General features: G+C 37.0%; 2 protein-coding genes across 2 annotated transcripts; both read left to right on the top strand.

Moving 5' to 3' along the window:
* The first annotated feature begins 13488 nt into the window (after nt 1-13488).
* On the top strand, nt 13489-51109 carry LOC133336399 (Bardet-Biedl syndrome 4 protein homolog). Its single transcript, XM_061544695.1, has 10 exons — nt 13489-13573; nt 13739-13878; nt 13988-14100; nt 14312-14602; nt 18296-18449; nt 18538-18660; nt 18985-19069; nt 37506-37574; nt 37683-37837; nt 50771-51109. The coding sequence occupies exons 1-10, from the start codon at nt 13489-13491 to the stop codon at nt 51107-51109; spliced, it is 1554 nt and encodes a 517-aa protein (XP_061400679.1).
* Nucleotides 51110-58861: 7752 nt separating this feature from the next.
* LOC133336397 (cytochrome P450 CYP12A2-like) lies at nt 58862-61905 on the top strand. Its single transcript, XM_061544693.1, has 5 exons — nt 58862-58942; nt 59025-59407; nt 59480-59596; nt 60811-61261; nt 61321-61905. The coding sequence occupies exons 1-5, from the start codon at nt 58862-58864 to the stop codon at nt 61903-61905; spliced, it is 1617 nt and encodes a 538-aa protein (XP_061400677.1).
* The last annotated feature ends 10184 nt before the right edge of the window (nt 61906-72089 follow it).

The following is a 72089-nucleotide window of genomic DNA, read 5'->3' as shown; positions in this document are numbered from 1 at the left end:
TTTCAGAATTCTAGCTTTTCCCGCCACTTCACTTAACACTAAGCTCTTCTATATATTAAGAAGATAATACCTTGAACATTTTCAAAACAAAAACTGCTCGCGCACAAACATACACACACACACGCACAATTGTTTACAAAGTCCATATTTAAGAAGTTTCTCTTTCGTTTTTGAAATCTTGATTGCATTTTTTGAAATAAATAAATAATTAACCCTATATGGCAATGCTGGGGTTTTTCCTTCCCTTATTAGCAGCATCATAAAATCGAATAACAACAACAACAAAAAAGAAAACAACAGCGAAACGATAAAATTTCCTTAGAGGAAATTTTTGACGGAATTTGTAATGGAATTTGAGATCAAAACAAACTGTTAAGGCAAACACAAATAAAATTGAAAACAGTAATAAATTAAATCTAACCGAAATGGATTAGAAGAAGGTCAGCGTTTCGTCGTATCGCATCGCATTAACAATTTTAAAATTCAATACAAGTTGTTGTTGGTGGAGGGTGTTTTTTTTAAATGGTTAATACTGGCCATTACAAAGTATTGTGTGGTCGGTACAGTGGTGAAAAAATTATAATGTAATTCGGAATATATTTTTTCAAACATCATCAATCGATTTGGATTTAAAAAAATATATATTTTTTTACCATCAATAGGCGTGGATTTTTAAAAGAATATTTTTTCAAGGCCCATACAAGGCATAGGATTTTTTTAAAGAATATTTTTTTCAAATCTCTCATAAGGCATGGATTTTTCAAAGGCGTAGATTTTTTAAAGAATATTTTTTCAAGTCTCAAATAAGGCGTGGATTTTTCAGGCATTCAGGGACCTACAGAAGGCGTGGATTTTTTAAAGAATATTTTTTTCAGGGACCTACAGAAGGCGTGGATTTTTTAAAGAATATTTTTTCAGGGACCTACAGAAGGCGTGGATTTTTTAAAGAATATTTTTTCAGGGACCTACAGAAGGCGTGGATTTTTTAAAGAATATTTTTTCAGGGACCTACAGAAGGCGTGGATTTTTTAAAGAATATTTTTTCAAGGGCCTATAGATGGCGTGAATTTTTTAAAGAATATTTTTTTCAGGGACCTACAGAAGGCTTGGATTTTTTAAAGAATATTTTTTTCAGGGACCTACAGAAGGCGTGGATTTTTTAAAGAATATTTTTTCAGGGACCTAAAGAAGGCGTGGATTTTTTAAAGAATATTTTTTTAAGGAACCTAATGAAGGCGTGGATTTTTAAAGAAATTTTTTCAGGGACCTACAGAAGGCGTGGATTTTTTAAAGAATATTTTTTTCAGGGACCTACAGAAGGCGTGGATTTTTTAAAGAATATTTTTTTCAGGGACCTACAGAAGGCGTGGATTTTTTAAAGAATATTTTTTCAGGGACCTAAAGAAGGCGTGGATTTTTTAAAGACGTGGATTTTTTAAAGAATATTTTTTCAGGGACCTACAGAAGGCGTGGATTTTTTAAAGACGTGGATTTTTTAAAGAATATTTTTTCAGGGACCTACAGAAGGCGTTGATTTTTTTAAAGAATATTTTTTTCAGGGACCTACAGAAGGCGTGGATATTTTTAAAGAATATTTTTTTCAGGGACCTACAGAAGGCGTGGATTTTTTTAAAGAATATTTTTTTCAGGGACCTACAGAAGGCGTGGATTTTTTAAAGAATATTTTTCCAGGGACCTAGTGCACCAAACATTCAAAGTTTTCCGATTTATATGAAATCGAATTGAGGGCGGACTAATGTACGTCAAGTTTTATAAAAATCGCTTCAGATTTAGATATAGGTCCCATATATAATTTACCTCGATTTTATGTAAATGGTGCACCAAGGACTCAAAATTTGTCACATTGAGATGAAATATTGCAGAGCGTATCGAACTGTGATTAGAATGACATGTATTAATTTTTGTTGAAATCTGTTCCGATTTGGATATAGCTTCCATATATGATTTCGGCGGTTTTTACGAAAGTGGTGCTTCAAAGGCATTATTTACCCAACGGAGTATAGATTGAATTTTGTTACAATTTGGATATAGCCTTCCTTCCTAAAGAACACCTTTAGAGAGTGCAATTCCCTTTAGATGGCCTTTTCATTCGAACCTAATAAATCGGAAAAATTCCACACAAATTACAAATTACATTTCGACAAAACTTAGGAAATAAATGATAAAATATTTGCAATAATTTCCGTTTGCCACTGTATTGGTTAATTATGACATAAGACGTGCCTGAAATACTTAATGCCAACTTTAGCCGATGGCCATTAAATCGACGACCAAACGAATGAACGAACGACACTTAAAAAGTCATTTTCCTTAAATGGTTTTATTTACGGCAGTCGGCGGCAGCCGCCTAAATAAACAAAAAAACAACAACAAAAAACAAAAACATTCCATGTGGCACCAACGAACACTGACTGGCTTCCACTAGCCCGGCATTCAAGTCAGCCCACCAACCAGCAGCCATCCATCCGATGACTCGTTGTTGCAGAATGTAAACAAGTCGGAATGCTGTTGTTTGTTTGTTTGTAATTACGATTGACTTCTCGTTTGGCCATTAATGTCCAATGATAATGGGGTAAAGATGAAAAAAAAAACAATGTATACTGCAGTCGTCCCCATGCACATGGAGACACATGTATTCTTATCTAGCTATGATTACACACACACATACATAGATATATATACGTATGGGAAAATACTCGATTGTGTTTGTATAGTATTTAAGCCTTATCGAACTTCCAATATTCTTTTGCCAATGGACTATTTTTTTAACCCACTTTACAAAGAATAACAACAACCCACCTATACACACACGCACACACATATGTACATCTCTACATACACACTCTTAAATGCATGCATATATGTTTGTATAGCATTCCCATTGCATTCGAGATTGTTGCAGTTGGATTAACGTTCCACTTATACGGGATATACTAGGTGTATGCGTGAGTGTGTGTCTGTGTCTGTATGTGTTATATTTGTTGTTGGCTTTATATCGATACACAATCGTTAATTAAGTCATCAGAAATCAGTAGGTGAAGAAGCAAAGCCGGACGGCAGCAAATTGTGACAGCCTTTGGAGTCACAATTTATACAAAATCGAAGGAGGTTATTCTTGGGGGCTATATGTAAATATGAACCGATTTAACGGAAACTCAACATACAGTTCTCATATCAGTAGTCTGGGTAAATTTTCGTGTCTATCCGACATACATGGTGTCTATGATACACCATTTACGTGGAATCGGAGGAAAATATATATGAGAACCATAACGAAATTTTCAGGGGTTTAAAAAAAATCTCAAGACACGTCATTGTGATCTTAAGTCTGTAGCCAGCCCATGCAAAATTTTGTGTCGATGATGTGCCATACGTGGAATCGGATAAACTTATATATATGGGAGCTATCTCGAAATCTTGACGGATTTTAACAGAACTCAGGGCACATCATTGTGGTCTTAAGTCTGTAGCCAGCCCATCCAACCATACCATGTCGAACGGACAAACCTAGGGTCTTTGATGCCCGGTTTACATGAAATCGGACGAAGTTATATAGGTTATATCGTTATATAGGTTAGCTGCTCCGCCTACGGGGAGCAGAGCTGAATGCTAACGGACGCGTCCACAGGTTGCTAATATTGGGAAGCCCAACGCCATTCGTTGGGCAACTGTGAATAACCAATAAACAGTCGCGGACAATCAGCGGGCTCAGGGGGATAGTCTCGAAGGAAATGACCGAGTGCCTATTATCCCTGAGCCGACGAGGCGAGAATGGCGCCCCCTATCCTATATCCATTTAAAAAAGTCTGGGACACTACCTTCTTAAAGTGTCTCCCCTAACGCTGGGGTGTCATGCGACCTCGTGCCTGTCAGCGTTCCACGGTTTGCAGTCAGGGTACCGACTGTATTAGAACGGAGCCTTGTTGATACCTGGACGCCTCAACAAGTGTTTTCAGGCTTAGTTGCCAAGTCCTTGCCATGGTAAGAGGCTATGCCATGGTCGACCTCAAACCCTCACACAAAGCACTTACTATGGAGCCGTCTTTTGATAACCACCCCCCAAAAAAAAAAAACAAAAACAACGCATGCAATTTTTCGACTGATGCTGGTGTGGCTGCCTTGGCACTCTCAGTCTCGAATTCTACAAGGTCAGATATCAATGAATCCCCCAAGTGTTGACGACCTAAGCAATCCCCCTGGACCTATCTTTAGCCAATTGTCCTTCTCTCCACGACGTTAATGCAAGCCTGGAGAGGCAGTCGGATCTTCTCCTCAATCTTCTAGAGGAAACCGGCTCCTTCCGCCTTAGTCAGGAGAGCATCCCGAATCAGCTCTGGGATGACTCGCCCTTGTCGGACGAGGATGACATCATGGAAACTACGGTGATTAGAACTACGGTGATAAACACAGTAGCAACCATGGTGTCTCCTCTGAAGCAAGGAGGGTCCTCCCAGTTGCTGACTAGGGAAGTAAACCCTGGCGAGGTTGAGGATCTCGACTCAATCTCCACGGCCTGCAGTGACGTCGCGAGGCTTCTCAGGCAGTTGGCTGTCGAAACAGATGCTGGCACCGATGAGACTCCCATCGTTAAGATGGATGACTCATCAGTACCAATATCTGCTAGACAAGCCGACGCTAAGGAGATCGCTGTCAAGAAAATGTATCGGAGAGCAGTAAATTACTGTAAACGAACCATTGGGCGGGACAGCGACTCCATCACAAGGAAGGAGTTCCTGTTAATCAAGAAGAAGCTCAAACTCATTAGGAAATTCTCTAGGAACTATCCTGATGATATTGAGAGGGACTTCTTGATTGATAGGATCCCCCGACCCAGTACTAGGACCACAGCGGTAGTCCCTTCTAAGAAAGAGAAACCTGTTGATGGCCCTGGTACATCCAGGAAGCTGATGCTTGAGACGGCTAAGCCCTCGGCACCCCCAAAGTGTAAACTGAGTACTGAGACGTCCCAGACATCAGAATCCACAAAGACAAAAGGCAGGGGACTGTCGAAGTCGGCCCGAAAGAGAGCCCGTAAAAAGGCCTCCAAGAAGATCGATAAGGCACAACAGCCCTCTGTCAATCCACCTTATGCCGAATTGCCAAAGCTGACAGCCAAGGCGGTTACAATTGGGCAGTCGCCAGTGGATAAGCAGAAGGTAGCGGACGCGAAGCAGTTGCCTGCGTCTGCTGGGCATACCTCTGCAATCTTAACCGATTTCGATAAAACTTAATACATCGCTTTCTAGTCTCAATTCGGTATGCCATGCAAAATTTCGTGTCGATCGGTGGAAAGTTGTGTCCTTGGTGCGCCATTTACGTAAAATCGAACGAAGTTATATGTAGAAGCTATATCGAAATCTCAACCGATTTCAACAAAACTTAATACGCCTCTTTCTAGTCTCAATTCAGTGCGCTAGCCAAAATTTCGAGTCCATCGGTCGAATGTTGGGTCTTTGGTACAACATTTACCAGAAATCGGAAGAAAATATATAGGGGAGCTATATGTAATTTTCAACCAATTTTAAAAAACTTAGCATAGCTCAAACTGGGTTCAATTTGGTAGGCTGTACAAAATTTCGCGTCTATCGGAGAAAAAATGTTGGCCACGGTTTAGAGAAAATCGGACAAAAATATATATTGGACCTGTATCTGAATATAAACCGATTTGAACAGAACTCATCACACGTCACCCTAGTCTCAATTCGGTTGACCGTACAAAATTTGGTCTCAATTGGACAAACGTGTGATCTTCAGTGGCCGATTTATGTAAAATCCGACGAAAAGATATATGAAGGCTATATCTAAAACCGAACCGATTTGAACAAAATTTAATCCAAGTCATTCTAGTCTCAATTTAGTGCGCTATGCTAATTTTCGTGTCAATCGAACAAATGTGGGGTCTTTGGTCCAGCATTTAACTCAAATCAAATCGGATGAAATTATATAGGAAGCGATTTTAGTGAAACCGAACACCCGTCATTATAGCCTCAACTCGATCTAAATCGATTTCAATAAAACTTAAAATACCTCATTCTAAGTTGAGGTTGGTTCGCTGTACAAAATTTCTTCTCAATCGAGCTAACATTGGGTCATTGGTACACCATTTATAGAAAATCGGTCGATGTTATATATGGGAGCTATATCTGAATCGGAACAGATTTCAACAAAACTTAAGACAACTCATTTTAGACTCAATTCAGTATGGTGTGCAAAATTTCGTGTCAATCGCACAAACATGTGGTCTCTGTGCAGCATTTTCCTGAAATCGGAAGAAATTATATAGGGGAGCTATATATAATTCTTAACCGATTTTTATGAAACTCAACACACGCCATTCTAGACTCAATTCAGAAAGCTATGCTCAATTTCGTGTCAATCGAACAAGCCTTGGTTCTGTGGTGCCAAAATTGACATAAAATCTAAATCTGAACCGATTTTTACGAAATTCAACACACGCCATTCTGGACTCAATTCGGTGTCAATTGGACAAGGTGAGGAATTCGGTCCATCATTTAATAGAAATCAGACGAAAATGTCTATATATAGGAGCTATATATAAATATCAACCGATTCCAACAAAACACACACACACACCTCATTCTGGGTTCAATTTGGCCCACTGTACAAAATTTCGTGCCAATCGCTAAACCATTTATAGGTAATCGGACAAAATTAAATTTGGGTATGTATCTAAATCTGAGCCGATTTTTTACAATTTCAATAGGATTCATCCTTGGGACAACAGAATGTGCTCTGCCAAACTGCATCTCATTCAGATAATAAATGCGATCTGCACTTTGTTTACAAAAATATATGGACTGAGAGACAGGCGGACATAGGGACGGGCGGACCAACATGAATATATCGTCTCAAAAAATACTTCTTGTCTCTGTAGATCCTTAAAATTTCTAAAAGTTCTATTTCGCCCGAAAACATATCTAATAGCCTGCACCATGGGTGTTCGGTAGGGTACAAAAAGAGCTGCTGAGCTATGCATCAGCATAATTTTACCATCTAGTCATTCGAACAAGGCTCTTCAATATGAATATTTTACAGCTTAATTACTGGGAAATGTTCAAAAGCTCGGCAATAATAAATGTCTTTAATGCTGATGCCGATGTGACGATGGTAGCAGGTTACTGCTGCGGAAAATCAATATGTCATGTGGGCAGAATTCGAAACTCAAAGAGGAGATTATGGAATGTAATAAGAAAATACCTTTCAAATTCTCTTTACAATCAGAATAGCTTCTTATGATCTGATTTTTGCTTAGGTATTTGCGTGCAGAAAAATCCCTATAGGTTTTAAGAATTATTTTTGGGGATTGGATTTTTTTGGGACCAAACATCGTTTTTTTCTTAATTATTTTTAAAGGACCATATTTAGGGCCTTATTTTGTATAAATATTTTTAAAACATTAACCTTTAGCGCGGATTCTTTGAAAATTGTTACTTACAGAAGCCGAGCTTAAAAAAGATTTCCAAGATGTTGTTTTCTACTTGGCCTTTCCATCTGATTCGTGACCTTCCCCTTCTGCTGGTTCGCTTTTATATGCCTTCTGGGCTGGGTCATCCTCATCCATTCTCACAACACCACCTAGTCGCTGCAGCTCAATACGACTGACTATGTCGATGCCCCGTATAGATTGTAAAGCTCGTGGTTCATTTGAGGTCGATATTCACCGTCGACACAGATCGGCCAATAGATCTTTCGGAGAATTTTTCATTCAAACACCCCTCATCTGCTTGCCAAGTACCCATGCTTAAAATCCACGGGTAGTATCAGCATCTTATAAAGTGTGAGCTTGGTCTGGCGGGAGGTGGCCTTGTTTCTAAACTGCTTACTTAGACCATAGTAGCATCTGTTGGCCATCACAATCCTTCTCCGAATTTCAAAACTGATGTCATTCGTTTTATTTATGGCTGTACCAAGGTACTTACTTACAAAGCTGGCTTGTTACAGAACGGTTGTTCCATAAGCCGAGCTTAAAAAAATATTTCCAAGCGCGTCGGTCTTGTGCTCATCTCTTCCAATTTGAAAGACCATGTTCCAAGATGTTGTTTTCTACTTGGTCTTTCATCTGATTCGTGGCCTTCCCCTTCTACGGGAACCATCAGTAGGCTCGCTTTTATATAACTTTTGAGCTGGGGCATTCTCATTCATTCGCCCAACATGACCTAGCCATCGTAGTCACTGCAGCTCAATACGACTGACTATGTCGATGTCCGCGTATAGATTGTAAAGCTCGTGGATCATTCGACGTCGATATTTACCGTCGACACAGATTGGCCCGTAGATCTTTCGAAGAATTTTTCATTCAAACACCCCAAGAGCTGTCTCATCGGCTTGCGCAAGTACCCATGCTTCAGATCCATATAACAGCACGGGTAGTATCAGCGCCTTGTAAAGTGTGAGTTTGGTCTGGCGGTAGGTGGCCTTGTTTCTAAACTGCTTACTTAGACCATAGTAGCATCTGTTGGCCATCACAATCTTTCTCCGAATTTCAAAACTGATGTCATTCGATTTATTTATGGCGGTACCAAGGTATATAAAATCTTTAACTACCTCGAAGCTGAAGTCCTCAAGTTCCACAGTTGGTCCAAGTCTACTGGACGTCTTGCGCGTTGATATCATCAGCTTTGTCTTCTCGCCGTTTACTGCCAGACCCACTTTGGCAGAGTCCTTCCCAATTTGTTCAAAGGTGGCTGTTACCGCTCGCAATGTTCGACCCATTATATCGATGTCATCGGCGTAGGCGAGTAACTGGTGTTGTTTGGTGAACAGAGTGCCATTTCTGTTCACCTTTGCATCTCCTGACCATATGACCTTTTCCAGCAGGATGTTGAAGAGATCACACGACAAACTGTCTCCTTGTCTGAATCCTCGTTCGGTATTGAAGGGTCCTTTCCGACATTAACTGCCGACCTTGGGCCACCTAAAGTTACCCTGCATAGCGGTATTAATTTTGAAGGAATGCCGAACATAGACATGACTTTAAACCTCTGAACGGACAGGGCTGTCGAAAGCGTCTTTACAGTCGACGAATGGGTGGAATGTGTCGATGTGTTTTTTCCAGGATTTGGCGCAGAGTGAAAATCTGGTCAATGGTGGATTTGTCAGGTCTGAAGCCGCATTGGTATAGTCCAATAAAGTCATTGACCATTGGCTTCGGTCGTTCACTCAGCACACTGAATAGCACTTTATATGCGATGAGAAGGAGACTTATTCCTCTATAGTTGACACATATCGACTTTTCTCCTTTTTTGTGCACGGGACACAAGATGCTGAGGTTCCAATCATTGGACACGCATTCCTCTAACCAAATTGTACTAATCAGCTGGTGCAGGCTCCTGACAAGCATCTGACCACAAGTCTTGAATAATTCGGCTGGCGACCCATCGGCTCCTGCTGCTTTATTGTTCTTAAGCCGATTAATTGCTTTTATGACTTCATCTTGGCTAGGTGGTATAGACTCTATACCGTCATCTCTTATTGGTTCTGGGGTATCCTCTTCACCGCTACTATTTGATACCAGAAGTTTTTCAAAATGCTCCTTCCAGATCCTCAGCACGCTGTATGTATCTGTCATCAGTTTTCCTTCTTCATCTCTACAGGAGGATGTGCCTGCACCAAAGCCTTCGGTTTGGTGTTTTACTTGTTGGTAAACATTTCGGACTTCATTCTGACTCCTGTACTTCTCGATTTGCTCGCCCTCACTTTTTTCTTGTTTTTTTCTTCTTTTTATCGGAAAATACGGTTCTTCTCTCTCCTTTTTCTCCCGATAATTCTACATCACATTACGTGTTGCTACTGTCGGCAGGAATGTCCTATACGCTGCGTTTTCACATCAGTAGCATTACGACACTCCTGATGGGTTTTTTTGATGGTGGTTTTTTGTGCCCAAGTGTTGTTTTTGCTGCAGTTTGTAGGGAGTGCTTTCGTCAAGCAGTTGGGAAAGTTGAGCAGTGTAGGTGTCTGCTACCTGTTGTGTTTGTACCTTTTCGATGTCGAATTTCCGTGTTACATTGGATCGCACCTTTGCTGCTACATTAAGTCGGGTGCGTACCTTGGCTGCTACAAGGTAGTGGTCCAAACCGATATTCGCTCCTCGTATCAATCGAATGTCTAAAACATTGGACGAATGCCTTCCGTCTATCACAACATGGTCAATTTGCTTTCTCGTTGCTTGATCAGGAGAAATCCAGATGTCCTTGGCCTATATCGAGATGCTTGAATCTGGCGCTGCTAACTAACATGTTTTTTGCTGCCGCGAACTCAATCAATCTCATGCCGTTGTCTGATTTTTCTTCATGGAAGCTGAATTTTCCGACGGTGGCACCAAAAATATTTTCCCTTCCGATTTTTGCATTAAAATCTCCCGTCAGAGTTTTAATTTAATTCTAATGGTCTGAATCGATATTCGCTCCTCGTATCGATCGAAGGTCTAAAACACTGACGAATACCTTCCGTCTATCACAACATGGTTAATTTGATTTCTCGTTGCTTGATCAGGAGAAATCCAAGTGGCCTTGTGTATATCGAGATGCTTGAATCTGGTGCTGCTAACTACCATGTTTTTTGCTGCCGCGAAGTCAATCAACCTCATGCTGTTGTCTGATGTTTCTTCATGGAGGCTTAATTTTCCGACGATGGGGCCAAAGATATTTTCCCTTCCGATTTTTGCATTAAAATCTCTTAGCAGTATATTAATGTCACGGCCAGGGCAGCGGTCATATGCAGCTTCTAGGCGTTCGTAAAAAATGTTTCATCTTTGTCTTCCGTCGGAGCATGGGCGCAAATAAGACTGCATATCACCAGGGCAGCGGTTACATGCAGCTTCTAGCCGCTCGTAAAAAATGTTTTTGTTCTTGTTATACCCTACAAAACTATGTTGTCAGGGTATTATAGCTTTGTGCAGCCCCAAAAGTTTGTGACGCCGCGAAATATTGGTCCTAGACCCACCTTTATGTATACCGATCGTCATATCTCGACTAGCTGAGTCTATCTAGACATGTGTGTCCGTCCATCTGTCTGTCCATTATAACTTGTAAACACGATACAGGCCACAGTTATGGACCAATCTTCACGAAATTTTGCATGTAGGATGAGTTCTGGTCAATGAAGACCCCTATTGTTTTTGGTAAAGGTCGGTTAATATTTAGGGGATGAAATGGACCAAATACTTAATTTTTGTCGGTTTTTCTGGTCGCTCCAGAGTCCGGTGTTATGGTCAGAATATGAAATTTTACATGGAGAAGGGGATCGGGCCAAAGAACAAGCATGCCTGTTTTGATAAAGATCGGTCAATATTTAGCGGGTCAAATGGACCCTGACTTTTGCGTGAAAAATTACAAAATTTTTATTCTGGGGCGTATATACTTGCTCCTGAAGGACATATACCCGAGAAGTTGGTGGTATATACAAGAGGAGTTGTTGACCTTCAAATTGATACCAATTATATGGCTGAATGTACTCTGATGTGGGAGTTATACGAAATCAGGTTAAGGTTACTATGTGCATAGTATTACTATTACTCCATAAGAGGACAGAAATGTCGCGTTGATCGCTTTGAAATTGTACATAAAGTTCCGATTATGGTCAAGGACGACGTCTATAGTTTTCGGTAAGGTTGAGATTTCATTCATTGAGGGGTGCAATGAACCGAAAACTTTAATTTTGTCAGATTTTCTAGTCGCTCTAGGGGCAATTATTATATACAGAAAATCACATATTTTACAAGGTGAAGGGGATCTAACTTAGAGCTGCTGTTTAGATGATGATCGGTCAATATTCCGAGGGTCAAATCAACCAAAACCTAAAGTGACAATTTTTTTATTTTATGGCGTAAAAATTCACTCAAAGAAAAATCATTTTGGAAAATATTCCAGGCTTAGAAAATGGAGTTGTTTATCTGATTTCGGTAAAAATATTGCCCATATTGCCAGAATATAGAACCGCAGAAAATTTTCTTTTCGTGGTAGTTGTGTAGGGTGTGATATGGTCGGCCCCGTCCGACTATACTGCTCCGCTCACTGGTTCATCTTTGTTTTCCGTCGGAGCAGGGGCACAAATAAGAGTGATATAGAAGAACTATGCTTTTATACGGATTATAGCAATTCGCTTATCTACTGGAGTGAACCTAGAGACGAGGTCTTTTATACTCCTATTAACCATAAGTCCGCAGCCAAATTCACGTTCCGTTTCATGTCAGCATTAATACAGGGCGTAATCATCTGATTTACTTACGCCAGTCCCTTTCCATCGCATTTCCTGTAAGGCAATAATATCGGCTTTGTACTTCTTGAGTAAATCCGCCAAGGCGAAAACTGCGTCTCTGTTCTGTACATCGTGCGCACATTCCAAGTGCAGATTGGATTGCAGGGCCAACTCATATTTGAGAATTTTTCTTTTGTGAACATTTTAGCAGGGGTGACGTAGGGGATGATAGATACCAAGCAATGGCTCTGATTGGCTTTAACATGGCGAAGTCCAGGCTTATCTTGGTCCCTCTTTCATCTCAATTGTGGACACTGGCCTCCCCGCGGGAGGTCTCCTCTCGGAAAACCCTACCTACTATGAAAAAGCAACGAAAAAGAAAACCAAACTCCCCCAATGTTGACGACCCCGCAAACGTATAAAGGACCACGATCTGCGGGGGTCGTCAACATTGGGGGAGTTTGGTTATCTTTTTCGTTGCTTTTTCATAGTAGGTTGGGTTTTCCGAGAGTGGGCAACTAACCAGACGCCTCACCCAATTTTTATAGTTCTTATGGGTGAACTCGCGGCACATATTAGCTCCCTATTTCAATAGATGATTACCCCTGGTGACACCGCGGGGAGGCCAGTGTCCACAATTGAAATGAAAGAGGGACCAAGATAAGCCTGGACTTCGCCATGTTAAAGCCAATCAGAGCCGTTGCTTGGTTTCTATCATCCCCTACGTCACCCTTCCTAAAATGTCCACAATAGAAAAAATTTCAAGCAGAATATAAATGAAAATTTAGATAAAAATAAAACTTTTCGGCAGGATTTTTTGTGCTAGATTTTCACACAAATTTCCAACAAAATAAAGAAAAACTTAGTACATATCGAACAAAAAATATATATTTTGTAAGAGTTATGAGTTGTCATGGCAACAACAACAACAACAAATAAAACTGTCAGTCATTGTTGCAAGGCTGACAAGTAACTCACACACTGTGGTATACCCTGAGGTAACTATGGGCAACTTAGAACAAAAAAAGTAGGAAATGGGACTTTAGTTTTAGTTTTCTGCTTCGATAAGACTCTCTATACTCAGAAACCATCAACAACAACAACAAATAAAATAAAATAATAGTTCTCAGAATTAAAAAAGTAGTTGAAACGTACACAAAAACAGCAAGAAGAAGCAGAAGTAGTCAAAATAAAAACAATTCTGCAATTTTCGTTTTATTTGGTGAGCTGCACTTGTCAGTCAGTCAGTCAATGGAGCCAGAGCCAGTTGTCGTCAATGAAGTCATTTGTAATGGACGTACAATAGTTTTGCCCAGCCTGGAAGTAGTTAAGACCAGTAAGTGTTACTCGAACAAGTTGGGAACAAAAACACTATCCTCCTCCTCCTCCTCATCCTCTGATACCTTCTTTCCGTACCCACTCTCGGTTACGATTTGCAAGTGCTGCAAAAATTGGTTTAATTGTCAAGATGTGTTTTCCACCCCTCCCCACTTTATTCCAGTACCCACCATGTCGGCCGGCACCAATGTCGATTGGCTCCTGCACATCTATTTTGCCCGACGAGATTTTGTACGCTGCAAGAGATTAATTGAACGTGAGCTATATCGCCACTTAAATCCCGAGTATTTGTATTTTGTTAAGGTAAGCTAGGTAGCCGCATAGCACCCTTGTAGTGGTGCTGGTGGTTGGTCATGCGGATCTAGTTCCACTTCTAACTAACTACTACCAATTGTTTTTTTCCCAAAAACAGGGTTTAATTGAACGTGACGAAGGCAACAACATAGAGGCGCTGCGGAATTTACAAAAGGCATTGGATTTGAATAATAAAAACATTGAAATTTACAAGGAAATTGGAAAGACACTGTGAGTATGGGAAGAGAGGCTAAAGGGTTTGAAAAAAAATATAAATTTGAAAAAAAATTAAAAAAAAGGGTTTGCTACTTGAAAAAAATTTAAAAAAATGCAATACTTGAAAAAAATATATTTTTTAAATCCAAGCCAAGGTCTGAGTTTTTTTAATATTCACGCCCAGAACTGCTACTTGAAAAAAATTTTTGTTTGCCCCTATTTTCAGTTTCACAATGGGCCGCTATAATCAATCGCTGGCCATATTTCGCGATGCCGAAGAGTTGTCCACCCGTTTGGATCATGAAATATTTCATTTTATTGGAGAACTGCTACTGCGCTCGGCTGCCTCCCGCAATGAATTGGAAATGGCTCAGCGAGAGGAACAAGAAGCCAAAGCCTACTTCCAGAAGGCTGTACAGACGGGCAAGAAAGTGGAGAGTTTTCAGCGACTAGCGGAAATTTTGCGTAAAGAAAAGCAATATCACAAGGCCATAGAGGTGCTGGAATCGTGTCTATTGTAAGTGGAATTTTTTCAACCGAACTTCTATAAAATCGAATATAAATTTTGAAAAAAGTATTTTAAAAAAAACTCCACGCCTTCTTTGGATGATTTGAAATTTTTTTTAAATCCAAGCCATCTGTGGATGGCTGAAAAAATAGTTTTAAACCAGTGAGCCGACCAGTATAATCGGACGGGCCGACCATACGATACCCTACACAACTACCACGGAACTCTAACTTTCTGCTGATGTTTATTCTGAGTCTGGGTAATATTTCGTGATATTTGCCCACTCTTGCCCAGGGGCAACCCTTCTAATTACTTGTCCCGATTCCCAACCCACTGTGAAGGTTGTGTTGTGATGTTCGGACTATATTCGACTATAAAACACACAATACAAGTGAAAAAGCGTTAAGTTCGGCCGGGCCGAACTTTGGATATCCTCCACCATAGATATACTGACAGGTACTAAAAAATGAAAATATAGGGAACACACCAAAAAAAAGTGGACCTATACCGACATTTCTAAAAACGGATTATGTAAACCATAATACAAATTTCAGAATTTTTTAATGGATAATTATACCCGCAGTCTTATGGCTAATGAGGGTGTACACATTTTAACACGGTGAAAATGTGCCTCATCGAAATATTGGTTGTAGACTCCATGTTTCTTCGGACCAAATCCATTTCAGAAAATTAAAATTTCATCCAAACTTTGTCATTCTTATTATTTCTTCCAAACTTTGTTCAACTTCGAAGATGGGGAATATCGGTCCACTGCTTCTGGAACCTGCACACAGGGGCTAGGCCTAAATTATCGAACCTTATGTTCTAATTTTTTATCCCGCTATCCTCCACAGGTGAAATGATTACAACAGAGTCTTAGAACCAAACTCAAAACGCGGAACAAATCAGATAACTATTTAAATATAAAAAAGGTGATTATATGGGGACTACCCCAAAAAGGGGGCGAATATTAATAATTTTTGGTAGAGAGATTTGTTACCCTATACGACTACAAAATACCAAATTGCAGCAAATTCGTTTGAAAAACGCACTCAAGAACCCCAAAATACCGAAAATTGGTGGATCCCTTATATGGGAGCTATCCGAAAAAATGGACCTATATACATCATTTTTTGTGGAGAGATTTGGTACCCATTAAGAACTCAAAATACTAAATTACAGCTAATTCGAGTGGAAAAATACGATCAAAACCCCCCAAAATACTGAAAATTAGGAGGTACTGTTATATGGGGGCTACCAGAAAAATTGGACATATATTTTTGTTTAGACATTTAGTACCCAATAGGAACCCAATGTAGCAAATTTCAGCGAATTCGGTTGAAAAACGCGCTCAAGAACCCCAAAATACCGAAAATTTGGGGGTACCCTTATATGGGAGCTATGGCTAAACGTGGACCGATAAAGCCCATCTTCCAACTTGGCCTGCCTGCAGACTCTATGCAAAATTTTGGTGATCTATCACAATTCGTTTAGACGCTAGAGTGGTTACAACAGACAGACGAACATGGCTATATCGTCATAGAATTTTACGCTAATCAAGAAAAGATATACCTTATAGGTTCGGAAATAATTATTTCGATGAGTTACAAACGGAAAACAAAATTAATATATCCTACATACTATGGTGGAGGGTATACAAATTAAGTTGTCGGACCATTTCATCCCAAAATTTTAATCAGATCATTACCGATTTTGTAGGCGTTGTCCTTGACCATAACTGGTATTTCATGGAAAAGTTATTAGTGCTATATTTTCGCCCTCTAATGTGGTAATAGGTTACAAAATAATATCTGATATAAATGGACGTTGGTGTATAATTTACATAAAATCGGACGAACATATATGTGGGAGCTATATCGAAATCTCGACCGATTTTCCCGAAATTCGCCACTCATCATTCTAGACTCAATTTAGTACGCTATTTACCTCATTCTAGACCTAATTCATTACGCTGTGCCAAATTTCGTACAAATCGAAGGATATATAGGGACTTTGGTACACCATTTACCTTAAATCGGACGAACATATATATGGGAGCTATATCCAAATCTGAACCGATTTCCAGGAAATTTGACACACATCATTTTAGACGTAATTCATTACGCTGTGCCAAATTTCGTGCAAATCGAAAGTTATATAGAGACTTTGGTGCGTCATTTACATTAAATCAGACGAAAATATATATATGGGAGCTATATCCAAATATGAACCGCTTTTCACGAAACTTAGCACACATTATTTAAGGCTTAATTCAGTACGCTGTGCCAAATTTCGTGCAAATCGAAGCATATAAAGGGACTTTGGTACACCATTTACCATAAATCGGACGAAAATATATATGGGAGCTATATCCAAATCTGAACCGATTTTCAGGAAACTTGACACACATCATTCTACACCGAATTCATTACGCTGTGCCAAATTTCGTACAAATCGAAAGATATATAGGTACTTTGGTACACCATTTACCTTAAATCGGACGAACATATATATGGGAGCTATATCCAAATCTGAACCGATTTCCAGGAAATTTGACACACATCATTTTAGACGTAATTCATTACGCTGTGCCAAATTTCGTGCGAATCGAAAGTTATATAGAGACTTTGGTGCGCCATTTACCTTAAATCAGACGAAAATATATATATGGGAGCTATATCCAAATCTGAACCGATTTTCACGAAACTTAGCACACATTATTTAAGGCTTAATTCAGTACGCTGTGCCAAATTTCGTGCAAATCGAAGCATATAAAGGGACTTTGGTACACCATTTACCATAAATCGGACGAAAATATATATGGGAGCTATATCCAAATCTGAACCGATTTTCAGGAAACTTGACACACATCATTCTACACCGAATTCATTACGCTGTGCCAAATTTCGTACAAATCGAAAGATATATAGGTACTTTGGTACACCATTTACCTTAAATCGGACGAACATATATATGGGAGCTATATCCAAATCTGAACCGATTTTCACGAAACCTGACACACATCATTCTAGACCTATTTCATTACGCTGTGCCAAATTTCATGCAAATCGAAAGATATATAGGGACATTGGTACACCATTTATCTTAAATCGGACGAAAATATATATGGGAGCTATATCTAAATCTGAACCGATTTTCACGAAACTTAACACACATCATTCTAGGCCTAATTCATTACGCTGTGCCAAATTTCGTGCAAATGGAAAGATATGTAGGGGCTTTGGTGGACCATTTACATTAAATCGGACGAAAATATATATTTTTAGCTATATCCAAATCTGAACCGATTTTCTGGAAACTTGACACACATAATTCTACACCGAATTCATTACGCTGTGCCAAATTTCGTACAAATCGAAAGATATATAAGGACTTTGGTACACCATTTAACTTAAATCGAACGAAAATATATATGGGAGCTATATCTAAATCTGAACCGATTTTCCCAATTTCAATAGGGTTTGTCCTTGTGAAAATTCGTTAATTGGTGCCTGCAAAATATATTTTAAAAATTATTATTTAAAGAAAAGAACTTCACACATGTAACAACATTCTGAAATAAGTTTACACACGTGTGCTTATGTTAATGACATCCCATTACACAGGAAATTCCGTCGAATAACAACAACTTGGAATAATTTTTAAAACCTCTCCTTTGTTAATTGATTTTCCTTCCAACAGATTATCACCTGAAAACACAGATGTTTTAACGGAAATTGGAGTTCTATATTTAAAGCTGAATGAAACGCAAAAGGCATTCGACCGTTTGCTGGAAGTCATACAATTCGATAAAAATTGCCTGAGAGGACTGATGGCATTTGGTGCCATACTGCAGGTAAAAACGAAAACAAAACACTTTACCGGTTGGAAGAAAAATAATTATTTACAATATAATAACAAATATTTTTGATTTCCTTCTTCAGTCCCGCAATGACATCGATGCTGCGCTGGGGAAATACAAAGAAATTGCTGCCATTCAACCGGATATTGCCGAGCTGTGGAATAATATTGGATTATGTTTTTTCAAGAAACAAAAGTTAATTGTGGTAATTATGAATGCGAATATAGACAATTCGAAAAATTCCGAAAATCTACAAATGACAGACAGATAGCCCACAAGGAATTTCTATGAAAAAGTGTCCACCACTTGGCCATATTAATTTTTCCAAATGTTTTAATGTTTTCATGGAATAACTCACATACATATGTGTGTGTGTGGGTATTTGAATGAAAATGTTATTTGCAGGAACAATGTTTTTAATTATACTTAACGGGCAATCCATTCATCTGTCATTTGTAGAATCCGCTATATGCATCCTCATACATATACATTAACATTTTATATTAAGTATGTATGTTTTTGCTTCTAGGGAATCTCTTCATTACGAAAAGCAATATGGTTATCTCCATTGAATTACAATGCCCTCTACAACTTGAGTTTGATTTATATAACAGGTAAGTTTTATTTAGAGATTAAAAAAAAAAGAAAAAAATTGAAGGAAACTTAAGACCTTCTATATAGAAATATTTTTAAAAAATCCACGTCTTGGATAGGCCTTGAAAAAAATATTCTTTAAAAAATCCACGCCTTGTATAGGCCTTGAAAAAAATATTCTTTAAAAAATCCACGCCTTGAATAGGCTTCCCACAAATATTCTTTAAAATTCCAGGCCTCCAAAAAATATTCTCCTTAGATAGGCCTTGAAAAAAATATTCTTTAAAAAATGCCAACCTTGTATGGACTTTGAAAAAAATATTCTTTAAAAAATCCACGCCTTGGATAGGCCTTGAAAAAATATCCTTTAAAAAGTCGACGCCTTGTATAGGCCTTGAAAAAAATATTCTTTAAAAAATCCACGTCTTGGATAGGCCTTGAAAAAAATATTCTTTAAAAAATCCACGTCTTGGATAGGCCTTGAAAAAATATTCTTTAAAAAGCCACGCCTTGTATAGGCTTAGAAAAAAATATTCTTTAAAAAATCCACGCCTTGGATAGGCCTTGAAAAAAACTATTCTTTAAAAAATCCACGTATTGGATAGGCCTTGAAAAAAATGTTCTTTAAAAAATCCACGTCTTGGATAGGCCTTGAAAAAATATTCTTTTAAAAATCCACGCCTTGCATAGGCCTTGAAAAAATATTCTTTTAAAAATCCACGCCTTGCATAGGCCTTGAAAAAATATTCTTTAAAAAATCCACGCCTTGTATAGGCCTCCAAAAAATATTCTTTAAAAAATCCACGCCTTGGATAGGCCTTGAAAAAATATTCTTTAAAAAGTCCACGCCTTGTATAGGCTTTTCACAAATATTCTATAAAAATCCAGGCCTTTTATAGGCCTCCAAAAAATATTCTTTAAAATATCCACGCCTTTGGTAGACCTGGAAAAAATTGTCTTTAAATATACAAGCGTCAAATGGACCATAAAAAATTTACATAAAATCCTCTCTCCTCTTGGCCAAATTTATTCCAATTTTTATTAACCAATTTATCAAATTAAAACACCTTCACATACCCATTATATTGGTTCCACCTGGGTCTCGACAATGAACGAACCCTCGGCTTCATTTGAATAATCCATAATCATACGATAAAAACCATATTTCAAATAGCTGGGGAAATTATCCGTGTTCGTAGTACAATTTTGCAGGGTAACCCGCCTAGGAGTCAGCGGTGGTACGAATGTCCCATTAAAATACGGAGCATTTTCTGAGCAGGCGTACACACTTTCCATCAGATACTTTTTATAATAGTTGTTGATATTGTATGACAGATTGAATTTGGGCACCCGAAGTGGTGTTCGTATAAAATCTTTGCCATTCGAACTGTACATAACTGTGAATTCAATTTCAGTAGCATCGGTTAGGTTCTTTTTAATATCGATCGTACCATAGGACCTGTAGACACCGCGTGATACTAATTTCTTTCCGATATTTACCTCAATGATGTCGGGTGTTCGATTGATGACTTCTACATTTATCAATTGATATGTCCAGTTTTTCTATAAAACAAGAACAACAAAATAAATATGGTTAAATACATATGTGGGGCTCCAACTTACCATTTGGGTATCGGCATTTGATATTATTAGGATCAGAACTAAAAAGAATGCGGACTTCGGCATTGTTATACGTTATTGTTCCCGATATTCGATTGATTTGATTTTTCGAAAACAAACACCTTCCCTTATATAGAAGGGTATATCCGATTGTAGATCTAGGCGATTAGCGTGGAACTCATGTCACTCATGTTCGACAATCGTTGTATTTTCACACGCCACAACAAGTTGTCAACGATTTTTATCGTATACAGAAACAACAACAACTTGTTATACTGTACAAAAATGTTGTACAGTTATGATGGACCTCGAAAAAATATTCTTTAAAAAATCCACGCCTTGTATAGGCCTTGAAAAAAATATTCTTTAAAAAATCCACGCCTTGCATAGGCCTTGAAAAAATATTCTTTAAAAAATCCACGCCTTGTATAGGCCTTGAAAAAATATTCTTTAAAAAATCCACGCCTTGTATAGGCCTTGAAAAAATATTCTTTTAAAAATCCACGCCTTGGATAGGCCTTGAAAAAATATTCTTTTAAAAATCCACGCCTTGGATAGGCCTTGAAAAAATATTCTTTTAAAAAATCCACGTCTCAGTAAGGCTTGCAAAAAAAAAAATTCTTTAAAAAAATCCACGCCTTTGGTAGGCCTTGAAAAAATATTCTTTTAAAAATCCACGCCTTTGGTAGGCCTTGAAAAAATATTCTTTTAAAAATCCACGCCTTGCATAGGCCTTGAAAAAATATTCTTTTAAAAATCCACGCCTTGCATAGGCCTTGAAAAAATATTCTTTTAAAAATCCACGCCTTGCATAGGCCTTGAAAAAATATTCTTTTAAAAATCCACGCCTTTGGTAGGCCTTGAAAAAATATTCTTTTAAAAATCCACGCCTTTGGTAGGCCTTGAAAAAATATTCTTTTAAAAATCCACGCCTTTGGTAGGCCTTGAAAAAATATTCTTTTAAAAATCCACGCCTTTGGTAGGCCTTGAAAAAATATTCTTTAAAAAATCCACGCCTTTGGTAGGTCTTGAAAAAATATTCTTTTAAAAATCCACGCCTTAGGTAGGCCTTGAAAAAATATTCTTTTAAAAATCCACGCCTTTGGTAGGCCTTGAAAAAATATTCTTTTAAAAATCCACGCCTTTGGTAGGCATTGAAAAAAATATTCTTTTAAAAATCCACGCCATTGGTAGGCCTTGAAAAAATTTTCATTTAAAAATCCACGCCTTTGGTCGGCCTTGAAAAAATATTCTTTAAAAAATCCACGCCTTTGATAGGCCTTGAAAAATAGTCTTAAAAAAATCCACGCCTTTGGTAGGCCTTGAAAAAATATTCTTTAAAAAATCCACACCTTTGGTAGACCTTGAAAAAATATTCTTTAAAAAATCCACGCCTTTGGTAGGCCTTGAAAAAAATATTCCTTAAAAAATCAAGGCCTTTGGTAGGCCTTGAAAAAATATTCTTTAAAAAATCCACGCCTTTGGTAGGCCTTGAAAAAATATTCTTTAACAAATCCACGCCTTATAATAGCCTAGAAAAAATATACTTAAAAAACTCTCTCTACTTTCGGCCAATTTTATTCCAATTTTTATTTAACAATTTATCGAATTACAACATTTAGATAAATACACCTTCGCATTCCCATTATATTGGCTCCACCAGGGCCTCGACAATAAACGAACCCTCGCCTTCATTTGCATAACTCATAATTACGCGATAATAACCGTATTTCAAATAGCTGGGGAAGTTATCCGTATTCGTAACACAATTTTCCAAAGTAACCCGTCTAGCCGTCAGCGGTGGTACGAAGGTGTCATTGAAAAACGGAGCATTCTCTGCGCAGGCGTGCACGCTCTCCATCAGAAATTTCCTGTAATAGTTGTTGGCATAGAACGACAAATTGCTCTTGGGCACCCGGAATGGTGTTCGCATGAAATCTTTGCCATTCGAACTGTACATAACTTGGATTTCAACTTCCGTAGCATCGGTGAGGTTCTTTTTAATATCGATCGTTCCATAGGACCTGTAGACACCGCGTGATACTAATTTTTTTCCGACATGTATCTCGACGATGTCGGGTGTTCGATCGATGGCTTCTATATTTATCAATTGATATGTCCAGTTTTTCTATAAAAAAAATACAACAAAATAAAAATGTTTAAATTCATTTTAAGAGGTCCAACTTACTTCTTGGGAATCGGCATTTGATATTATTAGGATCAGAATTAAAAAGAATGCGAACTTCGACATTGTTATATGCGTTTGATTTGATTTTTCAAACCACGACTTCCTTTATATAGAAGTGTATATCCGATAGTAGATCTAAGCGGTTCTGGTGTAGCTTATGCCACTCATGTTCGACAAGTTTTGTATTTTCACACGCCACAAACAAGTTGTCAATGATTTGTATCTTGTAAAGAAACAACAGTTTTTTTGTACTGTACAAATGGTGTGCTGTACAGTGGTTACTTGAAAAAATATTCTTTAAAAAATCCACGCCTTGAGAAAGCCTTGAAAAAATATTCTTTAAAAAATCCAGGCCATGAGTAGGCCTCCAAAAAATTTTTCTTTAAAAAATCCACGCCTTGAGAAAGCCTTGAAAAATTTTTCTTTAAAAAATCCACGCCTTGGTAGGCCTTGAAAAAATGTTCTTTAAAATATCCACGCCTTGAGAAAGCCTTAAAAAAGTATATATTCTCTAAAAAAAAATTCCGATTTTTTAAGGTCCTTTAAAAATATTTCTAGTGACTCACTTCCTTTAAATTAAAGCACAAAAATTCTGCTTCCTGATTCATAACTAAAATAAATGATAGCTCTGCTTCTGTTTCCTGACATATTGTTCGGACAGATTATCTATGTTCGGAGTAAATAAAACGAAACTATTTCAATATATCTCAGGACAAAAGCCAGCAACGAATCGAAAGTCATTTGTCAATGATAATACCCATGATGTGGCAAAAGTAGCAGAGTAGCATGGGTAAACAGAGACGTGGTGAACATGGTGAACAAGGGGGAATGTTCGTATATCTCCACTGAGGTGGAAACATCCGTTCCCTCCAATATTCTTGAAGAAATGTTGCCTTGTTAACTCTGGACCCTAGTATGACCCTAGGTCCATAGTTGGTATTTTCTTCAAACACTCTAATCTTTTTTTTTCAAAATTCTATTTTTTCCACAACTCACTCGGAATTTTGTTTTGATTTAAAAACAGTTCTGTTTACCACGTTGCGAGCTATTATTTTTTTCCCCATTTTTGGTTTATTTGTATTCCATGTATGTATGTCATAAGGTCAATGTTGATTTTCCAACAATAACAAATATGTTGTCTGTCCGCCATGATTGTAACTCACGACACACACACACACTTACATGCCAGGATAGCATAGCCATAGCTTGGCTCGGATAATAACAGAATCTGGTGGTGATAATGCTGCCGCTAAAGCTGCAGCTTAATGCGAAAGCTTTAATGAATATCCTCAAAGGATTCGCATAATTACATTTATTGTATTTTATGAGAAGAGGGTATGTTGGTGTGTGTGTGTGTATGAGATAGAGAATGTGTGTGTCTGTGTTCGTGTTATTTGACAAAATCATTCTCATGTCAAACAGAATGGCCACGGGAATACTTGTGTAATTGATTTGAGAATTTCGGACAGTGGCCAACCTTTGGATTTATTTCAGGAAGGATAGGATAGCATATATATATATATATGCTATCCTATCCTTGCCTTAATATATCCAAAGGTTGGCCACTTTCCTATATTTCAAGACGGAGTGGATTTTTTAAAGAATATTTTTTCAAGGCGTGGATTTTTTAAAGAATATTTTTTCAAGGCGTGGATTTTTTAAGGAATAATTTTTTAGGGCGTGGATTTTTTAAAGAATATTTTTTTAAGTCGTGGATTTTTTAAAGGATATTTTTTCAAGGCGTGGATTTTTTTAAAGAATATTTTTTCAAGGCGTGGATTTTTTAAAGAATATTTTTTCCATGCGTGGATTTTTTAAAGAATATTTTTTTAAGACGTGGATTTTTTAAAGAATATTTTTTCAAAGCGTGGATTTTTTAATGAATATTTTTTCAAGGCGTGGATTTTTTAAAGAATATTTTTTCAAGGCGTGGATATTTTTAAAGAATATTTTTTCAAGGCGTGGATTTTTTTAAAGAATATTTTTTTCAAGGCGTGGATTTTTTTAAAGAATATTTTTTCAAGGCGTGGATTTTTTTAAAGAATATTTTTTCAAAGCCTATACAAGGCGTGGATTTTTTAACGAATGTTTTTTCAAGGCGTGGATTTTTTAAAGAATATTTTTTCAAGGCGTGGATTTTTTAAAGAATATTTTTTCAAGGCGTGGATTTTTTAAAGAATATTTTTTCAAGGCGTGGATTTTTTAAAGAATATTTTTTCAAGGCGTGGATTTTTTAAAGAATATTTTTTCAAGGCGTGGATTTTTTAAAGAATATTTTTTCACGGCGTGGATTTTTTAAAAGGCGTGGATTTTTTAAAGATTATTTTTTTCAAGGCTTGGATTTTTTAAAGAATATTTTTTCCTAGGCGTGGATTTTTTAAAGAATATTTTTTCAAGGCGTGGATTTTTTAAAGAATATTTTTTCAAGGCGTGGATTTTTTAAAGAATATTTTTTCAAGGCGTGGATTTTTTAAAGAATATTTTTTCAAGGCGTGGATTTTTTAAAGAATATTTTTTCAAGGCGTGGATTTTTTAAAGAATATTTTTCCAAGGCGTGGATTTTTTTAAAGAATATTTTTCCAAGGCGTGGATTTTTTTAAAGAATATTTTTTCAAGGCGTGGATTTTTTAAAGAATATTTTTTCAAGGCGTGGATTTTTTAAAGATTATTTTTCAAGGCCTATACAAGGCGTGGATTTTTTAAAGATTATTTTTCAAGGCCTATACAAGGCGTGGATTTTTTAAAGATTATTTTTGGATTTTTTAAAGATTATTTTTCAAGGCCTATACAAGGCGTGGATTTTTTAAAGATTATTTTTCAAGGCCTATACAAGGCGTGGATTTTTTAAAGATTATTTTTCAAGGCCTATACAAGGCGTGGATTATTTTTCAAGGCCTATACAAGGCGTGGATTATTTTTCAAGGCCTATACAAGGCGTGGATTATTTTTCAAGGCCTATACAAGGCGTGGATTATTTTTCAAGGCCTATACAAGGCGTGGATTTTTTAAAGATTATTTTTCAAGGCCTATACAAGGCGTGGATTTTTTAAAGATTATTTTTCAAGGCCTATACAAGGCGTGGATTATTTTTCAAGGCCTATACAAGGCGTGGATTATTTTTCAAGGCCTATACAAGGCGTGGATTTTTTAAAGATTATTTTTCAAGGCCTATACAAGGCGTGGATTTTTTAAAGATTATTTTTCAAGGCCTATACAAGGCGTGGATTTTTTAAAGATTATTTTTGAATTTTTCAAGGCCTACCAGCCATCTATTTTCTGAACACTGTTATGAGCAAAAAAAAAACTCTTTTATTTGAAATGATTTATCCTTTTCCTTCCGACTGACATTGTTGTGTCGTGACGACTACTACAACACAACCGGAACATGATATCCATTATTTGAACAAACAGAGATATGTATGTCGTCTAAGTGTATCCTGCAGTCATGTACGCAAACAATTTCTATGGATGTAAAACAACAATCAGATCTGTACTGGAAATAAATGACAAAAATCACAACAACAACCAGTCATAAAAAATACATTGCAATCGGTGGAGGAGAGGGGTTTGAATTGAAAACTACAAACATTTATCAAAAAATAAATTCATTATCTTCTATAGATAATAGATTCCAATGATGAGTGCTAAGCTGACTTCATATGTTGAATAAAAGTCTCTAGAAATTTAATTATAAAGGAAACATTTGAGAATCTACGTTTTTAATTAATTTCATGCATATTACAAATTTGTTTTTGTGGTGCAAACATTTTTCCATTGACTCCCCTCCTGATTAAAAATTCCTTGAATTATTCTAACCTTCTCTTTAAATAAAAAAATCTGAAATTTTTTGTTTTGTAAACCATTGTGAAAATTCCTGTTAAATGAGTCCAACAAAAGAACCCAGTACTTCTGTAATTTTTAATGTATTTACATGGAAATAACTAGCCAGCAATCTCCTCATCTCGCCCCCCTTGGCAACTCGTGCTTTATATTTAACTATGCTACTTGGAAATTGAAAAAGAAAAACTTTGCCGTAAGGGAGTCAATTTTCGGAATTGCCAAGAATAACGAGTATAACGGAGAATGGCGTGAATACAAGTACACTGTCATTGCAGGTACTCTGCGCTTGACTATTTCAAGGGAACGTTGCAAAAGTAAAATTGACAAAATTCACAGAATGCGAAAAACTACGAATTTATTTGAGTAGAAAAAATTAAATTCTATGGGAAAAAATACAAATAGACCTTGAAAAAAAATATTCTTTACAAATCCACGCTTAGGATAGGCCCTGAAAAAATATTCTTTAAAAATCCACGCTTAGGATAGGCCCTGAAAAAATATTCTTTAAAAATCCACGCCTAGAATAGGCCCTGAAAAAATATCGTTAAAAAAATCTACGCCTAGGAAAAAATTAAAAAATCCATGCCTAGGATAGGACCTGAAAATATCCTTTGAAAATCCACGCCTAGGATAGGCCCTGAAAAAATATTCTTTAAAAATCCACGCCTAGGATAGGCCCTGAAAAAATATTCTTTAAAAATCCACGCCTAGGATAGGCCCTGAAAAAATATTCTTTAAAAATCCACGCCTAGAATATGAAAAATATTCTTTAAAAATCCACGCCTAGGATAGGCCCTAAAAAAAATTCTTTAAAAATCCACGCCTAGGATAGGCCCTAAAAAAATATTCTTTAAAAATCCACGCCTATGATAGGCCCTGAAAAAATATTCTTAAAAAATCCACGCCTAGGATAGGCCCTGAAAACATATTCTTTAAAAATCCACGCCTATGATAGGCCCTGAAAAAATATTCTTAAAAAATCCACGCCTAGGATAGGCCCTGAAAAAATATTCTTTAAAAATTCCACGCCTAGGATATGAAAAATATTCTTAATAAATCCACGCCTCAGTTGGCCCTTGAAAAATATTCTTTAATAAATCCACGCCTCAGTAGGCCCTTGAAAAATATTCTTTAAAAATCCACGCCTAGGATAGGCCCTTGAAAAAAATATTCTTTAAAAAGTCCACGCCTCAGGATGGCCCTTGAAAAAATATTCTTTAAAAATCCACGCCTTGTGTAGACCTTAGAAAAAATATTCTTTAATAAATCCACGCCTCAGTTGGCCCTTGAAAAATATTCTTTAAAAAATCCACGCCTTGTATAGGCCTTGAAAAAATATTCTTTAAAAAATCCACGCCTTGTATAGGCCTTGAAAAAATATTCTTTAATAAATCCACGCCTTCAGCTGGCCCTATTGAAAAATATTCTTTAATAAATCCACGCTTTGATCCTTTGAAAAATATTCTTTAAAAATCCACGCCTAGGATAGGCCCTGAAAAAAATATTCTTTAAAAATCCACGCCTCAGTTGGCCCTTGAAAAATATTCTTTAATAAATCCACGCCTAGGTTGGCCCTTGAAAAATATTCTTTAAAAAATCCACGCCTAGGTTTGGTCCTGAAAAATATTCTTTAAAAAATCCACGCCTCAGTTGGCCCTTGAAAAATATTCTTTAAAAAATCCACGCCTTAGTTGGCCCTTGAAAAATATTCTTTAAAAAATCCACGCCTCAGTTGGCCCTTGAAAAATATTCTTTAAAAAATCCACGCCTCAGTTGGCCCTTGAAAAATATTCTTTAAAAATCCACGCCTCAGTTGGCCCTTGAAAAATATTCTTTAATAAATCCACGCCTCAGTTGTTGAAAAATATTCTTTAAAAAATCCACGCCTCAGTTGTACCTTGAAAAATATTCTTTAAAAAATCCACGCCTAGGATAGGCCCTTGAAAAATATCGTTTAAAAAATCGGCCCTTGAAAAAAATATTCCTTAATAAATCTTTGATTTGGCCCTTGATTTTTTTCATTGCAATTTTTCTTTCTATTTTTTTTTTTTTTTGTAAATTTTATCTCAGTCCCTTAGAAAAATATTCCCCTTAATAAATCCAAAATTCAGTGTTGGCAGGAAAAATTTTCAAATTAATTAAAATGTCAGAATGCCCTTAAAAATATAAATTAATAAATTAATTTCCTATTTGGCCCTTGAAAAATATTCTTTAATAAATCCACGCCTCATTTGGCCCTTGAAAAATATTCTTTATAAATCCACGCTATTGAACATTAATAAATATTCCATAGTAACATAGGGTGGGGTGGCCCTTGAAAAATATTCAACTGATATATCCACGACAAATTGGCCCTTGAAAAATTTTGCTTTAATAAAAACGCCTCAAAATTCGCCCTTGAAAAATATTTTTAATAAATCCACGCCTAATATCCCCCTTTTAAAATATTAACTTCAATAAATCCACGACTTAATTAAAAAATATAATAAATCCACTAATCTCTTGAAAAATATTCTATATAAATCCACGCAATGCTGGTGGCCCTTGAAAAATATTCTTTAATAAATCCACGCCTCAGAGGCCCTTGAAAAATATTCAATAAATCCACGTTCAGCAGGCCCTTGAAAAATTGTTATATACATAAATCCACGCCTACCAAAGTACTTGAAAAATATTGACCTTTTTTGCCACCATAACCTTGAAAAATATTCTTTAATAAATCCACGCCTCAAAATGTACGGCCCTTGAAAAATATTCAATAAAAAAACCACTCCTCAGTTGGCCCTTAAAAATTATTCTTTAATAAATCCACGCCTCAGTTGGCCCTTGAAAAATATTCTTTATTAAATCCACGCCTCAGTTGGCCCTTGAAAAATATTCTTTAATAAATCCACGCCTCAGTTGGCTCTTGAAAAATATTCTTTAATAAATCCACGCCTCAGTTGGCCCTTGAAAAATATTCTTTAATAAATCCACGCCTCAGTTGGCCCGTGAAAAATATTCTTTAATAAATCCACGCCTCAGTTGGCCCTTGAAAAATATTCTTTAATAAATCCACGCCTCAGTTGGCCCTTGAAAAATATTCTTTAATAAATCCACGCCTCAGTTGGCCCTTGAAAAATATTCTTTAAAAAATCCACGAATCATCTGGCCCTTGAAAAATATTCTTTAATAAATCCACGCCTCATCTGGCCCTTGAAAAATATTCTTTAATAAATCCACGCCTCAGTTGGCCCTTGAAAAATATTCTTTAATAAATCCAAGCCTCAGTTGGCCCTTGAAAAATATTCTTTAATAAATCCACGCCTCAGTTGGCCCTTGAAAAATATTCTTTAACAAATCCACGCCTCAGTTGGCCCTTGAAAAATATTCTTTAATAAATCCACGCCTCAGTTGGCCCTTGAAAAATATTCTTTAATAAATCCACGCCTCAGTTGGCCCTTGAAAAATATTCTTTAATAAATCCACGCCTCAGTTGGCCCTTGAAAAATATTCTTTAATAAATCCACGCCTCAGTTGGCCCTTGAAAAATATTCTTTAATAAATCCACGCCTCAGTTGGCCCTTGAAAAATATTCTTTAATAAATCCACGCCTCAGTTGGCCCTTGAAAAATATTCTTTAATAAATCCACGCCTCAGTTGGCCCTTGAAAAATATTCTTTAATAAATCCACGCCTCAGTTGGCCCTTGAAAAATAATCTTTAATAAATCCACGCCTCAGTTGGCCCTTGAAAAATAATCTTTAATAAATCCACGCCTCAGTTGGCCCTTGAAAAATAATCTTTAATAAATCCACGCCTCAGTTGGCCCTTGAAAAATATTCTTTAATAAATCCACGCCTCAGTTGGCCCTTGAAAAATAATCTTTAATAAATCCACGCCTCAGTTGGCCCTTGAAAAATAATCTTTAATAAATCCACGCCTCAGTTGGCCCTTGAAAAATAATCTTTAATAAATCCACGCCTCAGTTGGCCCTTGAAAAATAATCTTTGAATAAATCCACGCCTTGTATGGGCCTTGAAAAATTATCTTTAAAAAATCCACGCCTTGGATATGTCTTGAAAAATTATCTTTAAAAAATCCGCGCCTTGGATATGTCTTGAAAAATAATCTTTGAAAAAATACACGCCTTGTATAGGCCTTGAAAAATAATCTTTAAAAAATACACGCCTTATATAGGCCTTGAAAGATATTCTTTAAAATTTCCACGCCTTGTGTAGATCCTTCAAAAATAATCTTTAAAAAAATGCACACCTTGTATAGGCCTTGAAAAATAGTCTTTAAAAAATCCACGCCTTGTGTAGATCCTTGAAAAATATTCTTTGAAACATCCATACCTCGGATAGGTCTTGAAATTTAAAAAAAAAAATTACGCCTTTGTTTGTCCCTGAAAGAATATTTTTTACAAAATCCACGGCTTGGTAAGCATTGAAAAAATATTCTATAAACCAGTAAGCAAAATAGTAAAGTCGGACGGCGCCGACTATATGATACCCTTCGCCACTTTGGGTATATTCAACATTTTTAAAGGACCAGTAAAATGAAATTGAATAAATATTTTATTCTGCAACTGATACTAAATTTTTCATTTGGTCAGAATAGAAGCTATATCTGAACCGATTTTCAGGCAATTTAACACACATCATTCTAGACTTAATTCCGTACGCTATGCCAAATTTCATGCAAATCGAAAGATATTAAGGGACTTTGGTACGCCATTTATCTTAAATCGGACGAACATATATATGGGAGCTATATTTAAATCTGAACCGATCTTCAAGAAACATAACACACATCATTCTAGACCTAATTCAGTACGCTGTGCCAAATTTCATGCAAATCAAAAGATATTAAGGGACTTTGCTACACCATTTACCTTAAATCGGACGAAAATATATATGGGAGCAATATCTAAATCTTAACCGATTCTCACGAAACTTAACACACATCATTCTAGACCTAGTTCATTACGCTGTGCCAAATTTCATGCAAATCGAAAGATATATAGGGACTTTGGTTCATCATTTACGTTAAATCGGACGAAAATATATATGGGAGCTATATCTAAATCTGAACCGATTTTCAGGAAACTTAGCACACATCATTCTAGGCCTCATTCATTACGCTGTGCCAAATTTCGTGCAAATCGAAAGATATATAGGGACTTTGGTACACCATTTACCTTAAATCGGACGAAGATATATATGGGAGCTATATCCAAATCTGAACCGATTTTCAGGAAACTTAAAACACATCATTCTATACCGAATTCATTACGCTGTGCCCAATTTCGTGCAAATCGAAAGATATATAGGGACATTAGTGGAATATTTACCTAAAATCGGGTATACATATATATACATATATATATATATATATATATGGGATCTATATCGAAATATGAACCGATTTTCATGAAACTTAGCACACACTATTATAGACGGAGTTCAGTACGCTATGACAAATTTCATGCAAATCGAAAGATATATAGGGACGAAAATATATATGGGTGCTATATCTAAATCTGAACCGTTTTTTCCCAATTTCAATAGGATTCGTCCTTGGGCCAAATAAGTGACCCATGTCAAATTTCATCCCAATCGGATCTTAAATGCGACCTGTACTTTGTTTACAATTTAAGATGGACAGACGGACGGACAGCCGGACATGCGTAAATCGACTGAGAAAGTGACTCTATGTATATTCTCAAAAGGAACCATGTTTCTATCTCGTTTTCTTTTGCCTGTTATTCCAAAATTTGTAACTGATCATCACTTAAAATTATAGGCCATAACTGAAACCTCATGGAACATTTCAAAGCGTTTAGCGCAATGGTTCCGCTCTTTAGAGTGATAATGGGTTACTAAATAATATACGAATACGGAGATACCTTTAAATATTTAGGCGTAACTCTCCGAGCACAAACAACAATATAATTGGTATTCGTTTAAAGGTCAACCACTCCTCTTGGATATAATATCAACTTCTCGGGTCTATGTCCTTCAGGGGTAAATATATACGCTATATAATACAAATTTTGTCTTCTTTCACACAAAAGTCGGGGTCCATTTGACCCGCTAAATATTGACCGACCTTTATCAAAACAGGCATGCTTATTCTTTGGCCCGATCCCCTTCTCCATGCAAAATTTCACGATGTTTTTGGGGCCATAATTGCGGCCTCTGGAGCGACCAGAAAAACCGACAAAAATTTAGTATTTGGTCCATTTCATCCCCTAAATATTAACCGATCTCTCCCAAAAACAATAGGGGTCTTTGTGTAGGGTATAAAAACCTAACATTTCTTTTTAAACAAAACTTTCTGCTGCTATTTGAAAAAGAAAAATATTCTTTGAAATGTCCCGCTTCGCTGGCAACATCAAATACTATGCTTAAAAAAATCCACACTTCTGGTACTACATGAAACTGGCATCTATTTAATTTTATTTATCTCTGCCTTTTTTCGTTTTTTTTCTTTTATTTTTATATTTATGTAGACCTCGGCGGAATCATATAACATCATCTATTTGTGTTACTTTTCCCCCCTTATATAATAATTAAAATAAAATTGTCCCTTATAATTACATTTACAACAAATGTCTGTCATTGTTGTTATCTATTTGATGAGATTATAATTAAACGCATTATAGCATTACACCCCTGGGGGGCATCATTTCTCAATTCCATTGGCCATTAACGATATTCGAATCGGTAGTTATCTATTTGTCACAGTATGAGGTGAAAATGACGGCATTTGTAGTACCACACAATCAGCCCAGCAGCCACACAAAACTATGGCATTTTTTGTTTGTGCAACAATTCGACCATATGGTGGTGATGGGCTGTCACATTTTTTGTGAAATGGACGAAATCGATATCCGGTGGTGTCGGCTGATAGCACAATTCCAAATATTTAGGCGCCAATGTCACATGGAATGACCATGACCATGACCATCAAAATCGCCTTACTTTTACTTTAAGCGCTTTAGGGCGTATACGTTTGGTCAGCAGTCATACGACCCACTGTCCACCGATGCTAAAAATAATGTTTAGCTCTATTACATCCAATTTTTATGCAAATAAAAACCAAGTAGCAATGGATTTTCCAAGAAGAATATTATTGCACATAAGCCGTCTACACAAACCCGGCCAATTCCACAAACGCAATGAAGCTGTATAAGAGGTTTTCATTCAAAGCAATTTGCAAAACTTTAATTAAATATTCTTGGAATCCGATATTCTATGGTCATTAGAGAACGATTATGTAATTTTCGATATAATCTTTTAAAGCGATGTTTATGTTAATAACATTAAACCAAAAGGTTAATAGATTGATGTTGTTAAATATTTTTTTTTCGGGGAACAATTAGAACTTTTAATTTTTACAGGCAATTTAAAAATATTTGAAGAGAAGCCGGATTTTTAAAGGAATTTTTTTAAATAATTTTTTTTTCAAGGCCTATCCAAGACGTGGATTTTTTAAAGAACAGTTTTTCAAGGCCTATTCAAAACGTGGATTTTTTCGAGGCCTATCCAAGGCGTGGATTTTCTAAAGAATATTTCTTCAAGGCCTATCCAAGGCGTGGATTTTCTAAAGAATATTTCTTCAAGGCCTATCCAAGGCGTGGATTTTCTAAAGAATATTTCTTCAAGGCCTATCCAAGGCGTGAGTTTTTAAAGAATATTTTTTTCAAGGTCTATCCAAGGCGTGGATTTTCTAAAGAATATTTCTTCAAGGCCTATCCAAGGCGTGGATTTTCTAAAGAATATTTCTTCAAGGCCTATCCAAGGCGTGGATTTTCTAAAGAATATTTCTTCAAGGCCTATCCAAGGCGTGGATTTTCTAAAGAATATTTCTTCAAGGCCTATCCAAGGCGTGGATTTTCTAAAGAATATTTCTTCAAGGCCTATCCAAGGCGTGGATTTTCTAAAGAATATTTCTTCAAGGCCTATCCAAGGCGTGGATTTTTTAAAGAATATTTCTTCAAGGCCTATCCAAGGCGTGGATTTTTTAAAGAATATTTCTTCAAGGCCTATCCAAGTGGGATTTTCTAAAGAATATTTCTTCAAGGCCTATTTTTTAAAGAATATTTCAAGGCATGGATTTTCTTCAAGAGATTTTCTATATTTTCTCAAAGCCTATTTCTTCAAGAGTGGGATTTTCTAAAGAATATTTCTTCAAGAGTGGGATTTTCTAAAGAATATTTCTTCAAGAGTGGGATTTTCTAAAGAATATTTCTTCAAGGCCTAAACAAGGCGTGGATTTTTTAAAGAACAAATTTTCAAGGCCTATCCTAGACGTGGACTTTTTAAAGAACAGCTTTTCAAGGCCTATCGAAGACGTGGACTTTTTAAAGAACAGTTTTTCAATGCCTATATAATGCATGTATTTTTTTTAAAAAAATAAAGAAATTCATTTCAAGGCTAAAGACATTCTTTCTATATGATAAATACATAACAAATATCCCATTGCGATTGAAGAAATCCTCATTTGTCCACAAACGAAATCTCCATACTGTGATATGAAAAAAAAAATCACCCTAGTGTGTGGTGCTCCATGTTGCACTTGTTTAGCAACAGAGTTAATATAAAGAAGCAGCATGTGGCAGAACAAGAAATGAATATATCGTCTAAGACAACATTTGCATGGGCCAGAACAAGGTCATGGCTGCTAGAGACGGAGGATTCATGTGCTAAAGGGATTTAAAAATGTTAACAAGAGTAGAAGTGGTTTCACTGTCTGGTATAGTGGATTAATTTTGCGCTATCAGATAAAATATCTCTCAAAATGGGGTTATATAGAGACAAATCATGTCTACAGAGAGGCCTGAGGACATGTATACCAAACAATAAATACCTGTGGGTCTGTATGAAGACCAATGGTCTTTATAAAGACCTGTGGGTCTCTATGAAGACCAATGGTCTTTATAAAGACCTGTGGGTCTCTATACAGACCAATGGTCTCTATAAAAACCTGTAGGTCTCTATACAGACCAATGGTCTCTATAAAAACCTGTAGGTCTCTATACCCACCAATGGTCTCTATACAGACCTGTGGGTCTCTATACAGACCAATGGTCTCTATAAAGACCTGTGGGTCTCTATACAGACCAATGGTCTATATAAAGACCTGTGGGTCTCTATACAATGGACCAATGGTCTATATAAAGACCTGTGGGTCTCTATACAGACCAATGGTCTTTATAAAGACCTGTGGGTCTCTATGAAGACCAATGGTCTTTATAAAGACCTGTGGGTCTCTATGGAGACCAATGGTCTTTATAAAGGCCTGTGGGTCTCTATACCGACCAATGATCTCTGTAAAGACCTGTGGGTCTCTATGAAGACCAATGGTCTCTATAAAGACCTGTGGGTCTCTATGAAGACCAATGGTCTCTATAAAGACCTGTGGGTCTCTATGAAGACCAATGGTCTCTATAAAGACCTGTGGGTCTCTATGAAGACCAATGGTCTTTATGAAGACCTGTGGGTCTCTATGAAGACCAATGGTCTCTATAAAGACCTTTGGGTCTCTATAAAGACCTGTGGGTCTCTATTAAGATCTGTGAGTCTCTATAAAGACCTGTGGGTCTCTATACGGACCAATGGTCTTTATAAAGACCTGTGGGTCTCTATGGAGACCAATGGTCTTTATAAAGGCCTGTGGGTCTCTATAAGAACCTGGGGTCTCTATGAAGACCAATGGTCTCTATAAAGACCTGTGGGTCTCTATACAGACCAATGGTCTCTATAAAGACCTGTGGGTCTCTATACAGACCAATGGTCTCTATAAAGACCTGTGGGTCTCTATGAAGACCAATGGTCTTTATGAAGACCTGTGGGTCTCTATGAAGACCAATGGTCTCTATAAAGACCTTTGGGTCTCTATAAAGACCTGTGGGTCTCTATTAAGATCTGTGAGTCTCTATAAAGACCTGTGGGTCTCTATACGGACCAATGGTCTCTATAAAGACCTGTGGGTCTCTATGAAGACCAATGGTCTCTATAAAGACCTTTGGGTCTCTGTACAGACCAATGGTCTCTATAAGGACCTGTGGTTATCTATAAAGACCTGTGGGTCTCTGTACAGACCAATTGTCTCTAAAAAGACCTGTGGGTCTCTATGAAGACCAATGGTCTTTATAAAGACCTGTGGGTCCCTATGAAGACCAATGGTCTTTATAAAGACCAGTGTGTCTCTGTACAGACCAATTGGCTCTATAAACACCTGTAGGTCTCTATACCGACCAATGGTCTTTATAAAGACCTGTGGGTGCCTATACCGACCAATTGTCTCTATAAATACCTGTGGGTCTCTACGCGTAACAATGGCCTCTACGATGACATCAGACTCAGTTTTTTTATTGAGACACTGTGGTCTGTGTAGATGACATTTGTCTTTAGTGAGACCCTCAGTAAGCCATTGTAGTCCTATATCCTGACGTAGGGTATTATAATCCCTCCCGCCAGTGTATTTTTAAAGATAACATATCCTCCTTTTGTTCTACTTTATATATCCCCCTTTTGTTTTTCTTAGCTACTTTATATGTAAAAAAGGATATTCATTAAGAATATAAGTACACATACCCCGACCGTGTGTATGTGTGTGTCTGTGGGTGGTTAACTGACTGTTTGTATGTGTGTGTGTATTTGTTAGTTATACAATATTATGACTATCCTATTAACAATACAATATGGTTTGTTATGTATTCTTCTTAATCTTTGTGTTTTATCTTTTCTATTTTTTTTTCTTCTGCATCGCCCTCCTCTCCGTATCCGCACCCGTCCAATGTCATTGCCGTCTTTGCAGTCTGTCTACGCAAATTGGAGGATTTTGATAATGCCTATACCGCATTTGAACGTGCCAGCAACATCTCTCTGGGTCGTTCCTCTAAGCCACCACCCACAGCAGCTGGAAATGTAACAGCCATGGGTGATAATGGGAATGGAAATTCTGGTCGTGGTGGTGCGGATGGTTCTGGTGGTGGTGCATCGTCCTCTTCGTCGTCGTCCCCTCGAAATCCTCTGATACACTTAAATTTTGCCCTATTCTGCTATGAAACTGGACGCTTGGCCATGGCCAACGAACAATACAATCGTTTTGTTAGTTCGGCCCAAGACCTGGTTGCGCTGCCGACCGAAGTAAGTTTGTCACAATTAAGGGATTTGCAATGGATTTACTCGGTGGGCCAGTGGCAATGACACTGACCCTGACACTGACACTGGGCCATTAATTAAAACGAGAAATCTAAAACAAAAACAAAAGCAGAACACCGTTCGTCCACAAATGAAAGCGCAAAACGCAACAAAGTTTGAATTGAAAAGTGAAACACAAAAACACCAAGTGAACTTTTTTTGTTGTTGTTTTTGTATTTTTTGAGCTTTGTCTAAATAGTAGGAAAATTGTGGTTGTTCATTTGTTTATTTATTTTCTCTTTATTTGTTTTGTTGTTTTTTTTAGTTTTGTAGAATTTTTCACTCTGGTGCCTGTTGATAATTAAAAAAAGAACAACAAAAACTCTTAATTGAAACCATTATTTATAACAATTCCGCTTTGCATCTCTCGGTCATTATTATTTGCTAATTTTCATAGCTATTCGCATTTCCGTTTCCGCAATTTGTTAGCAGTTGTTAGTCATGGGTACAGTGGTTTTATGAAGACAAATCATAAATTTTTCAAAATAAGAGATTGCCACCTGTGGGTCTCTATGGGTGGGTCTTTATAAAGACCTGTGGATCTCTGTGAAGACCAATGGTCTTTATAAAATCCCAATGCAGATCAATGATCTTTATAAAGACCTGTGGGTCTCTATGAAGGCCAATGGTCTTTATAAAGACCTGTGGGTCTCTATGAAGACCAATGGTCTTTATAAAGACCTGTAGGTCTCTATGAAGACCAATGGTCTTTATAACGACCTGTGGGTCTCTATGAAGACTAATGGTATTTATAAAGGCCTGTGGGTCTCTATGAAGACCAATGGTCTTTATAAAGACCTGTGGGTCTCTATGAAGACCAATGGTCTTTATAAAGACCTGTGGGTCTCTATGAAGACCAATGGTCTTTATAAAGACCTGTGGGTCTCTATGAAGACCAATGGTCTTTATAAAGACCTGTGGGTCTCTATGAAGACCAATGGTCTTTATAAAGACCTGTGGGTCTCTATGAAGACCAATGGTCTTTATAAAGACCTGTGGGTCTCTATGAAAATCAATGGTCTTTATAAAGACCTGTGGGTCTCTATGAAAATCAATGGTCTTCATAAAGACATGTGGGTCTCTATGAAGACCAATGGTCTTTATAAAGACCTGTGGGTCTCTATGAAGACCAATGGTCTTTATAAAGACCTGTGGGTCTCTATGAAGACCAATGGTCTTTATAAAGACCTGTGGGTCTCTATGAAGACCAATGGTCTTTATAAAGACCTGTGGGTCTCTATGAAGACCAATGGTCTTTATAAAGACCTGTGGGTCTCTATGAAGACCAATGGTCTTTATAAAGACCTGTGGGTCTCTATGAAGACCAATGGTCTTTATAAAGACCTGTGGGTCTCTATGAAGACCAATGGTCTTTATAAAGACCTGTGGGTCTCTATGAAGACCAATGGTCTTTATAAAGACCTGTGGGTCTCTATGAAGGCCAATGGTCTTTATAAAGACCTGTGGGTCTCTATGAAGACCAATGGTCTTTATAAAGACCTGTGGGTCTCTATGAAGACCTGTGGGTCTATATGAAGACCTGTGGGTCTCTATGAAGACCAGTGGTCTTTATAAAGACCTGTGGGTCTCTATGAAGACCAATGGTCTTTATAAAGACCTGTGAGTCTCTATGAAGACCAATGGTCTTTATAAAGACCTGTGGGTCTCTATGAAGACCAGTGGTCTTTATAAAGACCTGTGGGTCTCTATGAAGACCAGTGGTCTTTATAAAGACCTGTGGGTCTCTATGAAGACCAATGGTCTTTATAAAGACCTTTGGATCTCTATGAAAATCTTTGGGTCTCTGTAAAGACCTTTGGGTCTTTATGCAGACCAGTAGTCTTTATAAAGACTTATGGGTCTCTATGAAGACCAATGGTCTTTATAAAGACCTGTGGGTCTCTATGAAGACCAATGGTCCCTATAAAGACCAGTGGTTCTCTATGGAAAACCAAAACAAAAAAAAAAACTCCCCTCCTTTAAATTGTGTTCTTATCACTGTAACCTCCCTCCCGTCAGCCTGAGCAAGATAATAAAAAATGGCATGACATTAAAAAATATTTTTACGCTAAAATACGCATTGCCCCGGCCCGGTGTATAATTACATGTTATAATAAAGAAAAAATTAAATAAACAACGATGTTTGTAATGGTCAGGCCAGTGGTCAGCCACCAACACAGCGGTGGCTAATTAAAGTAGAACTCTTGAATGTTTGGTTGGCCGGTCAGTCGGTTGGTTGGTCCGTCGTTCGTTTGTAAATTTTTAACATCAGTAAATAATTGTTATCGCAATTAAAAGAAGAAGCTTATATTTAACGTAAATTTTGGGAGAGAGAATTTCATAATTATAGAATGGTAGTGAAGAGGGTGCTAGGATAGAGAACTGTGGGTCGTGATAAGGATAAGGTTATATTTTTTTATTTTTGTAAATTTTAGAGAAATATTTCTCGACTCTAGAAATGTGAAATCATTGCAAAGTCATATCTAAGAAATCCCCCCCCTGCTTTAGCCCTTCCTAAGGCACGTCTCTATGGGTTCCATGCTTCGGATTTTCTGCCTTTAGCCAGGGCAAGAAATAAACCATTATCTGTTCTACAAAGACGTCTCTGTTGAATATGCAAACCTCTCCACTCGAATTCATTGCATGCGCGATATAAAAAACACTCTTCACACACACGCATACACTCACACATGGACATATCATTTCTCTCTGTTATTATTTTTTTTCTTGTATTCGGACCACTAACACAACATTTTTTTCCGTAGCTTACACATATTGTATTTAATTATGTTGTTATCCTTGATCGTCCACAAAATATTCTTTCTTACCAAATGGACATGTACACGTGTGTGTGCCTGTATGCGTAGCTTGTAATTGTTAAGCATGTATATGTTTTTTGTTAAATATTTATTTTCATTGAATAACGAATCAGAAATAAAAACCCCAGTAGATAATCACCTACCGAATATTGCTGTTTGCAGATTGTTATGGTTTTTTTTTTTTTTTGTTTTTCTTTTGTTTTTGTAACAAGTCAAGTAGTTGTAATTTAAGTCAACACCCTACACATAAGTTGGTCAACAGCATGGTGGCACACTTCGTAGTGGTTAATATTTTGTAGAACGAACATTGAGCACAAATAAATTGTTGGCAAAAATTAAATTATGTCTTAAATTCATTTACAAATTGACAGTGGATACACAAAAAATCAGGGTATATATTATAAGATTTTTTATTTAATCTGAAGAGACTTTTTTCAGATCCTGACAATTTAAAAAAAAAATTGAATCTATAATATTATTTATATTAATTTTAAATTTGAATTAAATGGGCTTATGGTGCGTATACAGTACGTCAATAGTCATACGCACCGATGAACTGCAAGTTTAATCCATTGTAAAGTTTTTAAAGAAAAAAATCAAGTTGATAAGGTCGTGTATATATTAAATTATATTCCTCGGTGGAACAAGATCCTATGATGATGATAAAGATAGCAAAATTCAATATAGAACGTCGATAGTTTGCACAGGCATCTCTATCACTCCTAGTATGATATGTATCGATCAAACTCTGTGTTCAGAGAAATTAAAAAAAAATTGAATATTATTATAAGAATTCTTATTTATTCTGAAGATCTTGTTTAGATCCTGACAACATTAGAAAATTTGGAATCATTATATTTCAGTTTAAATTCATTTCAGATTTAAATTAAATGGACTTATGGTGCGTATACAGCACATCAATAGTCATACGTACCGATGAACTGCAAGTTTAATCCATTGTAAAGTTTTAAAAGAAAAAAATCAGATCCTGACAATATTAAAAAATTTGAATCTATATATTTTAATTTAAATTTATTTTAGATTTTAATTAAATGAACTACTGGTGCGTATACAGCACGTCAATAGTCATACGCACCTAAGAACTGCAACTTTAATCCATTGTGAGATTCAAAAGTATTTAATAAACCAGTGAGCGGAGCAGTACAGTCGGACGGGGCCGACCATACGATACCCTACACAACTACCACGGAACTCAAATTTTCTGTGGATGTATATTCCGAGCCTGGGCAATATTTCGTGATATTTGCAACCTTTTGCCCGATAAGAGGTAAACAGCACATCTTCCTCACACTGACATAATTTCCGAATATTACGAGTATTCACTACAGCTATTGTCCAGATTCTCTTCACCGTGGGTTGTGTTGTGATGTTCGGCTTTCATTTAGGGTCTTTAGATCGACTCGAAAATAACACAAAAATTTATATTTTCGGTCCACTTCATTCCAAAATTATTATCTGATCATCACCGAAAATTAAAGGCGTTGTCGTTGACCATAACTGGAACCTCATGAAACATTTCAAAGCGATCAGCGCTATGTTCGGCTCTCTAGAGTGATAATGGGTTACTAAATAACATACAAATACGGAGATACCTGTAAATATTTAGGTGTAACTCCCACATCAGAGCACATGCGACAATATAATTGGTCTTAATTTAAAGGTCAACCACTCCTCTTGGATATAATATCAATTTTTCGGGTCTATGTCCTTCAGGGGTAAATATATACGCTATAGAATACAAATTTTGTCATTTTTCACACAAAAGTCAGGGTCCATTTGACCCGCTAAATATTGACCGATCTTTATCAAAGCAGGCATGCTTATTCTTTGGCCCGACCCCCTTCTCCATGCAAAATTTCACGATGTTCGGGTCATTATTGCGGCATATGGAGCGACCAGAAAAACCGACAACAATTTAGTATTTTGTCCATTTTATCCCCTAAATATTAACCGATCTTTCCCAAAAACAATAGGGGTCTTCATTGGCCAGAACCAATCCTACATGCAAAATTTCATGAAGATTGATTCATAACTGTGGCCCTTATCGTGTTTACAGATTATAATGGACAGACAGACGGACGGACTCACATGTGTAGATCGACTCAGCTAGTCGAGATATGACGATTGGTAGACTTAAAGGTGGGTCTAGGACCAATATTTCGCGGCGTTACAAACTTTTGGGGCTGCACAAAGCTATAATACCCTATAAACATAGTTGTGTAGGGTATAAAAATTCAATTCAAATAAATTTGCTACTACTGAAAATGTATTTCCATAAAAATCTTATGTCCAAGTTCATAGTGAGTAAGACAATTCTTTGTCAAAAATTTTCGAAATTAGGTTCACATTTTGGTATAGATATTTTGGCATAGCCATAAATATCTCGTCTGCTTTATAGTATTTTTAAGGTTTCGCAGTGGCTGTAAATTGGCAATTCAATTTATTTTCAATTTTTTTTCTATTTTCTACCTTAAATACAAGTAAGTCAAATTTGGCCTTTGGAGCGTATGATTGCCGACCGTAGTCATACGTACCGGTGAACCCAAAAACACAATTTTTTGATCTTGAATGTAAACTGATTCAGGAAATTCGAGAGAATATGGAGTGAAGATAACTATACCGAACGGTTTAATTTGATGTGAAAATTCTTCTCAAGATCGGAAAACATTTTTATGAAAAAAACAACAATAGTTTTTAATGGGAAGCTTTTGGACCTTGCTATAAAAACTCCAAAAACAAAAAATTGTGAAGAATTCTATTGGAAAATTCCCGGTAGTGTATTAAATACGACAATACGTATACGACCCATATACAATGAAAAACGAGGGAGTGCATCTGCCATAACACATGATCTAGGTAGCACCGCCATCTCTCCAACCAGCTTCTAATATCGGCACCTCCACCTTTGTCTGCCGGCTTCATCTTCCATCCAGAACCATTGGCCATAGTCTTCGTCAGCTTCCCGATCATACGGCTTCCAAGTGGCTTGTCCGCATCTTTGGCCGGCAGCATCATATTCCACGCTGTGCCATTTGCAAACCTTATCATAGCATCGGCTTCATTTTTCAGCTTGTTCCCGCTTCTGACCGCAGACTTCGTTTTGGTGGGAAAACCTTCCCCTTCTGCTTCAGAACCTTTCATGGCACCAAATTCGTTCCTCTTCGCCAGAACGTCATCTTTATTACGTGGTACACCATCTTACGTTGGCTGCGTATTGCATGTGACTGCTGGATCCAACTTCCCGGCCGCATTTCCACGATATTTATCGACAACTAGCGGTTTCTGCTTATCACCATTATCACATTTTGTTGTGGGTTCAGCGCCATTTTCCGCCAGCTTCATCTTCCTACCGGCAAAACAAGTACCCACTGGCGACGCACAGTTCACAGCAAGTCTTCCTTTATGTACATGCTCCTTGTTCGCCGGCTTCAATTTCCCAACTGGACATTGTTCCATAACTGGTTTCTCCGCACCACCACCGCATCGTTCTTTTTCATGGCCAACTCGACTGGAGCTAATTTCTGCGCAAATAGAACATTACTTTGAGTAAATGGAATATTACTTACTTTTCGCTCCTTATTGTCATTGGCAACCATTCGTATGGCCAACTGATCATGGTCGGCCTCTGCTGCTTCTCATGTCTTCTTCGAAAGTGCCAATTCTTCATACAGCTTCTTTATATGCACATCACCGGATTCCGCGGTGTGGTTAGCTGCCCTAATGTCTGCGGCATTGGCGAACAGTCGCTTGGCCAAATTATCCCGCTGCACCTCTGCTGCTCGACAAGATTTCTCCGAAAGATCAAGTTCTTTCACAAGCTTCATTTTCTCTTCTTCCCATGATTTTTCTGCTGCCTGGGCTTTCTCTGCGCCGCCACCAATTTACCTTTAAGCTTGAGATCTTGAAAGTACATTTCAATGTATGTATCTCTTGCCTTTTTATATCTTGCCTGTGCCCTTACTTTAAGGCAACCATTGGCGTCTTCCGATCTTTTAAAGAGCAACTTCTAGCTCTTTATTCCTTGCCCGTAACTCCGCCACGTCACGGCTTTTCTCCTCCGATGATCTTTGAAGACTGCCCATTTGTTTTTGGGCTGACCTAAAACCTCCTGACATATTGGATTTTTTTCTTCAATATCTCCATTCACCTATCTCGCACAACCGGATCGCCTTTTACTTCATCGGCTGGGTCCCTCACTAGACTTTCTAGAAAGTCATATAGGTTCTGTTCCACAGTCGCATCTAGTCGATCGATATTCTCTGCAAACATGTTAATATTATTTAGTAGATTGTTTATCTCCAGCTCCAGGGTTGGTACCGAGGCTCTGCCTAGCTTATCTTCATCTGCAGCCGCTATGCTCAGTATTGAAGCTTCACTGGCTAAATGTCTCGCCGTCACCACCTTGTTCCTTGCCGCAGTCTCCTTTGCACTGCATCTCCTTCTTCTTGACTGCTACGAAAATAATGTCTCGCCTTCAACGCCTTCTTCCTTGCCGCAGTCTCCTTTTGGCTCAGCATTTTATTTTTCAATTATTTTCCGTCTATTTGGATTTCCACCAAGCTGAGAGAATTTCCTTGACCTTTAAGACAAATTCTTCAGCATCAATTTCCTCAACACTCGGTTACTGATCCGGCTCGAAGGACCAATGTTAAACGAGGGCTCCATTATCTAGATTACGCGGATACTATCCGCGGAGTGAAAGCACGTCAAAATAATCTCTTATCTGAAGTGAACTGTAGACAAAAATAGATCCCTGTTTAACTAAATATTCTCTCTTCTACACAAGAGACCCACAGCAAGACATTCGCTATCTTTATTATTTAAAAACCATGTTCGCTACGTGAACAAACAATATCTTATTATTTACGAATTTCGAAAGAATTGGATCTTTCCGGGGCATTTATTCGAAATTACAGTTATGCAGTTTTTCGAAATCTTCATCATAGAAAAGAAAAAATTTCTAATCCCTAAGAAACCCTACAGTACTAAAAATTCGTCTTGATAGCACTCCACATGCAGTTTACTCCATGTAACCTCCTAAATGTGTCAGATTGCCTGTCATTTCTTCTATTTTTCCACTTCTGTTTTGTGTCACAAAACAAACATAACGACTGTCATGCACGTGTGCCAGTCGTTCGTTATGCCTTTTGGTGTAATTTCGTCTGAACCTGTTCAGACCTATTCCAGTATTGTTAATTGCCGGTGGCGTGTGTGTGAAAAACAATAGACAGATCTCCGAACAAAAGGCATGGAATCACTATTTGATAGCGGAGACATGGCTAAGAGGAGTATTTTGTACGTTCTGTTCATTATCACATATTGAATTTTAGTGGGACAGATGGGAAAAATGGGACAGGTAGCTATCAAGTTGTGTGTGCGTCTGTTGAACAGGAATAACACAAATGATAGACAAACAGAATTGCTGAATAGACCGAAGTCGGACAATGTGAATTTATTGGGGGATTATGTATCCACGATTTAATATTTTATTAAAGAAAAAAAGAAATAAATCCCCCATAAAGTAATGAAGAATTCTTTGTGTCCACATTAATCCCTCTTACACTGAAATAATAACGTCGGATATTTGTAAATGTAAAAGGGGACGTATGAGTAGTGACATATTGTATACGCTCCCATGTCCACTTTTCATTACAGGGAAATGGTAATTTCATTTCTAAAGAAACATATAATTTCTTTGCCGTACCTTTTGAGGTATTGATGAAGAAACGAAAACATATTGTTCTCAGTAATCATGGTTGAAAAAGAGTACTACAGAATTTATACACAAAAAGGGGTTCCAATGAAGTAATAATAATATTGCGTATTTCTCGTGGCATATATCATACGCAGCAGGGTACGGAAAATTTGACATTTTCAAAGTATTGATGACATTTTTTTTTTTTTCTTTAAAAAAACCACGCCTTGTGTAGAACCTTGAAAAAATATAGGCCTTAAAAAAATATTCTTTAAAAAATATAGGCCTTGAAAAAATATTCTTTTTAAAATATAGGCCTTCAAAAATGTTTTTCAAAAATCTTGGCCTTGAAAAAAAATTCTTTAAAAAATTTAGGCATAAAAAAATATTCTTTAAAAAAATCTAGGCCTTGTAAAAGTATTCTTTAAAAAATCTAGGTCTTGCAAAAATATTCTTTAGAAAATCTAGGCCTTGGTAGATCCTTGAAGAAATATTCTTAAACAAAAACAAGTCCTTTGGTAGATCCTTGAAGAAATATTCTTAAAAAAAAACAAGTCCTTTGGTAGATCCTTGAAGAAATATTCTTAAACAAAAACAAGTCCTTTGGTAGATCCTTGAAGAAATATTCTTAAAAAAAAGTCCTTTGGTAGATCCTTGAAGAAATATTCTTAAAAAAAGAAGTTCTTTGGTAGATCCTTTGAAAAAATCTAATCCCTTGGTAGATCCTTGAAAAAATATTCTTTGAAAAAATCTAATCCCTTGGTAGATCCTTGAAAAAATACACGCCTTGCGTTGGTCCTTGAAAAAATATTCTTTGAAAAAATCTAATCCCTTTGGTAGATCCTTGAAAAAATCCACGCCTTGTGTAGATCCTTAAAACAAATTCTTTAAAAACCCCCGCCTTGTGATGATCCTTGAAAAAATATTCTTTAAAAAATCCACGCCTTGTATAGGTCCTTGAAAAAATATTGTTTAAAAAATCCACGCCTTGTATAGGTCCTTGAAAAAATATTCTTTAAAAAATCCACGCCTTGTATAGGTCCTTGAAAAAATATTGTTTAAAAAATCCACGCCTTGTATAGGTCCTTGAAAAAATATTCTTTAAAAAATCCACGCCTTGTGTAGATCCTTGAAAAAATATTCTTTAAAAAATCCACGCCTTGTGTAGATCCTTGAAAAAATATTCTTTAAAAAATCCACGCCTTGTGTAGATTCTTGAAAAAATATTCTTTAAAAAAATCCACGCCTTGTGTAGATCCTTGAAAAAATATTCTTTAAAAAATCCACGCCTTGTGTAGATCCTTGAAAAAATATTCTTTAAAAAATCCACGCCTTGTGTAGATCCTTGAAAAAATATTCTTTAAAAAATCCACGCCTTGTGTAGATCCTTGAAAAAATATTCTTTAAAAAATCCACGCCTTGTGTAGATCCTTGAAAAAATATTCTTTAAAAAATCCACGCCTTGTGTAGATCCTTGGAAAAATATCCTTTAAAAAATCCACGCCTTGTGTAGATCCTTGAAAAAATATTCTTTAAAAAATCCACGCCTTGTATAGGTCCTTGAAAAAATATTCTTTAAAAAATTCACGCCTTGTATAGGTCCTTGAAAAAATATTCTTTAAAAAATCCACGCCTTGTATAGGTCCTTGAAAAAATATTCTTTAAAAAATCCACGCCTTGTATAGGTCCTTGAAAAAATATTCTTTAAAAAATCCACGCCTTGTGTAGATCCTTGAAAAAATATTATTTAAAAAATCCACGTGTAGGATATGCCTTGAGAAAATATTCTTTAAAAAATCCACGCCTTGTGTAGATCCTTGAAAAAAATATTCTTTAAAAAATCCACGCCTTGTGTAGATCCTTGAAAAAAATATTCTTTAAAAATCCACGACTTGTGTAGGACCTTAAAAATATTCTTTAAAAAATCCACGACTTGTGTAGGTCCTTGAAAAAATATTCTTTAAAAAATCCACGCCTTGTATAGGTCCTTGAAAAAATATTCTTTAAAAAATCCACGCCTTGTATAGGTCCTTGAAAAAATATTCTTTAAAAAATCAACGCCTTGTATAGGTCCTTGAAAAAATATTCTTTAAAAAATCCACGCCTTGTATAGGTCCTTGAAAAAATATTCTTTAAAAAATCCACGCCTTGTATAGGTCCTTGAAAAAATATTCTTTAAAAAATCCACGCCTTGTATAGGTCCTTGAAAAAATATTCTTTAAAAAATCCACGCCTTGTATAGGTCCTTGAAAAAATATTCTTTAAAAAATCCACGCCTTGTATAGGTCCTTGAAAAAATATTCTTTAAAAAATCCACGCCTTGTATAGGTCCTTGAAAAAATATTCTTTAAAAAATCCACGCCTTGTATAGGTCCTTGAAAAAATATTCTTTAAAAAATCCACGCCTTGTATAGGTCCTTGAAAAAATATTCTTTAAAAAATCCACGCCTTGTATAGGTCCTTGAAAAAATATTCTTTAAAAAATCCACGCCTTGTATAGGTCCTTGAAAAAATATTCTTTAAAAAATCCACGCCTTGTATAGGTCCTTGAAAAAATATTCTTTAAAAAATCCACGCCTTGTATAGGTCCTTGAAAAAATATTCTTTAAAAAATCCACGCCTTGTATAGGTCCTTGAAAAAATATTCTTTAAAAAATCCACGCCTTGTATAGGTCCTTGAAAAAATATTCTTTAAAAAATCCACGCCTTGAAAAAATATTCTTTAAAAAAGCCACGTCTTATGTAGGTCCTTGAAAAAATATTCTTTAAAAAATCCACGCCTTGAAAAGATATTGTTTAAAAAATCCACGCCTTGAAAAAATATTGTTTAAAAAAATCCACGCCTTGAAAAAATATTCTTTAAAAAATATTATTTAAATGATCCACGCCTTGAAAAATATTCTTTAAAAAAATCCACGCTTTCACGGGTCCCTAAAAAATATTCTTAAAAAAATCCATTCCTTTGATTGGCCTAAAAAATATTCTTTATAAAATCCATGCCTTTAGTGGACCTTAAAAATATTCTTTTAAATATCCACTGGTCTTGAAAATATTTTTTGACGCACTTCTGTTAGTACCTGAAAAAAATCCTCTTCATATTTGTGTACGTATAAGTAACGTCGTGAGTCATACGCCACTATGTTCCACCATAGAAAAACGCTCTACGGGTCCCTGAAAACAAATTCTTTTAAAACAACCCCACTTATTAAACACCTTCAAAAAATATTCATGTACAAATTCCCGCATATTATAGTCCTTAAAAGTATTCCTTAGAAAACTACGCCTTATGTAGGTCCCTGAAAAATATTCTTTAAAAACCAAAAGCCCTTATAGCCCTTGAAACAATGTTCTTATAAAAAATCGACGCAATTTACATTCTTTGAAAAAAATATTCTTTAAAAAATCCATGCTTTTTATAACCCTCGAAAAAATTATCTCTCTTTGTGTATTTGGTGCGTATAAGTGACGTCATCAGTCATACGCCACAATGGTTGCAGCAAACAAACAATTCGTATTTTTTCCAATTTTTTTTTGAAAAAGAAAAAGAAACTGCTTTTCAATTTCGTTATATGCCAACTGTTTTTTTTTCAGCTCTGTTGTCAGCCTGTTTGGCCTTTCATATATTGCCAATTTTCCGCCGTATGTAATTTCCGTTCTTGTTTCCGCATAATTTATAACCTTTGGGGTTTTCTTGGCAAAAACAATGAATTCGATATATTCGAGATAAGAAAAAATCCGAAATGACCTCAAAATGAATTTTTATTTTGTTTTGCATTTTGTTTTAATGGAAGATAACATGAGAGACAGCAATCTCAATTATGAATTTCCGGAAATAATAATAATACAAGAATGAAAGAAATCGAATCGCAACTCTTTCGATTTTAGAAATTCAATAGAAAATAAATCAAGATATGAATTCTCAGGAAAAGGAAATTGAATTTACATCGGAGGACAGTAGAACCTAAATAACTGTCTCTTCTCAAATTTACAATTGGACTGAAGTACCTAAGGAAGGAGAAGAAGATTAATGCATCTCTGAGGAATATTGAATCAGATATTTTTTTACCTCTTGACCTGATTACAATTATCCTGAGTTCTGTGTAGTTTCTTTATTTTGTAAATCCCTTTAAAGGCTAAACATCATAACACATTGACAAGCAATCCATACTGGTATCTATGTTTACAGCAAAATAAAAAATCTAGTTTCTCTTCTTTGATTTCTTCCGAGTATTTGAGGCATCCCGGTGTCGTCCGGTGTCCATTGTGTATTATTTTCAATATAACATGATGTTATTTCTGCTTTCCCTTCCGATTATTTTCTCTCTTGTGTGTTTTTATTTTCAGTACAAATACCATGGCACCAAACTGAAATCCTTGCTAAAGATATCTTCATCCTCTGTCAGCAGTCATATTTTAAGTCCAGAAAATGATGCGGCTTCTGTCATGACTGGTTCTGGTGCACCATACAATCCAATAATCGAGGGGGGATATCCTGCCCCACCACCACAAGATAATGCCATGCACAATTATGTAAATGATTCACAACAACAACAAAAACAATATGGAGAAGATGGAGCTATGCGTCACCATATTGCAGGAAGAGATAACGGAGAAGACTACGAATACGACAAACCTCAATCGAATGAAATGCCATTGGAAGTGAATGCTGTGGTCAATAACTGAAAATGAAAAAGCTGTTGGTTTAAATATCTAGGGTGGGGTAAGTTCAGACATGCATACATCCATAGATATATTGCATGTTCCAATTTTAATTACATGATTCAGTTTTTGTTTTTTATTTATTTTTTTATTTGTGTATGAATATTTAAAGAACATTAGGGTGGAAATTCGAAGGAATATAATCTGAAAAGCAATTCTTTTAAAGTGGCATACAGGGTGCGTATAACTAACGACAACAGTTATACGCACCGGAGTACCACAAAGCAAATCGATAATTTTGTTTCCTGGAGCAGTTTTAAGCAATGGGGTTTCCAGGAATGGGTTTTACTAGGCCTACCAAAGGCGTGGATTTTTAAAAGAATATTTTATCAAGACCTATACAAGGCGTGGATTTTTTAAAGAATATTTTTTCAGGGACCTACAGAAGGCGTGGATTTTTTAAAGAATATTTTTTCAGGGACCTACAGAAGGCGTGGATTTTTTAAAGAATATTTTTTCAAGGCCTATACAAGGCGTGGATTTTTTAAAGAATATTTTTACAAGGCCTACCAAAGGCGTGGATTTTTTAAAGAATATTTATACAAGGCCTACCAAAGGCGTGGATTTTTTAAAGAATATTTTTACAAGGCCTACAAAAGGCGTGGATTTTTTAAAGAATATTTTTACAAGGCCTACAAAAGGCGTGGATTTTTTAAAGAATATTTTTACAAGGCCTACCAAAGGCGTGGATTTTTTAAAGAATATTTTTACAAGGAGAGAGGAGAAAGTATTTTCGGAAAAAAGAAGAAAGAGCAAGAAAAAACGTGAGCGTGAGATGTACAGGAGTCAGAATGAAGTCCGAAAATTCTATCAACGGGTAAAACACCAAACCGAAAGCTTTGGTGCAGGCACATCCTCGTGTAGAGATAAAGAAGGAAACCTGGTGACAGATACAGACAGTGTGCTGGGGATCTGGAAGGAGGATTTTGAAAAGCTTCTGGTAGCAAATAGTGACGTTGAAGAAGATACCCCAGAACCAATAAGAGAGGATGGTATAGAGTGTATACCACCTAGCCAAGATGAGGTCATAAAAGCAATTAATGGGCTCAAGAACAACAAAGCAACAGGAGCCGATGGGTTACAAGCCGAACTATTCAAGACTGGTGGTCAGATGCTGATAAGGAGCATGCACCAGCTGATTAGTACAATTTGCCCAATGATTGGAACCTCAGCATCATGTGTCCCGTGCGCAAAAAAGGGGACAAGACGATATGTGCCAACTATAGAGGACTAAGTCTCCTTCCCATCGTATATAAAGTGATATCCAGCGTACCGTGTGAAGGACTGAAGCCAATGGTTAATGACATTATTGGACCATACTAATGCGGCTTCAGACCTGGCAAATCCACCATTGACCAGATTTTCACTCTGCGCCAAATCCTGGTAAAAAAACCCACGAAAAACACATCGACACATTCCACCTATTCGTCGACTATAAAGCCGCATTCGACAGCCCTATCCATTCAGAGGCGTTTAGAGCCATGTCTACGTTCGGCATTCCTGCAAAATTAATACGGCTATGCAGAATAACTTTAAGTGGCACAAGATCAGCAGTCAAAATAGGAGAGGACCTATCGAAGCGCCTCAATACCGAACAAGGATTCAGACAATGTGACAGTTTGTCGTGTGATCTTTTTAACATCCTGCTGGAAAAGGTCATACGAGACGCAAAAGTGAACAGAAATGGCACTCTGTACACCAAACAACACATGTTACTCGCCTACGCCGTTGACATCGATATAGTGGGTCGAACATTGCGAGCGGTAACAGCCACCTTTGAACAAATTGAGAAGGAGTCTGCCAAAGTGGGTCTGGCAGTAAACGGCGAGAAGACCAAGCTGATGGTATCAAAGCGCAAGACTTTCAGTAGACACGGACCAACTGTGGAACTTGAAAACTACAGCTTCGAGGTAGTTAAATGTTTTATATACCTTGGTACCGCCATAAACGAAACGAATGATATCAGTTTTTAAATTCGGAGATGGATAGTGATGGCCAGCCGATGCTACTATGGTTTGAGCAAACAACCCAAAAGGAAGGCCACACTTTACAAGACGCTGATACTCCCGTGCTGTTATATGGATCTGAAGCATGGGTACTTACGCAACCAGATGATACAGCTCTAAGCGTGTTTGAGAGAAAGATTCTCCGAAAGATCTATGGGCCAATCTGCGTTGACGGTGAATATCTTTGTCGAACCACGAGCTTTACAATTTATACGCGGACATGGGCATTGTTAGACGTATTGAGCTGCAGCGACTACGGTGGCTAGGCCATGTTGTGCGAATGAATGAGAATGCTACAGCTCAGAAGGCATATAAAAACGAGCCTGCTGATGGTTTCCGTAGAAGGGGAAGGCCACGAATTAGATTGAAAGGCCAAGTTGAAAACAACATCTTGGAACGTGGTCTTCCAAATTAGTGGATTTGCGCACCAGACCGACGCGCTTGGAAATCTTTTTTTAACCTCGGCTTATGGAACAACCGTTCTGTAACAAGCCAGCTAAGCAAGGGGGCATACTTCCCACTAAATTTTGGATAAAATTTTCAGGAATTTGTCCCCTTTCAAATTGTACCCGCCGCCAGAGTTCATCCATATTCACAGGAGCTCTCTTGTCTTTTTTAAGCTCAGCTTATGGAACAACCGTTCTGTAACAAGCCAGCTAAGCCAGCGTGGATTAAAAAATCCACGCCTTGGTAGGCCTTGAAAAAATATTCTTTTAGAAATCCACGCAAGGCATTGAAAAATATTTTGTGTTAATGCTAGAAATATATCCTCTTTGTATTTGTGGTGCGTATAAGTATCGTCATGAGTCATACGCCACGATGTTCCATCAGTGAAAAAAAAAGAAATGGAAGTCCCTCAAAATATATTCTACAAAAAATCAAGGGGCAAAAGAAGTCGTGATATTTTTTCAAGTCCCATCCAAGGCGACGATTTTTTTAAGAATTTTTTTCCTCAAGGTACCACTTTAAAGTATGTGTTTCCATTTTCCTTCAACCACCCTAATGTTTATGTATTACATTTAATTTGAAAATTTTTTCACCAATTCGATTACATTTTTCACAACCCAACAACGCTTCCCTTAGCCGCATTCTTCACACACATACAATATAATTTTCAAAATTTTCCCCCCATACACAGATACTGGTTCGTCGTGATGGCCAGAGCGATAAGCTGGCATGTGAATTTGCGGCATCCATGGCATGGTTCGTGATTGAATGCATTAAAATTTTGAAACTCCCCTGGTAATGGCACAGGACAACAAACACACACAGTCGCAAAGAACTGAAACTGGTGGCATATTGATTCTAACATGATTTTCAAACTATTAAATTGAATTGAGTTCGTTATAAATATTTTTTCGTTGTTGTTGTTGTATGTGTGTAAAATTCTATTAAATCGTTTAACAAAAATAAAGTTTAAAAGTTAAGCTAAATGGAAAAGCTTGAATTTGTATGAGTGTGTCAGCAGGAGATTTTTATGGAAAACGGCTTTTTGTTAGAAGCAGGCGAGGTTTAAATTTATGACAGGTGGTTTGGGAAATTTTGTCAAGATTTTTGTGTAGGCCTTGAAAAAATCCACGCCTTGTGTAGATCCTTGAAAAAATATTCTTTAAAAACTCCACGCCTTGTGTAGATCCTTGAAAAAATATTCTTTAAAAACTCCACGCCTTGTGTAGATCCTTGAAAAAATATTCTTTAAAAAATCCACGCCTTGTGTAGATCCTTGTAAAAATATTCTTTAAAAAATCCACGCCTTGTGTAGATCCTTGAAAAAATATTCTTTAAAAAATCCACGCCTTGATTAGGCCTTGAAAAAATATTCTTTACCTTGAAAAAATATATATTTCTTTTTTAAATCCAAAACTATGGGGGGCCTTGAAAAACTTACTTACATACATAACTGGCTTGTTACAGAACGGTTGTTCCATAAGCCGAGCTTAAAAAAGATTTCCGTCGGTCTTGTGCGCAAATCCACCAATTTGGAAGACCACGTTCCAGGATGATATTTTCTACTTGGTCTTTCCATCTAATTCATGGCCTTCCCCTTCTGCGGGAACCATCAGTAGGCTCGCTTTTATATGCCTTTTGAGCTGGGGCATTCTCATTCATTCACTCAATATGGCCTAGCCATCGTAGTCGCTGCAGCTTAATACGACTGACTATGTCGATGTGCGCAAATAAATTGTAAAGCTCGTGGTTCATTCGACGCCGATATTCACCGTCGACACAGATCGGCGCGTAAATTCAAAAAACCCAAAAGCTGCCTCATCTGCTTGCGCAAGTACCCATGCTTCTGATCCATATAACAGCACGGGTAGTATCAGCATCTTGTAATGTGTGAGTTTGGTCTGACGGGAGCTGGCCTTGTTTCTAAACGGCTTACTTAGACCATAGTAGACCATCTGTTGGTCATCACAATCCTTCTCCGAAAATCAAAACTGATGTCTTTTGTTTTATTTATGGCGTTACCAAGGTATATAAAATCTTTGACTACCTCGAAGCTGAAGTTCTCACATTAAACAGTTGGTCCGAGTCTATTGGACGTCTTACGCGTTGATACCATCAGCTTGGTCTTCTCGCCATTTACTGCCCCTGCCCACTTTTGCCGATTCCTTTTCAATTTGCTCAAAGGTGGCTGTTACCGCTCGCAATGTTCGACACATTATATCGATGTCATCGGCGTAGGCGAGTAACATGTGTTGTTTGGTGTACAGAGTGTCATTTCTGTTCACCTTTGCCTCTCGTATGACCTTTTCCAGCCGGGATGTTAAAAAGGTCACACGACAAACTATCACCTTGTCTGAATCCTCGTTCGGTATTGAAGTGCTCCGATAGGTCCATTCCTACTTTAACTGCTGACCTTGTGCCACCTAAAGTTATCCTGCATAGCCGTATTAATTTTGCAGGAATGCCGAACGCAGACATGGCTTTAAACACCTCTGAACGGATAGGGCTGTCGAATGCGGCTTTATAGTCGACAAATAGGTGGTATGTGTCGATGTGTTTTTCGTGGGTCTTTTCCAGGATTTGGCGCAGAGTGAAAATCTGGTCAATGGTGGATTTGCCAGGTCTCTAAGGCCGCATTGATATGGCCCGATGATGTCATTGACCATTGGCTTCAATCGTTCACACAGCACACTGGATAGCACTTTCTATGCGATGGGAAGGAGACTTATTTCTCTATAGTTGGCACATATGGTCTTGTCTTCTTTTTGTGCACGGAACACAGGATGCTGAGGTTCCAATCATTGGGCATGCGATTGGAAGCAGACTTATTCCTCTATAGTTGGCACATATCGTCTTGTCTCCTTTTTTGTGCACAGGACACAGGATCCTGAGGTTCCAACCATTGGGCATGCAAATTGTGCTAATCAGCTGGTGCATGCTCCTGAACCAGCATCTGGCCACCAGTCTTGAATAGTTCGGCTGGTAACCCATCGGCTCCTGCTGCTTTGTTGTTCTTGAGCCGATTAATTGCTTTTATGACCTCATCTTGGTTAGGTGGTATACACTCTATACCATCATCTCTTATTGGTTCTGGGGTATCTTCTTCATCGCCACTATTTGATACTAGAAGCTTTTCGAAATACTCCTTCCAGATCCTCAACACGCTGTCCGTATCTGTCACCAGGTTTCTTTCTTCATCTCTACAGGAGGAGGATGTGCCTGCACCAAAGCCTTCGGTTTGGTGTTTTACTCGTTAGTAACATTTCCGGACTTCATTCTGACTCCTGTACATCTCGATTTGCTCACGCTCACGTTTTTCTTGTTCTTTCTTCTTTTTTCTGAAAACATGTTTCTCCTCTCTCCTTTTCTCCCGATAATTCACCATCACGTTACGTGTTGCTACTGACTGCAGGGTTGCCCTATACGCTGCGTTTTTTCACATCAGTAGCGCATTACGACACTCCTGATCGTACCATGGGTTTCTTGGTGGTGGTTCTTGGTACCCAAGTGTTGCGTTTGCTGCAGTTTATAGGGAGTGGGCAATTCATAGCCATTGTGCTTCTATACTATTATCGGGACATGAAGTGCTTTCGTCAAGCAGGTGGGTATGTTGAGCGTAGTAGTACTTTCGGCTACCTGTTGTGTTTGCAGTTTTTCGACGTCGAGTTTCCGTGTTGTGTTACATCACACCTTTGCTGCTACATTAAGACGGGTACGTACCTTGGCTGCCACAAGGTAATGGTCCGAATCGATATTCGCTCCTCGTATCGATCGAACGTCTAAAACACTGGACGTATGCCTTCCGTCTATCACAACATGATCAATTTGATTTCTCGTTGCTTGATCAGGAGATATCCAGGTGGCCTTGTGTATATCGAGATGCTTGAATCTGGTGCTGCTAACTACCATGTTTTTTGCTGCCGCGAAGTCAATGAACCTCATGCCGTTGTCATTTCTTTCATTCATGAAGGCTGAATTTTCCGACGGTGGTGGGGCCAAAGATATTTTCCCTTCCGATTTTTGCATTCAAATCTCCGAGCAGAATTTTAATGTCATGGCCAGGGCAGCGGTCATATGCTGTTTCCAGGCGCTCGTAAAGTATGTCTTTGGTCTGTTCATCTTTGTCTTCGGTCGGAGCATGGGCGCAAATAAGACTAATGTAGAAGAACTTCGCTTTTATACGGATTATAGCAATTCTCTCTCATCTACTGGAGTGAATCTGGAGACGAGATCTTTTATTCTCCGGTTAACCATAAATCCGCAGCCAAATTCATGTCTCGTTTCATGGCAGCTATAATACAGTGCGTAATCGTCTGATTTACTTACGCCAGTCCCTTTCCATCGCATTTCCTGTAAGGCAATAATATCGTCTTTGTATTTCTTGAGTACATCCGCCAAAGCGAACACTGCGCCTGTTCTGTACAACACACATTCCAAGTGCGCACATTCCAAGTGCAGATTCGCAGATCGTGGTCCTTTATACGTTTGCGGGGGTCGTCAACATGGGTGGGGGTTTGGTTTTCTCTTTCTTTGCTTTTTCATAGTAGGTTGGGTTTTCCGAGAGTGGGCAACTCACCCGACGCCTTAATCCATTTTTTATAGTTCTCATGGGTGAACTCATAATATTAGCTCACTATTTTCATCGGGTGATGAAAATAGCTCCCCAGGTGGCACCGCGGGGAGGTCAGTGTCCACAATTGAGATGAAAGAGGAAGCAAGATAAGCCTGGGCTTCGCCATGTTAAAGCCAATCAGAGCTCCCCAGGTGGCATCGCGGGGAGGTCAGTGTCCACAATTGGGATGAAAGTGACACCAAGATAAGCCTGGGCTTCGCCATGTTAAAGCCAAAAAGAGCAGTTGCTTGGTGTCTATTATCCCCTACGCCACCCTTGAACAAATATTTTTAAAAAATCCACGCGTATGGTGGACCATGAAAAAATATTCTTTAAAAAATCTATGCACCAAAAAATTTTTTTTGATCCACAGTACCTTCGCTACGATATCTAAACATCAAAGATAAGAGTGAAATTGTTTGCTCTCTTGTTATGCTCACTTCTTTGCGAAAGAGAGAGAGAGAGAGAGTGAACATTATATGTTCCGAACATTGAAAATAAACAGTATTAACCAAACCGGCAAACACTGCAGATCACAGAGGAGGAAACGAACGTCTAAGCCAAACAAAAATAATTGACGGAATATAAACAACAGATTAACCGAAACGATTCTTATGAATAGCTGCAGCAACAACAACAACAACAGCCAGTATGATGAAATTTCACAGAAATGTATTAATTCATCGTGAGAACATTTATAAACAAACCACCCTAATTAAACAACAACAACAGGTGGGTACAAACAACAACAACAACAACACCCAGATTTCAATAACAAATATTTTCAATATTTTTTTTATTTTTTGTTTTTCAGTCTCGATTGTTATCTTCCAAGACCTCCAACGATGATAATGGTTATGATTTCCAGAAGGAATGGGCCCAAGCCAAACCCTTCGAATCGATACCTCAAGAAAGTCGACTCTCAATGCTGATGAAATTTTTACCCGGTGGTCGATATGCCAATCTGGATGCCACCAAGCTGATGTTGGCAATGAAAAAAGATTTCGGAGATATTAGCCTGCTGAAGGGAATGTTGGGCAAAAAATCGTTTGTTGTCACCCATAACCCGCAAGATTTTGAAATGGTGCTACGCAATGAAGGTATTTGGCCGGTGAGACCGGGTTTGGAGGTGTTGGCCCATTATCGTAGTGTTTTGAAGAAAGATTTTTATCAGGGCACCGAGGGACTTTTGTCAACGTAAGTGAGGGGGAGGGAGGAGGTCATTGAATAAATTTTATGGTAAAATGAAATAAAAAAAATGGATTTCAGGTCCGGCGAAAAATGGGGCAATTTCCGTTCAGTTGTAAATCCGGTTTTAATGCAACCGAAAAATGTAAGGCTATATATGCACAAGATGTCGAAGGTTAATCGGGAGCTAATGGAAAGGTGAGCACTTAAAACCATCTTATTAAAAAATTCACGTCTTGTGAGAAATATTTAAAAAAAAACTTTTATTTTTACAAAAGTTCACACCTTGTGTGCATAGTTGAAAAAATAGTTTTTTAAACATCCACACCATGTGTGCATCCTTGAAAAAATATTGAAAAAATATTTTTTTAACTCCAACCTCATCCACCTCAAAACCTTAAAAATAACCCCAAAAACAGTTTTTTTTTTAAATCAACGCCATAAAGACATAACCTCAAAAACAGTTTTTTAAAAATCCACGCCAAAAACAGTTTTTTAAAAATCCACGCCATAAAGACATAACCTCAAAAAACACCATAAAGACATAACCTCAAAAACACTTTTTTTTAAAAATCCACGCCATAAAGACATAACCTCAAAAACATTTTTTTTAAAAATCCACGCCATAAAGACATAACCTCAAAAAAGTTTTTTAAAAATCCACGCCATAAAGACATAACCTCAAAAACACTTTTTAAAAAATCCAAGACATAACCTCAAAAACACTTTTTTTTTTAAATCCACGTCATAAAGACATAACCTCAAAAAACACGTTTTTAAAAACCAAGCCATAAAGACATAACCTCAAAAAACACTTTTTTTAAAGATCAAGCCATAAAGACATAACCTCAAAAAACAGTTTTTTAAAAATCCACGCCATAAAGACATAACCTCAAAAAACACTTTTTTTAAAAATCCACACCATAAAGACACAACCTGAAAAAAAACACTTTTTTAAAAATCCACGCCATAAAGACATAACCTCAAAAAACACTTTTTTTAAAAATCCACGCCATAAAGACATAACCTCAAAAAACACTTTTTTAAAAATCCACGCCATAAAGACATAACCTCAAAAAAAAACTTTTAAAAATCCACGCCATAAAGACATAACCTCAAAAAACACTTTTTTAAAAATCCACGCCATAAAGACATAACCTCAAAAAACACTTTTTTAAAAATCCACGCCATAAAGACATAACCTCAAAAAACACTTTTTTTAAAAATCCACGCCATAAAAACATAACCTCAAAAAACACTTTTTTAAAAATCCACGCCTTGTCATAACCTCAAAAATACTTTTTTAAAAATCCACGCCTTCTCATAACCTCAAAAAATACTTTTTTAAAAATCCACGCCTTGTCATAACCTCAAAAAAATTTAAAAAAAAATAATAATTTCCTTTCTTCCAGAATCCGTGCCATTCGTGACCCTCAAACCCTGGAAGTACCCCCATCCTTTGAGGAGGAAATAAATCGCTGGACTTTGGAATCCGTTTCCATTGTGGCGTTGGACAAACAATTGGGTCTGCTCTCCACAAATCGCAATGACCCCAAGGCCAGGAAAATTTTCGATTCATTGACGGAATTCTTCACCCTCGGTTTCGAAATCGAATTCCAACCTTCCATTTGGAAATATATTGAAACCCCAACATATAAGAAACTTATCAAAGCCATGGATACAATGCAGGATACCATTGCCAGTTATATTCAGGAGGCCATAGAACGCATGGAGGCTGAGAAGAAGGCTGGGTTGCCCTCCAAGCCCGAGCATGAGCAAAGTGTGCTAGAAAAGCTACTCAAAGTGGACAAGAAAATTGCCCAAGTTATGGCCATGGATATGTTGTTGGCTGGTGTGGATACGGTAAGTCGGAATCACATTGTGTCAAACATCACAAAAATCTAATCTGCAATATGTTCCAGACATCCACCACATTTGTGGCCCTACTGTTGTGCTTGAGTAAAAATCCCGATAAACAAGCCAAGCTTCGCGACGAGATAATGCGAATTTTACCCGAAAAGGATTCCGAATTCACCGAAGAAGCCTTCCGAAATATGCCCTATTTAAGAGCCTGCATCAAGGAATCACAGCGTGTCTATCCCTTGGCTGTGGGTAATGTTCGAGTAAATCAAAAAGATGTGGTATTGAGTGGTTATCGTGTACCAGCCGGACAGCAGGTGTTTATGGTCTCAGCATCATTGAATCACGACGAGAAGTACTATCCAAGGGCCAATGAATTTTTACCCGAACGTTGGCTGAGGCAAGAAAAGAGCACTCCGTCTGTGGAGTCCCTAAAGCCTAGCAGCCCGTTTGTGTTCTTACCATTCGGCTTTGGACCACGCAGCTGTATTGGTCGCCGCATTGTTGAAATGGAAATTGAATTGGGTATTGCCCGTTTGATTCGAAATTTCCATGTGGAATTCAACTATCCCACGGAGAATGCCTTCAAATCGTTGCAAATTAATATTCCAAATATTCCGCTGAAATTTAAATTTACGGATGTTTAAAAAAAATATTCAAACTTCAAAAAAATATTGGATGGCTGTGTGGAATAAAAATTTTTTTAGGTTATAGCAAGGCGTGGATTTTAAAAAAAAATATTTTTGAGGTTGCATCAATTTCTTATGGTAGACAAAAAATTGCATCATTTTTTTAATTCATATCTAAATGTAATATCATGCAGTATCAAAATACAAAATTTGTTATTATTGATTAGAATTCAATGTGTCTGATAAGACCATAAACCATCACACACGTCTGCCGATAAGAAATGTTAACAGATGGTCTTCAAATGCCAGGTGAGGTGTGTGTTTTTTTTTTTTTAATAAATAAAATTAAAATTATTTCAATTTATTTTTTAATTATAGTCGGATTTTCAGTACATTTTCATTAACCTCGCAAAAACAAAAAAAAAACCTTCAAGTTGATTTTCATTGCTTTTAAAGTGATTTAACACTTCCATCCCTGTATGTCAAAATTCACAATATATAGAGATGGTTGTAATCATTGACAAAAACCATTGTAACTCACAATCCATTCACAACCACAATTAAAGAGGAAATTATCGATTACCTTTGCAGGCAAACACACCCAGTAGGAAATTGGAGTCATTTAGAACAAATGTACCATAACATCTCAAAATATTCTCGACCACACACAAAGTATATAAATTCTTGGTCAGAATAAAAATCTATTTCGATGTAGCCCACCTGTTTGTCCTGTTAAAATTACGATAAAGATCGAAATATTTAATTAAGTAGGCCTTTGAAATTTCGCACACACAATTGAGGGTACTAGCAGAATTTCTCTACCAAAGTGGATGTAGTTTGGTATTGAGGGATCCTGGATGAAGAAAAATTGCCTCCGCAGAACATTTTTGAATTTATGTCCACATTTTGACATTGGCCGACATAGAAAGAAGTGGCTGTAATTATACCCTACACAACTATGTTGTCAGGGTATTATAGCTTTGCTATACCCTACACAACTATGTTGTAAGGGTATTATATCTTTGTGCAGCCCCAAAAGTTTGTAACGCCGCGAAATATTGGTCCTAGACCCACCTTTAAGTATACCGATCGTCATATATCGACTAGCTGAGTCGATCTAGACATGTGTGTCCGTCCGTCCGTCTGTCCATTATAATTTGTAAACACGATACAGGCCACAGTTATGGACCGATCTTCACGAAATTTTGCATGTAGGATGGGTTCAGGCCAATGAAGACCCCTATTGTTTTTGGAAAAGATCAGTTAATATTTAGAAGATGAAATGGACCAAAAACTTTATTTTTGTCGTTTTTTCTGGTTGCTCCAGAGGCCGCAATTATGGCCCAAACACCGCGAATTTTTGCTTTGAGAAGGGGATCGGGCCAAAGAATAAGCATGCCTGTTTTGATAAAGATCGGCCAATATTTAGTAAGTCAAATGGACCCTGACTTTTGTGTGAAAAATGACAACATGTGTATTCTATAGCGTATATATTTACCCCTGAAGGACATAGACCCGAGAAGTTGACCTTATATCCAAGAGGAGTGGTAGACCTTTAAACTAATACCATTATATTGTTGTATCTGCTCGGATGTGGGAGTTACAACTAAATATTTAAAGTTATCTCCGTATTCGTATATTATTTAGTAACCCATTATCACTTTAGAGAGCGGAACTATTGCGCTGATGAGGTTCCAGTTATGGTCAAGGACAACGCCTATAATTTTCAGTGATGATCAGATAATAATTTTGGAATGAAGTGGACCGAAAACTTAATTTGTTTGTGTTATTTTCGTGTCGATCTGTAGACCACAAATGAAAGCCGAACATCACAACACAACCCACGTTGAAGGGAATCTGGACAATAGCTGTACTGAATACTCGTAATATTCGGGCAAGAGGGTGCAAATATCACGAAATATTGCCCAGACTCGGAATAAACATCCGCAGAAAATTTGAGTTCCTTGGTAGTTGTGTAGGGTGTCGTATGGTCGGCCCCGTCCGACTATACTGCTCCGCTCACTGGTTTATTTATTTATTACAAATTTTCCCCATAAATTCAATCTTTTACATTTTTTTAAACAAGCCACCTCTCAAAGAGTACATTTCCATCACAGTGTTGCCAAAAAAAATTACCTTTCACTGACTAAACAGTTACTTTCTCTCTACGACTGAGTACTCACACACCAACCAACTACTCATCATGATGTTAGCAACACAACTGAATGGTGTATGTTCAGTGACAACTGTAATCTTCTTGAGTATTGAACGCGAGAGATATTTTACTTATATTTTAACAAAAATAAAAAACAATACCAAATGAAATAACAAAAAAACATATATAAATATAAAACAATAAAATATAATAATTATACACAATCCTTCATAATTATCCGAAATAATTAAGAAAAGTGAAGAGAAAAGAAAGAAAACAAACACCGGAAAGAATACATATTGTTGTCTAGCTAGCTGGCTGGCTGCCTTGCCTGCAGTGTTCTGTCCGCTGTCGTACAAGAACAAGAAAAAAACGGAAGAGAAATTCTACGACGATCTGGAAATCATAGTTACATTGACATCTAGTGCAAGAGTTGAGATTTGGATTCGATTGAATTGAAGCAAATTGATTGGAAACTAAGGTAAATCATTTGTTTGGGCGTATCAATAGCTGTGTTGGTTGATGTTGTTGTAGGAAATCAAGATCGTCAGAATAAAAAACGAAGTATTATGACAGGTTGTCTCAGATGTAAATGCAGTCGCAGTCAGACAGTCGGTGGTTGACAAACGTAATAACAACAAAAAAAACAAATAGTCATATGCTGTTAAGATACAATACCCCCATCCACTGACTTTTCGGAAGCATGCCCTGCATTGGTGTCGTTTTGTAATATGAAGTATGAGGGTCGTGTGGAAAGGTTAGGGTGGTCCGCGCCACCTAGGCGCGGATTTTTTAAAGAATATTTTTCCAAGACCTAACTAGGCGTGGATTTTTTAAAAAATATTTTTTTCAAGACCTAACTAGATGTGGATTTTTTAAAAAATATTTTTTCAAAACCTAACTAGGCGTGGGTTTTTTAAAGAAAAATAATGTTTTTTCAAGGATTACCTAGGCGTGGTTTTTTTAAAGAATATTTTTTCAAGACCTACCTATGCGTGGATTTTTTTTTCAAAAATACCTAGGCTTGGATTTTTTAAAGAACATTTTTTTAAGACTTACCTAGGCGTGGATTTTTTAAAGAATATAATTTTAAGACCTACCTAGGCGTGGATTTTTTAAAGCTAGTCTCTATAAAGACTCCCTTTAGCTAGTTTCTATAAAGACTCCCTTCAGCTAGTCTCTATAAAGACTCCCTTCAGCTAGTCTCTATAAAGACTCCCTTCAGCTAGTCTCTATATAGACTCCTTTCAGCTAGTATCTGTAAAGACTCCCTTCAGCTAGTCTCTGTAAAGACTCCCTTCAGCTAGTCTCTGTAAAGACTCCCTCTCTATAAAGACTCCCTTCAGCTAGTCTCTATAAAGACTCCCTTCAGCTAGTCTCTATAAAGACTCCCTTCAACTTGACTCTAAATACTACGTCCGTCTCGTCTGTTGACTCCCTTCAGCTAGTCTCTAAGAATTCCCTTCAACTTGACTCTAGATACTCCAAACGTCTCGTCTGTTGAATCCCTTCAGCTAGTCTCTAAAGACTCCCTTCAACTCGTCTCTAAAGACTCTCTTCAGCTCGTCTCTAAAGACTTCCTTCAGCTTATATATAAATACTCCCTTCAGCCGTCTATAAAGATTCCCTTCAGCTCGTCTATGAAAGACTCCCGTCAGCTCGTCTATGAAAGACCCCCGTTAGCTTGTTTATACACAGATTATTCATCTCGACTGCCTCCTAATCCCGTCATGATTCATCTCGCATGATTTGATTTTTTTTCTTTTGTAAAATACAACAGACCTCCACAATGTTCTAATTGCTATTCTCACTAAATTAGTTTAGAACAAAATTTATGTCAATGCAAAATTAAAGCTGCTAATTATTTGCAGCAGCAGCATGTGAGAAGCCATGTAAACAAAGATGTTGTTGTTTATAATAATTTGTTTTTGTATATTTCTAGAAGGAACACAAAAACAAGAACAACGACAAACAAATCATAAAACACACAGAGAATTTATTTAAACGAAAGATACAATTAAAGATTAGAATAACAACAGACCGGCCAATGAAATATTATTATGATGTGAGGCTATTCTGGAGAGCTGTTTCTTATCTTGAGGGGAAACAATCTATGATGCAATATATAATACAAGAAAGAAATTAAATTAAAAAAATATATATTTTGAAATTAATTGATATGTATTTTTTACAGAGGCTCGATCTGTGATGGATGGTAAATCCATTTATTTATATATTTCATCATGCTGCCAACCCATGTAATATTAAGTGTTGTTGTTTCTTAAGTTTAGTTATTAAAATTATAATTATTATAATAACGTTGATTGTTGATTGTTGAATGTTGTTGTTATTGTTGTTGTTGCTGCTCAAGTTCCTTCACTTGTTGGTGCTGCTTGTTTTAAGTTTGAGTTTCGATGGAAGACTGCCGAGTCTTAGTTTTGTCTTTCATTTCATGGTGGTGCTTTTTCAAAATGTGTCGACGATGCACTTACAGTCATTTATTGTGAGAAAATGCTAACCAAGCATTTCTCAGCGACGAATGTTTATTTCGGTAACTCTTCCCCTCCTTAGTTGGAGCCGTCCCCGGATACAGTGGCTGTTTGAGATACTACTGCTTGCAGAGATTTATTGAAGGCAGCTAATTTGCGTTTTTTTAGAATTCGTTTAACCACAAAAAATGTAGAAAAGACTCCACAAAGAGAGATGACCAAGGTTAAACTTATGTAGTGGTTTTCAGAAACTTTGCGCTGAAGATTTTGAATATGCTGCAAATTTTTTAAGTTCGAATGGTGCAGATAAGGGATATTTAGCACCTCTATATCCTCCGTCAGGTTGACGACAGCCGACCGAGGTATTCCTGGTGTTAAGGACACTGAGCCATTTCGATTCTTATAAATTGTTCCATTGACTTTGACTTCTTCTCCAAACAATAACAAGTATGTTCCACTAAAAATCAGCGGTGGCTCTCCCTTTTCTTCAATTTTTACTGTTTGGTCGTTGACCACAACAACACCATCATCAATTTCGACTATGGGTGGTATGTTGTTAAATTTAGTGCGACACATAGCTCTTTTTCCCGACACTAGTTGCAAAGCACATGACGATGCCAATGAAGGTAGACAAAATGTGGGGATGGTTGCAGTACAATTTTTAACGGCTATTGTAAAATTTTTGCAGACGGCAATTGTTGATTCTTCAAGGTGAAGAATCTTGTTATTATGAGCTACAGGGAAGATTATAAGTTTTCTACATGTTGACTTATGCTTAGGATATTTAATTAAAAAGAAAATTATGTTATCTACTTGAATAACTTTAATATTAGATACTCTTAAAATATCCGCGGTAGAGTAATCATTCGTCTCAATAAGTTTTATTTCTTGGGCATCCAAAATGGCCGGATTAATAAGACCGATTTTTGCTAAAGTGAGTGACAGAATTATGCCATTAAGATCAGAAATAATGGCTCTATTTCTCGATAGTAATAAATCAAACAAGTTTCCCGTATTAATTCTTTCCTTTTTTTCTATTGCCAAAATCTGATTAAGTTTTTTAGAGAGTTCATCTATTTGTAGCTGCACTGCCGTGTTAATGTTAATCTGTCTATTGTTTTGGTCTATAAGTTGATCTGAAATTTCTTGTAATTTTTCAAAATCATCATGGTCTGGGGTTCCAGTGATGTATTTGAAAACAGTCCCTAGGGCATTCAATCCCCTTTTATATCTATGGTGTAAATTTACTAAATTCAATAGTCTGTCAATTTCGTCCAAATCTGCTTTTATAATTTTTTTCATATGCGACTCCGGGAATAAATTGCATGCATTGGCCGCCTCATCCTTCATGTTCGAATATAGTGTCAAATTCGTAATGTGCTTAAGGTATCCGTATTCTTGAAAAACTATTAAATTTCCATCATAAATTGGAATATAATTCGCATTATTATAGTCAAGAATCTCGGCGGTTGAGAGTGCCAAAAGGCTTATAAATCCGAAAGTCAACCTAAGATAAGAAAAAATAAGGAAAAAGAAAAAAATAATTAACTCAGTTTAGGTTCTTATATTGTCCTTATGGACCCTCCTCCCTCCTATTAATAGAGTAGTTCCTAGATCTTGTTGAACATCTTTTTCGACATATAAAGGAGTAAGTTTATTGCCCAATCTTTTGTTGGTCTTAACCAAAACTTTATCTCCTGATTCATATATCTGAGTTCTTCGGCTTGCATTATGTAGTGTCAGATCTTTCTGCTGAGCACTTTGAAGCCGATTTACAACTTCTCCGTCGAAATCGTTTGTACGAAATACTTCTATAGGTTTTTTCCCAATCACTGAATGTACGGATCTGTTATACTCTATTGTAGCCATGAGTATAACTTCTTCCGTATCATCTAATAATCTCTCAAGTTTCAGACTGCGAGCGATTTCGGTAAGGGTGCTATGGAAACGTTCCACCTGTCCGTTAGAAGTACTATGTAATGGAGGCGCATTTACAATTTCAATGTTGAACATATTCTTCAACATTGACTTTATTGTGTTTGAATTGAATGCCTTTTCGTTGTCACAGTAAATAGTCGTTGTATTAGAATACAAATTTAGAATCTGGAGGAGTAGGGGCTGTACGTCTACTATAGTTCTCGATCTTAGTGGCTGAACTACAGCAAATTTAGAGAACTTGTCAATGCATGTGAGAAAGTGTTTAGAATCCGTGGAATAAATGTCAATGTGGAGGATTTCTCCACACTTTGTTGGGATGGGAGTTTGAGCTATCTGATATTTGGTAGGTTGTCGATTATATTTTGATTGCAAACATATTCGGCAGTTTGTTACGAATTCTTTGGCTTTTTTACCCATTTTTGGAAAGAAATAATCCTCTAAAATATGTTTAATATTTTCTTGCGCAGCTCTGTGTGCTCTGTTGTGTTCTGCCGCAATGATTTCTTTTTGATCATTCAGGTTCGTGATATCGGTGACAAATGATTTCGAGTATCTGAATTTAACACCTGGGAAAAGCTCAATTAACTTATGTTGAATTTTTGCCAACGTTGGTAGATCGCAATGAATTGCGTTTACAACATCTGGCTTCACAACTTGTTGCAACATCTCAAATAAGTCTCTGTCATTTTCAAAAGTAATAAAATATCTAGTTTTCTTCCCAAACATGATATAACATTTCACACCTTTTACAGTTCCTTCCTCAATTATGATTTGATTCCGAAAACAATTTACAGGTTTGTCTACCGATAATATTGTGTTTGTAAATGAAGCTTCACTGTGAACTGTTGCTTCGGTTATAACACTGGAATTGTCGCTCAAGTTGTTAATTTGCTGCCTGGAAAGAGCGTCTGCTACAACATTATCTTTGCCTGGCTTATAAAAGACCTTGGCATTGTATTCATCCACGAAAGCCTTCAAATGCCTAATCCTATTGTTAGGATTTTTATCGGATACAGCAAATGTTAAAGGCTTGTGATCGGTAAAAACACGAATGTCTTGAACGCCATACAAGTAGTTCCGGAGAGTTTTTAAAGCCCAAACTATTGCAAGAAGTTCACGTTCGTTTGTAGCATAATTCTCTTCGGCATCAGACAGTGTCCGCGATATCATTGTAATCGGTCTTCTACCCTGGGATAAAACAGCTCCGATAGCGTGCGAAGAAGCATCAGTTGTCAAGTCAAATGGTTTTTTGAAATCAGGATAGTTTAATAACACATCTTCCGATATCAAAATATTTTTTAATGCATTAAATGCATGGATTTGTTCATCGTTCAGAGTAATTTTTATTTTCTTTGACTGAGACGCAGAGACATTGCCAAATTCTCCTCTTAGAATACTACTTAAAGGTCTTGCGATTTTTGCAAAATCCTTAATAAAACATCTGTAGTACCCTGCTAAACCTAAAAAAGAACGAACCCCACGTAGCGTTGTGGGTTGTGGAAAATTTTTCATAGCATTTACTTTATCAGCACAGGTTGTTATGCCATTTGTTGTTACCATAAATCCGAGATATTCTGTTTCTTGTCTGAAAAATTTCGATTTTTCCGCTGAAACTTTCATTTTTGCCTCTTAAAGACTTTTTAGGACTGATTCCACATCCCGAATATGATTTTCCTCGGACGTCGAGAAGATAATTACATCATCAATATAGACGAAACAACACTTCCCGATATGTTCTCGTAGAACATCATCAATGGCACGCTGAAAAATACTAGGTGCGTTTTTTAAGCCAAATGGCAAACGACAAAACTCGTATTTTCCATTTCTCACGGAGAATGCTGTTTTTTCTCTGTCCCGCTCAGCTAGCTCTATTTGATGGAAACCGGATTTTAGGTCTAGGGTTGTAAAATACTTGGCCCCACCTAAATTAGACAAAATCTCTGTTATGTCTGGTATAGGATATTTGTCGCTAATGGTTTTGTCATTTAGTTTACGGAAGTCAATAACCAGACGTTTGTTTGGGCAACCAAATTCGTCTACTCCTTTTTTATCAACCACCCATATTGGGTTGTTGTAAGGGGATCGTGACGGTCTAATAATACCGTTGGCTAGTAAATTCTCAACTTCGTTTTTGACAAAATCACTTACACCCAATGGGTAGGGGTAAAGCCTCGAGTAAACCGGCTCTTCGTCAGTAGTTCTAATATTAGCAATTACATTAGTATTATAAGCAAGTGCTTCGTCAGGATCCGCAAATGCTTTAATATTTCTTTGAATCATATCATTAAATTTTCCTCTAATACCTAATGGAACTGCTAAAGAATTTAGTTCTAAATAATTAACATCTTTACATGAATCATAGTAAAGTGGTTCGACGTTATTTGCATAAAAAATTTTCGATTTTCCCAGGTCTATTGATGCGTTCAAAGTTTTTAAAATGTCGAGTCCGATTATCCCATCAAACGTCTCCAAACTAGGAAGAACAAAAAAATCAGTAAATATTCCAAATATGTTTGTTCGGACCTTCTCCTTAATTCTGTTTGTATTATGAATTGATTTTACCAAAAATGGTCGATTAACTGATGTCACTCCCTGGAGTCCGTTGAATGGCTTAATGTAGTTTTTGGAGGTGCCAGTATCTATTAAAAATTTTCTTGTTTTGCCTGCAATCACCCTTGGGATCCAAGGAAGCAGGGACCCTTGCCTAAAAAATTAAGCTCTTCGATGTCTTCGTCAGCCTCACATGCCAACACCTCATAAGTGTCCTCGTCTAGTTGCCTATTCTCATCTGCGAATACTTCATTATTTCTATCGCAAGTTTCATTATTGCAACGAGTTTCTTCAATATGGTTCAATCTCTGCCATTTTTGAACATTGCCATTAGAAAATCTTCCAGAATCTAGATAACGTTTTTCAGCTTTTGGTGGTAAATTATTAATGTTTCTTGACTCGTCGCCTCCGTATAACACCTCTTGCTATCCTTCATCTCATTTCTCTTAGCGAAGCTATTTGCAAAGACATATCGTTGATGATTTGCCTCAACTTCTTGTGCGAGGGCCAATGCTGTGGCCATGTCCTCAGGACGAGACGAAAACAGAATGTCACAAAGTGGTTTTTTTTAATCCTGAAATAAAAATGCGCAGACCATCTTGTCTGTATTTTGTATTAAGGTTAATAGTCAGTTGCGTATTGTCCCCATATGTCATTGTAGTATTATTCACTAACATAGCCACTCTTTTTTCTACTTCACTATAAAATTCTGAAATTGACAATTCCCCCTGTCTTAATGTGGACAGTTCCTGTTCGATTAAATAGATGGGTCTTTTATCAGCGTAAGTAAAATCAAGGCGTGCAATTATTGCTTTAAAATTTAAAACTGTGTTGAATGATGCTAAGACGTCATTAGCATTGCCAACAATTTTATTTCTTATTATCAGAACAGCCTGATAATACCTTGCCGTCCCCACGGTATTTTCATGAATCTTATGTGCAGCTTTTGCTGCGGCCCGCCATGATACGTACTTTTCCCTTGTTCCATTAAACTCTCGAAGAGATTTTACAGCATCGAGGTTATCCGTACCAATCGAGCTGGTGATTTTAATTTCTTCGTACGTCTCTAC

The sequence above is a fragment of the Musca vetustissima genome, unplaced genomic scaffold (genome assembly GCF_032173495.1).
Source record: "Musca vetustissima isolate MV318-11 ecotype Yass unplaced genomic scaffold, APGP_CSIRO_Mvet_v1 utg139869, whole genome shotgun sequence".
Classification (NCBI taxonomy): domain Eukaryota; kingdom Metazoa; phylum Arthropoda; class Insecta; order Diptera; family Muscidae; genus Musca; species Musca vetustissima.
Note: the sequence above shows the minus strand (reverse complement) of the source record. Positions and strands in the feature narration are given on the sequence as shown.

Bases quoted from the DNA above. Each gene is read 5' to 3' on its own strand.
- LOC133336399 (XM_061544695.1), top strand. From the start codon at position 13,489: ATGGAGCCAGAGCCAGTTGTCGTCAATGAAGTCATTTGTAATGGACGT. The intron at 13,574-13,738 runs GTAAGTGTTACT...ACTTTATTCCAG, and splicing joins CCTGGAAGTAGTTAAGACCA to TACCCACCATGTCGGCCGGC. The intron at 37,575-37,682 runs TGGGTCGTTCCT...GTTCTGGTGGTG, and splicing joins ACGTGCCAGCAACATCTCTC to GTGCATCGTCCTCTTCGTCG.
- LOC133336397 (XM_061544693.1), top strand. From the start codon at position 58,862: ATGATGAAATTTCACAGAAATGTATTAATTCATCGTGAGAACATTTAT. The intron at 58,943-59,024 runs GTGGGTACAAAC...TTTGTTTTTCAG, and splicing joins TAATTAAACAACAACAACAG to TCTCGATTGTTATCTTCCAA. The intron at 59,597-60,810 runs GTGAGCACTTAA...CCTTTCTTCCAG, and splicing joins AATCGGGAGCTAATGGAAAG to AATCCGTGCCATTCGTGACC.